The 72,089-nt window shown below is 45.4% G+C and overlaps 2 protein-coding genes across 2 annotated transcripts in view; one reads left to right on the top strand and one right to left on the bottom strand.

Annotated features, from left to right (window-relative positions):
• Positions 1-8,859, top strand: part of LOC141102700 (galectin-1-like) — a 25,779-nt gene extending 16,920 nt beyond the window's left edge. Inside the window, exons 2-4 of the mRNA XM_073591620.1 lie at positions 3,088-3,146; positions 5,669-5,840; positions 8,307-8,859. Of these exons, the coding sequence (XP_073447721.1) occupies positions 5,682-5,840; positions 8,307-8,450 (303 nt within the window). The 5' untranslated portion in view covers positions 3,088-3,146; positions 5,669-5,681 and the 3' untranslated portion in view covers positions 8,451-8,859. The remainder of the gene's footprint in view (positions 1-3,087; positions 3,147-5,668; positions 5,841-8,306) is intronic.
• A 10,710-nt stretch (positions 8,860-19,569) lies between these two features.
• On the bottom strand, positions 19,570-33,986 carry LOC141102379 (galectin-1-like). Its single transcript, XM_073591331.1, has 4 exons — positions 33,939-33,986; positions 26,608-26,675; positions 22,277-22,448; positions 19,570-19,861 (listed from the first exon to the last, which is right to left on the bottom strand). Exons 1-4 carry the CDS (start codon positions 33,948-33,950, stop codon positions 19,625-19,627), a joined length of 489 nt encoding a protein of 162 aa, XP_073447432.1. The 5' UTR covers positions 33,951-33,986; the 3' UTR covers positions 19,570-19,624.
• Positions 33,987-72,089: the final 38,103 nt, after the last annotated feature.

Here is a 72,089-nt window from a genome sequence, read left to right on the forward strand (position 1 = left end):
CAAAAAAAGTTGACTAAATCCACAAGGGCTTTTTTTTTTTAAGTATTAATATTCCTTTATATTGGCTTTTAAAATTTACAAAGGCAACAATTTAGAATTTGGATGAAAGGTTTAGCACTGGGAAACACTTTTTGAAAGCTAAAAAGTTCATTTTATATACAACTATATGGATCAGACCAAAATGAGGGACAAATGAGGAGGAAAGAGGGACATTGCTCCAAATCAGGGACAGTCCCTCGAAATCAGGGACAGTTGGGAGCTATGGCTTTGATACTCACTGGAATGTCCCAGGAGAGGAGAGTGGGCACACAGAAAACAGCTCCTTAACTGCTTCAATCCTGGGCACTTACACCTTCCTGCCCAGATCAAGTTTCAGCTTTCAGCGCTGTCGCAGTTTGAATGACAATTGCGCGGTCATACAACACTCTACCCAAACTAAATTTGTATCATTATGTTCCCACAAATAGAGCTTTCTTATGGTGGTATTTGATCACCTCTGCAGTTTTTATTTTTTGCTAAACAAATAAAAGACCAAAAATTAAAAAAAAATAAAAGTTTTGTTTCTGTTAAAAAAAATTTTGTAAATAAGTTTTTTTTTTTTTTTCTCTTGCACTGATAAGGCGGCACTGACGATAGGCACTGATGGGTGGCACTGGTAGGCAGCACTGATGGGCATTGATAGGTGGCACTGGTGGGCACAGATAGGCGACACTGGGCACTGAAACGCTGCAAAGATGGGTTCTTATGGGTGGCACTGATGGGCACTGATACGCGCCAGTGATATGCAGCACTGATAGGCATCCCTGGTGGCACTGGTAGGCATTGTGAGTGGGCACTGATTGGCAACTGCCTGGGCATTGATTGGCAGCTGCCTGGGCACAGATTTGTATTTCCCTGGGGCTCTAGGGGCATACCTGGTGGTCCAGTGTGAATGGCTTCCCTGGTGGTCCTGGGTGGCTTCCCTGGTGGTCCTGGGTGGGATCCGACTGGGGCTATGCTGATAAAATATCAGCACAGACCCCCCTGTCAGGAGAGCAGCCGATCGGCCCTCCTCTACTCGCGTCTGTCAGACGTGAGTGAGGAAAAGCCGATCACCGGCTCATTCTATTTACATCATGATCAGCTGTGATTGGAGATGGCTGATCACATGGTAAAGAGTCTTCGTCAGACTTTTTACCTAGATCAGTGTTGCGGGGTGTCAATATCCTGCGGACGTCATATGACGCCCAGTCAGGATATTGAAACCACTTTGCCGCCATCATTCTGCTATATGGTGGGTGGCAAGTGGTTAAAGGGGTTGTAAACCCTCCGCTTTTTTTCATCTTAATGCATCCTATGCATTAAGGTGAAAAAACATCTGACAGTTACCGGCCCCCCCAGCCCCCCCGTTTTACTTACCTGAGCCCTGGAATGTCCCATGAGGAGGACGCGCTGCATCTTGATTGGATAGATTGATAGCAGCACAGCCATTGGCTCCCACTGCTGTCAATCAAATACAATTGCGCTATGGACGCCAAATGTTGGACTCAGGAGCACAACCGCAAGGTAACCCCCTCAGGAGAGCACTTGCGGGGATGAGCCGAGAAGGCCACCGGGGGACCCCAGAAAATGGCATTCGGGGCCACTCTGTGCAAAACGAGCTGCACAGTGGGGGTAAGTATGACATGTTTGTTATTTTAAAAAAAATTGAATCTTTAGTGTGACTTTAAGTAGCCTTTCCCATGATCCCCCATTCTGTTAGCAGCTTGCTGGGAGGCGTAGGCTAAGGAAGACTCAGATGTCCAGTTATGGTGCACACAGGACTACAAGTCCCATGGTTCCTTGCTTCTTGGCTCAGAATATCATTTAAACAGTCTGAGTGCAACACTAGAGGGAGAAACTAACCTGTCTGCAGTTATGAAGGTAGTGTCCGCTGCGTCCATGATATTGTGGCTGGCACCCAGCTACATGTATATAATGGTATGGCTCAGACACTCCTCTCCTTCACACTTGCCCTTAGTGACTCATTACTTCCATATCTCCCCCTTCTCATCTTTTTATTTATGTGTGGGTTTATAAATATAATGGTCCTATTCTGAGATGTGACATGTCTCACCCCTCTGGGTTACTCCATTGTGGCAGATCATTACATCTTTCCATGCAGGATGGAAGGTGGGGAAGGGGGTAGGTGGGATACTCCAGACCGTTCAGATATTTGATGTACACAACAAACAGGATAGGAAAAAATGTTTTTGTTACCTATGAAATGGATTAAATACATTACCATAAGGCAGGTATGAAAAGGGATTTGGACTGTGTACTAGGGTTGCCACCTGTCCGGGATTCACCCGGACAGTCTGGGTTTCAGTCCGCCTGAAACCCGGACACATTATTCATACAGGAATGTGGCTCAAAACAGGACCTGATAGGAGGGTGATGGGGCACTATGTGTACCGCATCAATATTCTATTTGGAGCACCCAAAGGTGAACCAGGTTTGTTACAACACTATAGTGTATACTAAGAATCATTTTTTTTTTTTTTTTTTTTTTTTGCTGTACGCCACTAAAGTGTTCAGGTTTGGCTTGAAGAAAAAGTGGCAACCCTACTGTGTACATAAATGATGCTAATTTAAGAACAAGATGAGAGTGCTGGTCATAATCTTGTGATGGAACTGAGGGATACACCTTTGGAGAGAGAACAATATCACAGTTAACAACCGTAACTGAAGGAAGGGAGAAATATTGTGATTAATAAGCGCATTTTGCTGTTCTATCCATAGACCAATACATTCTGATGAGTGAGCAATCTTCCTATATGGTGAAGGCAGGTCACAGCGGGCGGTTGTTACTTGTATGGTAAAGGTTGAGAAAGCCATTCTGGGACTATTGATTCACTGGACTCTTCACTTGTGATGTCATCGCACATCAATTGAATTACATTTCAATATTCTTATACAGATACTATGATTATTTGCACGAGAGTTTTATGTGAAATATGCGCTTATTATAATTTCTGAGTGCTGCAATTATTGTTATACAGGGTGTAATAATCACCCCCCCCTCTCTATTATACAGGGTGCAATAATTCTCTCCTTTCTCTCATACAGGCTATTAGACCTGGTTTCTGCGCGGATGTGGAGGGCTTCATTCCGCATGGATGTCAATAGTAGGTGAAGATTCTATCCTCGGCTACTTATTATACAATATATGTCTGCTCTCTGTATAATACTGATGTAGCACTCTGGGGTTTAGTTAGGGAGCGCCTCACAAATATACTTGCCAGGAATAGTTATCTTAGTCGATTGATAGAGATCTATTGATTTCTCCCTAACTTTGGCCTTGTTGCACTTTTCTCTTCTACCACTAGGTGGCCGGGTACTTGGTGGTACTACATATGAGAAGGGCAACTCAATGTCAGGTTATGAGTATATGGTTATCTCAGCCAATGGGCAGGGGTTTTCTTGAATCCCTTGTCCTGCTATATATGAGAACCTATATATTCGGGTGGAGTCAGGTGATCTATGTTCTGTGCCACCTAGATGGCTGTCTGGGTAGACGTGTGTTGTACGTCCTGGGCTGCTAGGCTGGAGATTGGGTCTATCCCGGGGGCATCTGGCTGCCAGGTTGTGTGAGATCCAGAAGTAAGAGAGCAGCGCAGGGTTGGGATTGCAGCTTGCAGTCCAACCAGAAAAAACCTCTTTTACATCCAAGAACTGCCGGGCACCCAAAAACTTAATATATAAAATATTAATTGCAACTTTATATCTTTAATATACAATCCTGTGTATACTGTGGTATTATATATGTCCTTATAGATATCCAACAAAGTGAAGTCTGTGCTAATTTTAGTTGAATCAGTCTCTTATAAAAGTCTGTGTTTTTCTCCATGATGTGACATCCCAACATCTATGAACGGTATCACTTTCATGCCAAATACAGACACCCCCCGTGTCACCAAAATTGCTGGTCCCCCAATTTCCTCTGCCCACTAGGGACCCTCTCAGTATATCTCCCAGTGCTCCGGTATATATAGGGGTAGGTGTCCTAAAGTAGGTGCCCGGAACCAAAGTTGCATAAATGTGTCTTTTGCTTATTATTAGAATTCCAGCATTACTGTTTTGTTCTTTCTTACGAGGAGTTTGCAAATGTAAAATTGTAAGAAGATCCCTGGCAGGATATTGACTCAGTGTAGTCCTTTCTATGGCACAGCGAGGCATTTGGTTCTTATAAACTCGCCCCTTTAGTTATTTAAGAACTGTCAGACGGTGGAAGTGTACTTTTTTTTTTTTTGGATTGGCGGTGATGTCGTCATTGACGTTGGATCTACACTGGGGGATGGGGCATTTTTAAAAGTTATATTACTTTTTTTTTAATAAAAGACTTGTCAAAAACTTCATTTTTTTTTTTTTTTTTTTTTTTTTACACTATGCATTTTTTTTGGGGGGGGGATGAGTAGGGTTCAGGAGGGGGTGTGCTCATTTGTTCCCTCACTTTCCTGACCTGCTGGGCTGCATGCTCAGATAAGGGTCTGGTATGGATTTTGGGGGGGGGACACCACACTTTTTTTTTTTTTTTTTTTTTTTTTTTTTTTTTTTTTAAACATTTTGGCATGAGGGTTTCCTTAAAAATCCATACCACACCCAAAGGGACTGATATGGATTGGTGGGGGGGGCACATCAGTTTTTTTTTAATTGCCGGAAATTCTTTTTTTACATTCAGCTATCAGCGGAGAACCCCGATGACAGGTGATGACTCATCAGTTATTAAGGATGCGGCGGCCACTTGCTCCCTAATGACTTGCCTATTTATTAATGTAAATAAATATGTCAGCCAGTTTATTAGCGTTTTTTTGTGAATGTCCAAAAACTTTTTGAAAAACACGGTATTTTACAGCATTTTTTAAAGCGGAAGTAAACTCAACGATGTAACATTTTTAAAAAACACGTTGCACGTTACATTCCCAGCATTTCAGGTATGCTAACTGTCACATTGACTTCCTTGGCCGAAAACAATAGGAGGGTTTGCTTCCACTTTAAGGGGAAAGGTACGGCTTTGCAAATGGAGCCCACTAGACTGATTCAATCAATATTAGCACAGACTTCACTTTGTTGGATATCTATAAGGACACACTGTATAAAATATTACAATATACACAGGATTGTGGATTAAAGATATTAAGTTGCAGATAACATTCTATATTGGAGCACGTTATTGTTTTTGGATTAAGATTTTGCACATAACTTCACTCATTTTATGTTTATTTTATGTATATTAACAGCGCAGCATCACTTGATTCTATTTTACGTGATACATCCTTGTGGGAACACCATTTAGTGCTTTTGCGCAGCTATTACAATGTAATAATTACATGGTAACTGATTGTTTCCAATAAACACATATTACCGGTAGCACAGGAGTACACTTCATTAATAATTTTTTTAATATTTTGGCTCAGCAATTTGTTTTAAGGCACTTTTTTTCCGGGGGACCTCAAAGCACTTTATCTACAGTTGGGGCAGATATCTTGGGTGATTTTTGGAAAATGTAAACATAATTTGATATCAGGAACTATCATTAAAAGTGTCAGAAGTCCCTCTGAAACCCATGGGAGGACCACTGGTGAATGACTGGAGTATTATATCCAACAAGGTCGGCTGAGCGAAATAATCATTTTTTATGTATTTCTAGTTTCATCATAAACATGGGAAAAGATCCTAGTAATTTAGTGATACACTTTGAACCTCGATTTGACTATCGTGGAGACAAGGGCAAAATAGTCTTGAACTCAAGGAATGGCGGTACCTGGGGAGCTGAGCAGAAGGAAGGCTACTTCCCCTTCCAGACGGGATCAAGCACCAAGGTACGTCTACACTGGGAGGGGCGGGACAAATGTTGGATGGGGCAAAGTGACATCACTGTTTATATTAGACACATTGAGGGGTTATTTACTAAAACTGGAGACTACAAAATCTGGTGCAGCTGTGCATGGGAGCCAATCAGCTTTTAACTTCAGCTTCTTCAATTAAGCTTTGACAAAAAAAAAAAACTGGAAGCTGATTGGTTTCTTTGCAGAGCTGCACCAGATTTTACTCTCTCCAGTTTTAGTAAACCCCATAAAATTGGCCCTAGTATATGTATGAATGTGTGTTAGGGACCTTAGGTTGTAAGCTCCTTGAGGAGAGGGACTGATATGAATGTACAATGTATATGAAAAGCGCTGCGTAAATTGAGTGTGCTATATAAGTACCTGAAATAAATAAATAATATCCATCCACGAAAGGTTCAGTAGGGAGCCAGTGACAGCTCAGGTGAAGGGTATAAAGGCTTTGCTATGATGGTCGCCCCTTCAGCTCATTCCATGAAGGATGAGAATCTCCCACATAGGAAGATCCAATGGATTCCATCATGCTGCCATTGTGTGCTATGATATACCACCTAGTGAATGGTTTCTGTTGATCAGATCACTGATCGTCAGAATTATCGGCTTGTGAAATTTTTCATGTAACCTTTCATTTCTATTTTGTGTATGTGTGTGTTATTGGAAATGTTCTGTTTGTGAGATAATTATTATAGGAAGATGGAATGGGGATAAGGAAATGTCACTATAAGGTCCCCTGTAAAGGCTCAATCTGGGGAGTAGTGGGGGGGGGGGGGGGGGGGGGTGGCAAGGAACTGAAGCTCATCACCATCATGCTACAAATCTGTTATAGAGACCAATGTGTGTGCTGGGGATGGGATACAGGGGGGACCATTGTCGGTGCTGGGGATAGAATAATGGAAAGGATCCAATGTGAATGCCAGGGGCAGTATATAGGGGAGTATCCAATATGTGTGCCGGGGGAGGAGTACAAAGGAGCTACCAATGTGTGTGATGGGAAGGAAAACAGGAGGATACCAATGTGCGTGATTGGGGGGGATACGGGGAATGGATATTACTGCTGATGTTCATCTACATTTCTCTCTGGGGGCAGAATTCCTCAGACACTAAAAGTGAGATGGTTTAATTCTATATGGGGTAGAATAGGAAATAACTGACCCAGAATAATTGTATTCTCATTTACCCCAAGCCATTCATAGTAGATGGGACCCCTATCAAGGACACATATGAATTGGAGCCATGGCTGGGATGGTGGCACATGTGGCCCTTATCAGGCAGGCATGTATTGGGGCCCCTGGAAGTGGGAGTTTGGTGTGTGTGTGTGTGTGTGTGTGTGTGTGTGTGGGGGGGTGTTTGTTTTTTTTTTTTTATCAGTATAGAAATAGGCGTAAGAATTAGATACATTGCAGACATGGTTTGTTCCTGGTGATCTGCAGATAATAGACAAACAGTATTATTGAAAATAACAACCAAGAGGTATAACATTCCCTTGTATTATACAAACATCAAATGTTAAGCCCTGCCCCCTAGGATTCACTGTCTAATGCAGTGGTTCTCAACTCCAGTCCTCGGGACCCACCAACAGGCCAGATTTTAAGTATTACCTTGGAGTTGCAGACTAGAATACTGCAATCACTGAGCAGCAAATTATATCACCTGTGATGTATTTCAGCTATCTTGCAAACCTGGCCTGTTGGTGGGTCCTGAGGACTGGAGTTGAGAACCACTGGTCTAATGCCAGATCCTCAGTGCACAGTCGAGCCTTTGGCATGTTTGTGGTAGTTGTAGGATAATGGAAAGGCTGCTGTATTCTATGCCAGCTACACTTCTCAACCTTTTTGCCCCAGAGGAACCCTTGAAAAGTGTTCAGGTACCAATTCATTGGTAGTCAGTGGAATAAAATGTCCCTTACATTGGTGGCCAGTAGTAAGAATACCCAACTTACAGTGGTGGTCATTCCACTCTTACAGGCAGCAAAAAGATCATTGGTGTTTGAAGCTGGCCCCAGGAAGTGGTGTTGGGCCCCAAAATAATCAGGAACCATTAAATGGGAGGTTAATCAGCCACAGCTCAAGATAACCCCTAGAAACCTCTGAGGGAACCCTGGGTGATAATGCCTGCCATACCAGAACTGCAAACTGGTCAACAGCTATGAATCTCCTGAGGGCTCCAGTCATTGTTCTAGGTGACAGATACACCATCCTCAGAGACCCTGTCACTTAAACATTTCAGCACAGAAGCACATCCTTCCATTTTTACTTTCCATTAACAATTTTCTGCAACACATAAATAAAGAATACATAAGAAAAGCTACATACACATATCATCTTATGGAAAGATTTGTGTTGAAAAGAACAGTATGGTGGTGAAGTCTTTGTCTCTACAGCCAACACTCATTGACTTTTTATAGCCCAGCAAGCTGACATTGTGCCACCTCTTTTCTTACAGGTTTCCTTCACATTTGAGCAAGATAAGATCACCGTACGATTACCTACCGGAAATCCTTTCTTATTTCCAATCCGCTTTCCCATAACGGACATCACATTCCTATCTGTGGAAAACTTTACGTCCAAGTCCATCACACTACAATGAAGAATCCCACAACAGAGGAGCTGCCTGTCCCCACGTGTCCATACCCAGGCTCTGTGAAATGGCCATAGTGGACAGAGAAGAAAAAATTCTTTAATCCTCCTTTGTAAACCCCCCCCCCCCCCCATGCTCTCCAATCTGAATCCTTGCTGCTCATGTAGACATACATTGTGCTTTGCTCAGTTCTTTTGCTAGAAATTAATTTCATCCACACTTAAAAAAAATTCAATGAGCTCTATTGTGTTTGATCATACCAATCAATTTATTATTTAGTGATAATGACTTTGTATTGTTTGCTCTGCTGGAGGTTTGTTGCATTACTTATAAATGGCACACAGTAACCAACAGTGTGTTAATGTAACATTTTCTGTCTGATTTCTTATATTTTCCAATAAAGATCTTTCATATCAAATTTTTTCTGGCTCCAGACTGAAAGCTGTATACAGAAATTTATTCCAAGCTTTAACCATAAACTTTCAACAATTACATGGAGAAAAATAAAATGTCATAAGGTCCAACTCTATGTAAATTACATACACAAAAAGAGCAGCTGCAGTGGATTTGCCCGGCACAGGCAGTGGTAGGGTATGGGTAGTAGTTGTGGCAGTGAATGTAGTAATACCCCAGAATGGGCAGGGGCAATGCTGGGGGTAGGAGTTACTGGAGCAGCTTTAGTCTCAGTGTAAGGATAGTAGATTAGACGCAGGGGTCTCCAAACTTTCAAAAAAAGGGCCAGTTTACAGTCCTTCAGACATTAGGGGGGCCGGACTGTGATCACTGGGCGTAGAACAGGTCCTGATGTCAGTGGGAAAAAACAATGCCCTTTCTTTAGTGTCAGTGGAAGTAATTGAGCCCCATTGTTGATGTCATTGGGAGGAATAGTGCCCCATCATTGGTGTATGTAAGTAGTAGTAGTAAAGAAGGGGTAGCAGCACTGTATTGTTTATAGATAGTAGAACAATCCGAGTAGTATTAGCTGTAACAGTTGGTGTCACAATACAATAGTGGGAGTAGTAGTATTAGCATAGCAAGGACAGAGGTAAGGTGGGGAAAGTAGCAGTGGGTGCAGCAGCAGCAGCATAGACAAGGTAGTGGTAAGAGACTAAGCCCCCATTCACTCCGGTGCGACCGGTCCAAATCACATGACAAGTCGCACGCTGCTGTCAGCAATGGAACTGTTCAAATCGGTGCAACTCTGCCTACGCGGTGCCGAACCGATTTCAGAAAAAGTTTACTGCACTATTTCAGTGCAGGAACTATTAGTTCAGTTGCAACTTGCATAGACCCCTGTGCATGAAGTCGCACAGATGTCAGCAAAGCCACACATGAAGTCTCACTGATCGGTGGCTTTGAAATCACACGGAAGTAGTGCGATTCCAAAGCTGCATTTGGTGTGAGCCGTGGCTGACTGTGTTGATGGGGGGGAGTTGAGCGTTTGTCTTTCCTGTAAACCATGGATGGAGGACAGAAAGTCGCACCGTCTAGGACCGGCTTTAGACAGCTAAAGGGAATTGCAGCCATATTAGTGCACTTACAAATACATTGACCTGCGGCTTTGTAGTCGTGCGACTCCAAGTGAAGTCGCACTATTTTGAAGTCGGATTCAGTGTGAACGTGGGGGGGGCTAAATATTTGTAGAAGTGGGTGTGGTAGTCATAATATAACAAGGGTGGTGGTAGGAGGACAGGGGGGCTCCAGTCAGTTTTTTTGTTTTTTTTTTTTTTTTTTTTTTTTTTGCAGGTGCTAGGGGGTAAAAGTGGGGAAGCAAAGTCTGAAATTCAACAAAAATTAAAGGCAGACACCACAAGCCGCATTTGGACTGAAAATAAGACAATTATTGTTTTAAACGGTGATAAAAACTGTGCATTGAATCAGCAAAATGAAGACTGGAAGCACACAAAATGGAATGTCATGCATCGTACAATCTCAGGAGAGAACATATGAAAACAGCAGAGGAGAACGTAGTCCATTGAACCCGAGAGGATTCCATTTTATGTCCAATCATAAGCATTAAAGCAGAGATACAGCGGGGTATAGAAAATAATCACCCATGCAACTTATAACATCCAAGTGAAAGATATAACACCAACATGTCAGAAATACATTTGAAAGAATTCAAAAACTGAGTTTGAAAAAGGATCCCCCTCCCCCTCTGTGTCAGTATTATGTTGAACTCCTTTTGCTTTATCTCCAGCTTTTAGTCTTGTGGGATTTTTTCTCTACGAACTTCACACATCTAGACTTTGTAATATTTGCCCGCTCTTCTCTGCAGAACTGCTCAGGTTCAGTTACATTTGATGGTGACTGTTTATGGACGGCAGTCTTCAATAATTCCACAGATTTTCAATGGGGTTTAGGTCTGGGCTCTGACTAGGTCATGCAAGGACATTCACCTTTTTCTTCTCCAACCACTGTGTGCTCATTGTTGCTGTGTGTTTGGGGTCATTGTCATGTTGGAAGGTAAACCTTCTTCCCATTGACAACTTTCTGGCAGAGGGCAGCAGATTTTCCTCAAGAATTTGATGGTATTTTGCCCCATTCATTTTTTTCTTCAAGTCATTGACAAGTGCTTCAGTCCCTGCTGCAGAGAAACGCCCCATAACAGGATATTACCACCCCCCATAACAGGATATTACCACCCCCCATAACAGGATATTACCACCCCCCATAACAGGATATTACCACCCCCCATAACAGGATATTACCACCCCCATAACAGGATATTACCACCCCCCATAACAGGATATTACCACCCCCCATAACAGGATATTACCACCCCCCTAACAGGATATTACCACCCCATAACACGATATTACCACCCCCATAACACGATATTACCACCCCCCCATAACAGGATAGTACACCCCCATAATAGGATATTACCACCCCATAACACAATATTACCACCCCATAACAGGATATTACCACCCCCCCATAACAGGTTAGTACACCCCCATAATAGGATATTACCACCCCATAACAGGATGTTACCACCCCCATAACAGGATATTACACCCCCATAATAGGATATTACCCCATCCATGCATTACTGTAGGAAAGGTGTTCTTTGGATGCTGAGCTGTATTAGATTTCCGCCAGACATATCGTTTGGTCAAATCATTCAATTTTAGTCTCATCTGACCAGAACACCCTTTTCCATGTGGCCTCAGAACCTTCAAGGTGTGTTTTGGCAAAGCTCAGTGGTGACGGCATGTGACCTTTCTTGAGGAATGGCTTTTTTCTTGCACCCCTTCACAATTGGTGATATTGTTGTCACATGCACACAATGACCACTCTTTGTCAGAGTTTCTGTAGGCCTCTTGGTCACCTCTCTGACCAGTTTCCTCCTGGCTCTTTTATACAGTTCGGAGCGACGTCCTGATCCAGGGAGTGTCTGTGTTCTACCAAATACCTTCCACTTCTTAATTATAGACATCACTCTGCTTCTAGGCTTTGATAAAGCCTTTGTATCCATCTCCTGACTTGTGCCTGTCCACAACTTTTATCTCGAAGATCTCGGTGACAGCGCCTTGCCACCCATAGGTGATCATTTGCTTCGGTTGTACTAGCAGGGACTGATATGCACCAGGAAAGCTCTTTTCATGCTGAGCTAATCAAAATGACCATAGCTGATCACAGTTGAAAGTCAAATGGCTTTGTGTGTCATTGAGAAGGTGATTAGCTTCACCTACTTGAGTTTACAAGTCATTTTTAGGAGGGGAGGTGATCCTTTTTCCAACTTGGTGATTCTGTTTTTGAATTTATTTTTCATCAAATGTAACTGAACTTGAGCAGTTCTGCAAAGAAGAGCGGGCAAATATTGCAAAGTCTAGATGTGCAAAGTTAGTAGAGACAAATCCCAACAGACTAAAGGCTGGAATAAAGCAAAAGGTGGATAAAACAAAAACTGCATCTGTCCTCATTTTAGGCTGCAAAGCAACAAAAGGTGATTGTTTTAATGGGGGGGTGATTCTTTTCTACCCATTGTATGTGCAGCACTAAGAGCCCTTTCACACTGGGGCTGCTCTGCATTAGTGGTGAAGCACTGCTAGTTTTAGGGGGGCGCCTTTAACCCCCGCTAGCGGTCGAAGAAAGGGTTAAAAGTGCACGAATAGCGGTGCTGCCAAGGCGCTTTTCAGGCGATTCGGCAGCGCTGCCCAAGCATTCCAATACACCGCCCCAAGCTTTCTCTAACATCCTGCAAGTGCACTGCCCCAGTGTGAAAGCACTCGCGCTGAAGGGGAGGCGTTTTCCAGGCGCTTTACAGGTACTATTTTTAGCCCAAAATCGCCTAAAAAACGCCTCCAGTGTGAAAGGGGTCTAAAAATTCCAAATATATCAGCAAAGGCCCAAAAGAAGATTTTAGTCAACATTTAAATGGCATCACAACAAGTAAGCAATCTTAAAGCGGAATTCCACCCAACTTTATGATGCCCCCGGAGAGCAGGGGAAAGGGAAGCTGCCACCGCAATTCCTGTGGAGAGCTGTGAAGCCCGGGAGAAGCGCTACCAGCCAATAGATGGGGTAAGTGCTCTGGACCTGACCGACCGACCGGGGGGAATGGTGGTGACACTGTTTGCCCGCCTCCCAAAAAAAAATGTTTTTTGGTCAGGAGGAGAAATGGCTTACCACTCATGAGCAATAGGACATCATGGGGCCCCCTGTGTCCCCGCCCACACTCAAGCCACACCCACACACAGCCCCACCTACATATTACACTGCCCACATTACATGTGTTTGTTACAGAATTTTCTTGAAAATATGTTCAAAATAAATGTTTATTAAGTTAAGAAAAAAAGAAGAATTTACTTACATTAAAGTAAGTGCAACAATGATAGGTTTCTAAATGAAGGTTTTAATAAATTAAAATAATATAACCGGTGTAACAAATGTCTTCTTAGCTGAACACTACCCCCTGCACACGCCATACATTACCCCCTAAACACTTCATGTATTACCCCCTACACACTTCATGTACTGTATATACTGTATACACACTATATATAGACAGGGCTGGTGCAAGGATTTTTGACAACCTAGGCGAAACCTCATTTTGCTGCCCCCCTTGGCTCCACCCCTGACTCCACCCCCTTTTCCCTGCCCATGTACATCCCACGCCCATCAAATACAGCCTCAGCGGCGCCCATTATATACAGCCTCACCAGCACCCATCATATACAGCCTCACCAGCACCCATCATATACAGCCTCACCAGCGCCCATCATATATAGCCTCACCAGCGCCCATCATATACAGCCTCACCAGCGCCCATCATATACAGCCTCACCAGCGCCCATCATATACAACCTCACCAGCGCCCATCATATACAGCCTCACCAGCGCCCATCATATATAGCCTCACCAGCGCCCATCATATACAGCCTCACCAGCGCCCATCATATACAGCCTCACCAGTGCCTATTATATACAGCCTCACCAGCGCCCATTATATACAGACTCACCAGCGCCCATTATATACAGCCTCACCAGCGCCCATCAAATACAGCTTCAGGGGAGGCCATTTGGCAGATCAGTCAATATAATACATATTACACACACATCAATATACATACATAATAATACAAACACATTTTAAAACTACATTTTATTGTCATCACATATACAATTTCATTAAGTCAGAGAGAAAGCAGCAGTTTTTACTTACCACACCAGTAACACCTGTTCCTCACTTGCACCAACTCTGCTGTCCTGCCTGTGTACCTGCCTGCTGCTGCTGTTCTGTGTCGGTGCGGTCACGGTGCCATTTCCAGTTCCAGCCAGCCCAGGCTCCACCTGTCCTGTCCCCAAGCCCAGAGAGCCGCCGCCAGGCAGCACGCCATGTTATCTATCCCATGATGCATCCTCCATCCATGTACTCTGCTCTAGTAGTGACACGGCCAGGAGAGCGTGGGGGGGGGGGCGGGGCTGCGCTGCTGGACACACACTGACATGGACACTGTTACTGTAGAGTGGAGACCGGCCTCGGTGGGACATGACATTTCACAGACAGTGTCAGACAGTGAGCGCAGAGCGGAGGGAAGGGGGGGGCTGCTGCTGCTGGACACACATCAGAGAGCGCCGTGCTGGACAAATGTGACACTCACTAAGCATGATAGAAGAGAAGAGAGGGGGGAATCTGATTACTGTCTGGACTGAAAACACAGAGCATGGTGCGGTGGGTGGGGTGGCGGCGGCACTGCTTGACATGGCAGGGCGGTAGTTGTAAGCTCTGTGGAGGACAGTGCGGGAGTAAAATAGCCAGCGGCCAAGCGCCCTAGGCGGCAGAGCGCCCTAGTGTTAGCACCGGCCCTATATATACATGCAGTGCCCTGGGGGTTAATCAGGGAGCTCCTCACCAAATTCATTGTCAGGAGTAGCTACTGCAGTCAATTTCTAGGGATTCATTGACTTCTTCCTAAGTTTGGCCTGGTTGTACTTTCCTCTTCTACCACCAGGTGGCCGGGCACTTGGAGGTAATCGATTAAGGACAACTCAAGGTAAGGTTATAGGTATATGGGGTATCTCAGCCAATGGGCAGGGGTTTTATTGAATCTCTTGGCCTGCTGGGAGAACCTATATATTCAGGTTAAGTCAGGTGATCTATGTTCTGTACCACCCAGACTACTGTCTGGGTGGATGTGTGTTGTACGCCCCGGGCTGCTAGGCTGGAGATTGAGCCTATCCCGGGGGCATCAGGCTGCCAGGCTGTGCGAGGGCCTATCCAGAAGTAAGAAGGCAGCGCAGGGTTGGGACTGCGGCTTGCAGTCCAACCAAAAGTGACAGCTCTGCCGGTCATGGTTGGAGGTAGAAGGGAAGCTGTCGCCACAAAGGGACCAATCGCCTTTACTAGGGACCACAGTGCGTAACTGAAGCAAGTACCGGAGCAGTATTCTTACCGAACGGGCATGGTGGAGAATCGGGAAACTTCAGGCGGTGACCAAGTCAGGTACCCAACCAACGGAGGTGACGCTTGCAGAGCAGCCTTGTGTGCCAAGCCAGGGACCGAGCCGGTTAGCAGGGGTGAAGCTTGAAGGTATAGGGACCCAGCAGGGAAGCATGGGTGATGCTTGAGGGAGATACCACCGCAAAAGCTTTGAGGAACTCACAGGATTCAGAGTAGTTAATCAGAGCGTCCAGTGAGAGACCAGGAGCTCAAGGGGCTGAAGAACTACAAGGAGAGGTTGTAGTACAGCTGAGAGAACTGTTACTTTGAGTTAGGAACTGTTTAAGTGCTGTTGCCATAAGAGACAGCAATCCAGCACATGCAGAAGTGGCCCCTTGCTGGGGCCTTTCCCTGTATGGCTGTCCTCCTGTTGAAGTCTCAGAGTCTGCTATTTGAAATTGCAATTACTTAAGGGTGTCCTGGCCCTAACCCTCTTTCCTTTGCAAAATATAAAAAGGACTGTCGAAGAAATAAAACCTCTTTTACATCCAAGAAGTGTCTGGCGCCCAATGACTTTTACCATCTTTGCACCCACTATGCCTCACAACCCACCACATGTTGAAGGATGTCAGCTAACTTTAGCCTTGAAGGTTCCAATTAGACTGGAATAGGTCAGAGATTCTGCTATATATATATATATATATATATATATATATATATATATATATATATATCAGTTCAGATGTACAATATAATAATTAATAATGGGGCGTGGCTTGGATGTAGAGCGCGGCAGACGTCAGCTTGCGGAGCTCCTCACATCCTAACCAAATCCTGGCCATTGCTCGCCAATTTTCAGCAGCTTTCTCCCTTCAGACTGCTCGGGAAACCTCCTGTGAGCTGCAGGTCATGCCATCTAGGATCCACTCAATGGGTCCATGATCCAGAAAGAAGCAGTCGGCTTCTGCCACCTTGTGTCCCGATGCCATCTTGGCTGCAGGCTGCATGCCCAGCTAGCAGAAATGGAGGCTGACGGCATCTCTGAGAAACCAGCGTGTTCTCCAGACTGAATTTCCGACACATATACACAGGTCATCCTGCAGGCTATTGAGCGTAGTAAGACCTCTCTCCTGGTCCGCATTGACCATCTGGTAGAAGAATGCAATTTAATCCAAAACAATCTTGATAAGATCAGATGTCACCAGACGGACAAATAATCCTGCATTTCTGCCACTGAAGACACCGCTGCATAACATGCTGATCTCCTCCAATCTATCCAGTGTACAGTACAGTTGGTGGTGGCTAAATCAGACAACGCTGAGAATAGACTGCGGCAGAATAATATCAGCGTGCTGGGCCTTCCGGAGGGAGCTAAAGGAGAAAATCCAGCAGACTTTGCAGAAACCTTTTTCAAATCCATATTGGCCCTCACTGAAGTCTCCCAAACCTATGTGGTGGAGCACGCTCACAGGGTTCCTACTGGAAAGGGTATGTAACTATGTAACTATCTAGGAGCATTACCTACGTCCTTCCTGGTCCGCTTATAGAATTACAGAGAAAGGGATCGGATCCTTAATGTAAGGTGACCAGATTTTTAAAATGAAATCCGGGGACATATATTTTTTTTTTACTTGTAATGGCAGCAATTGACGACTCTTTGCCCGTCTCCGCCGCCCGCCTCACAGCCTGTCAAGTCTAAAGCCCCATACACACTATCAGATTTTCTGCTGATTTTTTCCTTCAGATTTACCAAAACCATATAATATGAGGTCAAACCTTAGGAGTTTCAATTTGCATGCAATCAGGCAGGCCCTTGCACTACATGGTTTTTGGTAAATCTGAAGACAAAAATCAGCAGAAAATCTGATAGTGTGTATGGGGCTTTACTCTTCGGGCCCCAGCTACTACTGGGTGGGGAGCAGAGGAAGATCACTCCACCAGGGAAGGCAAAGAGATAAGCAGGCAGGCGGCTGGCCGGGACTTGAGCCAAGGCAGAAGAACATGCGAGTGGAGCTGAATGGGCATGTGCCCGAAACTGAAGAAATTGTCCCTCCGCTCCGACCAGCACACGATCATCAGAAAGGGGCACAGATAATGCAAAAAAATAAACCCCCATAAACTAGTAGGAGCGGCAGAGGAGGGGGGGGCAATTCAGATTTTTTTCTTTTTATTCTGCACGGGCTGTCTTTTAAATTGCCCCAGCCCCTGTTCAAATCCAATCCAGGGTCAAAACCAGGGACAGACTTGGTCCGGGGACAGTGTCCTCAATCTGGGGACTGTCCCCAGAAACCGTGGATGTCTGGTCACCCTACCTTAATGAGGCCTGGAAACATCCCACACTGCCTTATAAAAATACCATGGTGCACTTCTTCCCTAATTTTTCCGCGGAGCTGCAAAAGAAGCGTAAGGCCTCATGTACACTGCTGCTGGTAAACGGACATTTAGGAGCAGTTGGGCATTTCCTGAACCATCCTCAATGTTATCTTATCAGTACATGTACATGGAGTACTTTAAAGTCATTCTAGGCAGTTGAGTTTAGAGGCTTTTTTTTCCTCGCTTTGGATTAAATTGCATTCTTCCACCAGATGGTCAATGCGGACCAGGAGAGAGGTCTTACTACCCTCAATAGCCTGCAGGATGACCTGTGTATTTATGTCAGAAGTTCAGTCTGGAGAAAACACTGGTTGCTCAGAGATGCCATCAGCCTTCATCTCTGCTAGATGGGCATGCAGCCTGTCAGCCAGCACCCTGAAAGAGCCTCTTCTCTCACTCCAGTGTGAAAGCCCAAGTGCTTTCACACTGGAGCGGTGCGCTGGCAGGATGCTCAAAAAAGTCCTGCCAGCCGCATCCGTGTATTTACCGCTCCTAAAGCGCCCCTGCCCATTGAAATCAATGGGCAGCGCCGCCGTACTGCCGGTAAAGCGCCGCTGCAACGGCGCTTTGTGGGTGATTTTAACCCTTTTTCGGCCCCAAGTGGGAGTTAAACGCGCCCGGCTAGTGGCCGAATAGCGCCGCAAAAATGACAGTAAAGCGCCTCAGTGGCACTTTACCGCAGACGCCGCGATGCCTCAGTGTGAAAGTAGCCTGACTTTTCTACTACCTATAAACAATACAGTGCTGCTACTGCTACCCCTTCTTTGCCATTACTATTTCTATTTTTTTTACTACTACCCCTTCTTTACTACTACTACTACTACTACTCTTATTACTTACTTACATACTTACTACTACTCTTTCTATGTTTTTACTACTACCCCTAACCTATTACCCTCTAATCCAGTGGTCTCCAAACTGCGGCCCAGGGGCCAGATGCGGCCCTTTCCTTGCATTTATCCGGCCCTTGGAGCACCATTTCATCCACTGATACTAACAGTGGGGCATAATCCCTCCCAATGACACCAATGATGGGGCCCAATTTCTCCCTATGACACCAATGATGGAGCACTATTCCTCCCAATGACATCAACAATGGGGCACAATTACTTCCACTGACACTAAAGAAAGGACATTGTTTTTTCCCACTGACATCAGGACCTGTTCTATGCCCAGTGATCACAGTCTGGCCCCCCTAATGTCTGAAGGGCCGTAAACTGGGCCTTTGTTTCGAAAGTTTGGAGACCCCTGCGTCTAATCTACTATCCTTACACTGAGACTAAAGCTGCTCCAGTAACTCCTACCCCCAGCATTGCCCCTGCCCATTCTGGGGTACTACTACATTCACTGCCACAACTACTACCCATACCCTACCACTGCCTGTACCGGGCAAATCCACTGCAGCTGCTCTTTTTCTGTATGTAATTTACATACAGTCAGACCTTGTAACATTTTATTTTTCTGCATGTAATTGTTATGTAATTGTTGAAAGTTTATGGTTAAAGCTTGGAATAAATATCTATATACAGTATTCAGTCTGGAGCCAGAAAAGTCTTAAAAATATAAATGATCAGAAAGATTTTTATTGTTTTACTGGAAATACAAGAAATCAGACAGAAAATGAAGCATTAACACCCTCTGTTAGTTACTGTGAGCCATTTATAAGTAATGCAACAAACCTCCAGCAGGGGGGCGCTATGCAGCAGGCAGTGATTTGCTATCAACTTCAGCAATCAATAGAAAGTCATTAGCACTAAATAATAAAATGATTGGTTTGATCAGACACAATAGAACTCATTGGATTTTATTTGAAATGTGAATGAAATTAATTTCTAATAAATGAACTGAGCAAAGCATAATGTATGTCTACATGGGCAGCAAGGATGCAGATTGGAGGGGGGGGGGTGGTTACAATGGAGGATTAAAGAATCTTCTCCTCTTCGTCCACTATGGCCATTTCACAGAGCCTGGGTATGGACACGTGGGACAGGCGGCTCCTCTGTTGCGGGATTCTTCCGTTTACTATGACGGACTTGAGATGGAGGTTTATCACGGCCAAGTATGGGATCCCCATTATGGGAAAGCGGACTGGAAAGGAGAAAGGATTTCCGGTAGGTAATCGTATGATGATCGTGTCTTGCTCAAATGTGAAGGAAACCTGTAAGAATAAAGATGGCACAGTGTCAGCTTGCTGGGCTATAAAAAGTCAATGAGTGTTGGACGTAGAGACAAAGACTTCACCACCATACTGTTATTTTCAGCAAAAATCTTTCCATAAGATGATATGTGTATGTAGCTTATCTTATGTATTCTTTATATATGTGTTGCATAAAATTGTTAATGGAAAGGAAAAATGGAAGGATGTGCTTCTGTGCTGCAATATTTTAGTGACAGGGTCTCTGAGGACGGTGTATCTCGTCACCTAGAACAATGACTGGAGCCCTCAGGACATAAATAGCTGTTGGCCAGTTTGGAGTCCCTGTGTCCCAGCCAGTCTCACCCAGAGTTCCACAGAACCCTAAGATTCCTTCAGAGGTTTGTAGAGGTTCCTTGAGCTGTGGCTGATTAACCTCCCATTTGATGGTGCCTGCTTATTTTGGGGCCCAACACCACTTGGCCGGGCCAGCTTCGTGTCACCAATGATCATTTTGCTGCCTGTAAGAGTGGAATTTTGACCACCACTGTAAGTGGGCCATTCTTACCACTGGCCACCAAGGGAAAGTAGCATTTTATTCTTCTCACTACCAATGAATTGGTTTTAGCAGGGGTTCCCCAAGACCTGAATATTTTTCAAGGGTTCCTCTGGGGCAAAAAGGTTGAGAAATGTAGCTGGCATGGCATACAGCAGCCTTTCCATTATCCTACCCCTACCACAAACATGCCAAAGGCTCGACTGTGCACTGAGGATCTGGCATTAGACAGTGAATACTAGGGGGCAGGGCTTATTGTCAAAGGGGGCAGGGCTTAACATTTGATGTGTGTATAACAATAGGAATGTTATACTTCTCTTGGTTGTTTTTTCCAAAATACTGTTTGTCTGTTATCTGCAGATCACCATGTACAAACCATATCTGCAATGTAAAAAAATGTTATGCCTTTTTCTATACTGATAAAAAAATGAATAATCTCCCCCTTCCAGGGCCGCAATACAAATCTGTCCTGATAAGGACCCCATCTGACACCATCCCAGCCATGGGTCCAATTCATATGTGTACTTGCTAGGGGTCCCATCTACTATGACTGACTTGGGGTAAATGAGAATACAATTATTCTGGGTCAGTTGTTTTTCATTCTACCCCATATAGATTTAGACCTTCTCACTTTTAGTTTCTGAGGAATTCTGCCCCCACAGATGAACTGAGCATTTATCAGCAGTAATATCCATTCCCTGTATTTCCCAATCACACACATTGGCATCCCACTGTTTTTCTCCCCAGCACCCACATTAGTCTGTCCCCTGTATCCCATCCCCAGCACACACATTGGTCTCTTCCTGTATTCCATCCCCAGCACACACATTGGTCTCTTCCTGTATCCCATCCCCAGCACACACATTGGTCTCTTCCTGTATCCCATCCCCAGCACACACATTGGTCTCTTCCTGTATCCCATCCCCAGCACACACATTGGTCTCTTCCTGTATCCCATCCCCAGCACACACATTGGTCCCTCCACTGTATCCCATCCCCAGCACCCACATTGTTCTCTTCCTGTATCCCATCCCCAGCACACACATTGGTCTCTTCCTGTATCCCATCCCCAGCACACACATTGGTCCCTCCACTGTATCCCATCCCCAGCACCCACATTGGTCCACCCCCTGTATCCTCCCCAGCACACACATTGGTCCCTCCCCTGTATCCCATCCCCAGCACCCACATTGGTCTCTTCCTGTATCCCATCCCCAGCACACACATTGGTCCACCCCCTGTATCCTCCCCAGCACACACATTGTAGTGCAGTGGAAGTTGCATTTTTGGGTGGAACTCCTCTTTCAGTCCCCAGCCAGCCCCCCACTACTCCCCAGATTGAGCCTTTACAGGGGACTTTATAGTGACATTCCATGTCAGGGATTTCCTGGTCCCCATTCCCTCCTCTTCCTAGAATAATCATCTCACAAACATAACAATAACACACACATACACCAAATAGAAATGAAATGTTACATGAAAAATTTCACAAGCCAATAATTCTGACAATCAGTGATCTGACCAACAGCAACCATGCACTAAGCGGTATATCATGGCACACATTGGCAGCATGATGGAATCCATTGGATCTTCCTATGTGGGAGGTTCTCATCCTTCATGGAATGAGCTGAAGGGGCGACCATCATAGCAAAGCCTTCATACCCTTCACCTTAGCCGTCACTGGCTGCCTACTGCATCTTTCGGAGATGGATATGGAGTCACTGATATTATGGGATTTTCTAAAACTGGAGAGTGTAAAATCTGATGCAACTCTGCATAGAAACCAATCAGCTTCCAGTTTTAGTAAATAACCCCCAATGTGTCCAATATGAACAGTGATGCCCCATCCAACATTTGTCCCGCCCCTCCCAGCATAGATATACCTTGGTGTCTGATCCCTCCTGGAGGGGGAAGAAGCTTTTCTTCTGCTCCTCTCCCCAGATATCGTTCACCTTCGTGTTCAAGACTATCTTGCGGATGTCTCCATGAACGTCAAATCGAGCACCAAAGTGTATCACAAAATTCTTATCATCTGTTCCCAAGTTTATGGAAAACCTAGAAAGACAGGAACAGAAATGATTTTGCTCAGCCGACCTTGTTGGATATAATAGTCGAGTCATTCGCCAGTGGTCCTCCCATGGGTTTCAGAGGTACTGCCACTTTTAATGAGAATTCATGATAGCAAATTATATTAAAATGTTCTAAAATCTCAATAAATAGAATTAAAAAAAAAAAGTATATATAAAAATTTTTACCAGCTAATAGTTTTGGGAACTTAAAAATATAAATGGCTTGCTTGAAGCACATTTATAAACAAAGGGGTAAGGGGGGCTCTGCTGGGGACATCTGATGCAAGGGGGGGCCCCCGCTGGGGACACCTGCGTGAGTAAAAGAATTAATGAAATCGCAAAATCGCAAAATCTTGTATGCCATACTGCCATTATTTATGAAAAACAAATGCTGCCCTTTTAGTTTTGTTCAATCTAAACCCCTTCAGCTCCGGAAAGTTTTACCCCCCCATGAACAGGCCATTTTCTGCGATACTGCGCCACGTTACTGTAACTGACTGACAATTGCGTGTCGTGCAACGCTGTACCCAAGTAAAATTGATGTGCTTTTTTTTCCACTAATAGCACTTTTAGTGATATTTTATTTTTTACGATATAAACAAACCGACAATTTTGAAAAAAAAGCAATATTTTTTACTTTTTGGTATAATAAAAATGTCTTCCTCAATTTAGGCCAATATGTATTCTGCTGCATATTTTTGGTAAAAAAATCCCAATAAGTGTATATTGCTTGGTTTGCACAAAAGTTATCGCATCTACAAAATAGGGAATACGGCATTTTCATTTATTTTTTACTAGTAATGGCGGCGATCAGTGATTTTTTAGCGGGACTACAACATTGTGGCGGACAGATCGGACACCTAACTGACACTTTTGACGCTTTTTGGGGACCAGTGCTAAAAATATGCACTGTCACTATACTACTGACACTGGCTGGGAAGGGTTAACATCAGGGGTGATCAAGGGGTTAACCGTGTCCCTAGGGGGTTCTTGCTAACTGTGTGGGGGATGGACTGACTAGATGAACAGAGTGATCCGTGTGCCTGGTTAGCAGGAACACAGGATCACTCTGTTCATCTCTGACAGAATGGCGATCTGCCTTGTTTACATCAGCAGACCGCTGTTCCATCTCTGTGGGGAGCGATTGCAGGTGGCCGCTAAGGAGACACTACTAAGAGGGGGAGCTGAACTAATAAATTAAAGCTAGGAAGGTGAGCTGAGCTGCAGCGTCACTGCTAGGAGATGAAGAAGTATGGTTAATTTCATCGATGAAAACATTTTTGTCAAAATTTTCACCAGCGACCTTTCTACAGTGACGAAAACAAAACGAAAAAGTACACCACATTTTCGTCCACTGATGAAAACTATGACAAAAACCAATTCCGTTTCCGTTAATGAATGAAAACAAAGCAGAAATGTGAGTGAGGGATGTTTACCCTTGTGTAGAGCCCGTGAGTGCTTCTGCTACTAGCAAGCAAGCGAATCCGTAGCGTGCTTACCAGTTAGCACTGTGCAGCATTACAGGCCTCCAAACGAGAGTCCCACTCCCGATGACCGTCCAGAGCAGAGCACTGCGAGTGTGTACATTACAGGCCTCCCCTCAGACCACTGTCCGTCTAGAGCACTGTGTGAAATACAGACCTCCTGACCACTGGCATCCAGAGCACTGTGCATTACAGGTCTCCCCTCAGACATGAGACCACCATCCAGCACTTTGCAGCCTTACAGGCCTCTCAAAGTCAGACCACCATCCAGAGAACTGTGCAGCATTACAGGCCTCTAATACCACCATCCAGAGCACTGTGCATTACAGACCTCCTCAGACCACCATCCAGAGCACTGTGTAGCATTACAGGCCTCCTCAGACCACCGTCCAGAGCACTGTGTAGCATTACAAGCCTCCTCAGACCACAGTCCAGAGCACTGTGTAGCATTACAGGTCTCTCAGACCACTGTCCAGAGCACTGTGCAGCATTACAGGCCTCTCAGACCACTGTCCAGAGCACTGTGCAGCATTACAGGCCTCTTCAGACCACCATACAGAGCACTGTGTAGCATTACAGGCCTCTCAGACCACCGTCCAGACCACTGTGTAGCATTACAGCCACTGTCTAGAGCACTGTGCAGCATTACAGGCCTCTCAGACCACTGTCCAGAGCACTGTGCAGCATTAAAGGCCTCTTCAGACCACCATACAGAGCACTGTGTAGCATTACAGGCCTCCTAAGACCACCGTCCAGAGCACTGTGCATTACAGGCCTCCTAAGACCACCGTCCACAGCACTGTGCATTACAGGCCTTCTCAGACCTCTATCCAGAGCACTGTGCATTACAGGAGTCCTCAGATCACCATCCAGAGCACTGTGTAGCATTACAGGCCTTGTTTCAACTCAATCAATCCTTTTATCCTTATAAAAGAATTGTCAAACGGATGAGGAGCCCACAGTAGGCATAATTCCTCCATGTTGGTGACAGCGATTTTGTTTTGATTTTTGTTTTTTTCTGAGTTGGCAGGCGGCGTAATTGATGATTGACGACAGATATATATGGGGGGGGCACTGTTTTTTTATTTTTAAAAAAAGGATTTGTCAAAAACTATCTCTCTGTTTTTATTATTTGCTGTACACTTTTTTGGTGAATAGGTAGTGGGACTATGTACCAGATACCATTCACATAAAGGGGGGCGGTATCTGGGGGCCCCCTTGTTAAAGGGGGCTTCCAGATTCTGATAAGCCCCCCACCCACAGACATGGCAATATGGGGACAATGTGCTTTGAGGTGGGGGGCTCAGTGCCTCCCCTGCCCCAAAGCACTCACCCCCCATGTGGCCTGGTATGGTTCAGAAGGGGGGGCACTCACCTCTTTCCTGCCCTGATGGGCTGCATGCTCAGATAAGGGTCTGTTTAGGATTTTTGGGGGGACCCCATGCTGATTTTTTTTTTTAATGGCATGGTATGGACTGGGGGGACCCCACACTGTTTTTTTTTTTTTTAAATTATTTTGCCAGAAATGGTATTGTATTGCTGGAAATTTAAACATCATTTCATGCATTTTTTTCTTTAGAAATGTCATTTTTGCTGCAGCATATTCTAGATATGCTACAGAAGCACCACTTTACAGGCAGACCACTGGGACCCCCAGGCACTATATTTAAAGGAATTTTTCATTTTTATTGTTTCACTTAAAGTGGGAACTCCTGGGGGGGGGGTCCCCTTAGTCTGTCCGCAAAGTGGTGCATCTGTAGCATGTATAACACATTCTGCAGCAAAAATCACATTCCTAAAGAAATAAAAACAAATCACATTTGAATTGACTCCCGGCTATTTAAACAAAAGAAAGAAAAATATGTGCGGGTGCGTGGGGCCCCCAAAATCCATAACAGACCCTTATCCAGGCATGCAGCCCAGCAGGACAGGAAAGGGGGGCATACCATCAACATGGAGACAAGGTGCTTACCCCCCTCATGTTGAGGGCATGTAACCTGGTATGGTTCAGGAGGGGGAGGGGCACCTGCCGGGGAGACCTGCAGGTCTGCATGCACAGATAAAGGTCTGTTATGGATTTTGGTTTGTTGCCGGGTAATGTCAACATTCTTTTCTTTACATTCATCTGTCAGTGGGGTTATTAAGGACGTGGGCTATTTCTTCACACAGAATTCAAATCGGTTGATCGTTTTTCGACCGATCCAAATTGTAATCGTTCTGAAATGTTGGAATTCGTTCGAAAATTAATAAATTTGATTAAATTTATCGAAAACAAAACTAAATTTAAAGAAAACGGAACTAAACGAATTCCAAACCAAAATGAAATTAGTAACAACTAATCTATCCAAAATAAAACTCATTTTTCTGTCCTGTACATGTCTATTGTCAGTTGTCATATTTCAGATGATGGCCGATAAGTCATCAGACAAGTTTTATCCAGAATGACATTTTGTAGAAGCACAAATGTTGGAGCAAAATTTGCTCTGAGCAAAACAATCTGATGTCAGGTATTATTTGAGGGCCCACACACCCCAAATTCCCAGTGAGGGGTCAATAGGATGTACTGTACACAGAACACACTTTACTACTTTTGGCAAATAATTGTATTATACAGAAAACAGATGTATATTGTATAATAAGTATTCTAGAACCAAAACTTACGCTTTACAGCCCACCGGAATGAAGCCCTCCACCTCCATGCAGTAACCAGGTCCAAACGTGTTAATAGTCTGTATGAGAGAAAGGAGAGAATTATTACACCCTGTTTAATAGAGAGGGGGGATGATTATTACACCCTGTATAATAGAGAGGGGGGTGATTATTACACTCTGTATAATAGAGAGGGGGGTGATTATTACACCCTGTATAATAGAGAAGGGGGTAATTATTACACCCCATATAATAGAGACAGGGGTGATTATTACACCCCGTGTAATAGAGAGGGGGATGATTATTACACCCCTTATAATAGAGAGGGGGGTGATTATTACACCCTATATAACAATAATTGCAGCGCTCAGTAATTATAATAAGCATAAAACAAAACACTCGTGCAATTACTAATAGTATCTGTATAAAAAGATTGAAATGTAATTCAATTGATGTGTGATGACATCACAAGTGAAGAGTCCAGTGAATCAATAGTCCCAGAATGGCTTTCTCAACCTTTACCATACAAGTAACAACCGCCTGCTGTGACCTGCCTTCACCATATAGGAAGATTGCACACTCATCAGAATGTATTGCTGTCTATGGCAGTCGTGGCTGGTTATCCAAACAAAAGAACTCGCTGCTCCAGGAGCCCGTCCCGGCTCTCCCCCGCATACAACCAACAATGAAAGAGATGGCTGCACTCCAGGATCAATCAAAATTCTTTAATATCCGAACATCCCAAGTGTTACAAACAGACAGGCAGGTAGACTATTTTCACACACTAACATGTGCGCTTATTCATTACCAGTAATGAACACTATAATCCCGGTGTTCTGCCGAGAAAGTTCCCCTCGGCGAATAAGGACCCCCCTCTACTGCGCAGGCGCAGCGCTTGCACAGTAGGAGCTGGCGGAAATAGCCGAAGCTGAATACAATAGAAATCAGCTGGACACGGTGCCTGTAAGAGGGCCCCTCGTGGGCTTGCTCGCCACGCTTCGGGCACGGCCTCGCTTCGCTCGGCACTTTTTTATTCTCCCTCTAGGTCCACTTGGATGGTGGGGCTTCAACCCGGACCCAGGGCGCAGGCGCCGTGTACAGCTGATTGAAGTTTTTCATCTTTGGCTATTTTCGGCGGCTCCTAGTCGTTCGTACTGTGCAAGCCCTGCGCCTGCGCAGTACAGGGGGGTCCTTATCCGCCGGGGGAACTTTCTCGGCAAGACACCGGCCACCACTGCGGGAGATGGACGCCCTCCTTACCTCTGTCCTGCCCCGACTCCAATCTCCCCTCCTCCTCCCCACACAGAGTCATAGAGCAGTCTGTGACTTTGATTTGTTTTTTATTAGGGGGTTAACAGCTTGGATAGGGATGGAAAGCTATGGGATGCCTGTTTGACTTCAGCAAACTTCAGGGACAACTTCCTATATACAGTTATATACAGTCTCCTTCACTTGCCTCCTGCAGACACTTGGTTTCTCTCTGGCTCAGCCTCTGCTCGTACACTCCTGGGGGAACTTGAAAGTCTCCTTGTTTGTTCAGCCATGGCTCATTACAGGCAGGGACTCGCAGTCCCTTGATAGTAGCACACGTGGAGTGACACAGCAATGAGATCCTTCATTGAACGATTGAAGACTTAAGCAAATCTGCTGTCTTCAAGGGAGATTGGCTACATGTGCCAGTCTCCCCCCTTTGTTAGCCCCCAATAGTTGCACTACTCACTCTGTCCTCTCTTGCTCCCGTGCCTCCAGGAAGACCTCCTCCTGTGTGTTTTGGCAGGATCCTTCCAGCACCAGAGCTCCGGCCCAAGACAGGATACCCTCCCTTCCCACTAAACTAGGGGGTTCAATTCAAGGGCCACCAACAGCCTCCTCAACACTGCATCTCCATCTTCTGCCCAACTGCCCTGCTGGCATGGCCTATGTCTTTTCATGGAGCTATCTCAACCCACTGCCAGCCCATTGCTGAGGATTGGCCAAGGCCCCATAAGTATTCAAGGCATCTCCTCCTAACCCCCACCCAGCTCTGAACGCTAATGAATCCTAACCCAATTGACCCCAAAGACTCAAAAATGTACAATATGAGTCAGAGTATTGTTTACCTATCCTACACACTGCATCTAGCACACACTAGAGGGTACATCTTCATAACTGGAGACTGGTTATTTTCTCCCTCTAGTGTGGCACTCTGACTGTGTACTACATATTTCTGAGCCAAGAAGTAAGGGGCTGTGGGACTTGTAATCCTGTGTGCAACTATAACTGGACTTGAGTCTTCCTTAGCCTACGCCTCCCAGAAAGCTGCTAGCAGAATAGGGGATAATTGGAAAGGCTATTTAAGGAGTTGTCTTTGGTGGGCCCACTCTTTCCTCCCATGGACATTACAGTGACATTACAGTGAGCATCGGAGCTGCTGAGATCATGGCCTACAAAAACCCTGTGAGCAATCGCTGCCACGGGTAAAGCTTCATTACCAGACGCCATTAAACGATCCTCTGCTTCTGCCTAGCAATCAGTGGACCTCGCTGCGGTGCCAACCCAGACCACTGTGTTCCACATCTGACCAACCTACAGCATCTACCATTTCGCTGGCTGGTGTACAGACCCTGTATCGCTTCCTAACTCATTACTGTTTGCCTCTGTCATCCTGAAGTTACTTAATTGCATGGTGTTCTATCCAACCAACCCTAGATGCTGTTCCAGGGATTGGCTGACTGATACCCTAAAATCTATCATTTGCCTTATATTGCCAATACAGAAATATATGTTCAGTTTACATTGTGTCCATGGTCTCTTGTGAATTCTTGCCATGGATTGGATTTTTCCAAAAGTGTATTTGTTCAATGTTTGTTGGATAAAACATGCAATGTGATTATTTGTCTAATTTGTGATTTTTCTTGTACAATATCACAGTAGTTGACAAGATCTGAGGCCCTGACAAAGCGGGTCAGCCCGTGAAACGTGTTGGCTACAAAGAAACAGATCTCAAGACCAGGACAATACTATCCTGGACAACTAATGTGATATTTTGTTTTTAAAACAAGGCCCTTTTTAGATATTGTGTAATACTTTGAATAAAGATATGTAATATTGTTTTTAAAATAAGTGATCAGTGTTTATTATACCTAAGGAGGTACATGTAAAGTCACAAATAAGTTTTGCATTCCTATATTTGTGTAAATTGTTGTTGATGAATCCTTCTTTTAAGCCAGTTATTTGCTAATATGTGCTTTGGTTGAAATGCTTTACAGCTAGTTAAACTCTGTTTAATAACTAATTGGCACCCACCATTTCCAAAAACTATATTCTGTCTTTGGGGACCAAAGATTTTTAGTGGGGGGGCTGAAGCCAGGTGATGGCTATGATATCATGGATGGAGTGGGCATTACCTTTATAACTGCATACTGGTTAGTTTCTCCCTCTAGTGTTGCTCTCAGATTGTTTACATTATATCCTGAGCCAAGAAGCAAGGGACCGTGGGACTTGTAGCCCTGTGTAGAGCCATAACTGGACTCCTGAGTCTTACTTAGCCTACAACTCCCAGCAAGCTGCTAGCAGAATGGGGGATCATTGGAAAGGCTATTTAAGAAAATGTTTTTGGCAAGTCCGCTGTCTTCTCCCCGATACCTTCCAGTGAGCATCAGAGCTGCCATCCGGATGCAGATGAACCTGCATTACCGGGCACCGTTAAAAGATCCTCTGTTTCTCCTGCCTGCCACTCGGCGAACCTCGCTGGCTGGTGTGCAGACCCTGTATCGCTTCTTGTGTGTGCTGACAACTTCCAGGATCTGGTGAGTGGGCTTAGGCTTAAAACCCCCCTTTTCTTCAGCAACACTCAGCACGTGGACACTGCATGCAGTCAACATAACCTGAATTACAAAGGAACTTTCCACTTCTGCTTTATCCCCTTCTTGTTGACTGCTTAAAACCCCTGAGGATTTGCTACAACACTACTGAGCTCCAAAATGCTGGTGAAAACTGTGTTCAGGCCTGACACTTGGACTACCCTTATTTCAGGGGCAGACTGACAACTCATGAGGCCCCGGGCAATAGGAGATTATGGGGCCCCCAGGCAATAGGAGATTATGGGGCCCCAGGCAATATATTATGGGGCCACACAGTATACACACACACACACACACACAGATAAAGTATACACACACAGACACACAATACACACACACAGTATACACACAGAAAATATACATACACACACTGAAAATGTACTGGAGAGGCGGGCAGCTATAATCCTGGGATTTTTTTTAAAAAACACAGATTTTTACATACTGTCCCTGGTTTTATTGAGGCTGGCAATCCTGATGGGGCAACTTAGTGGCATGGGGCTCTCAGGCAGTGCCCAAGTGCGCGAATGGTCAGTCCGCCCCTGCTTTATTCAATTATTAGTATGGTGTGAACTTACCCAACTAGAATTTAACACCCTTCACTATAGGATTAGGGTTCCCTGAGTGAAAACCTTCTAGCCATAGTCGCCCCACCAGCGAGTCCACTTTGCATATTTCAACTACTCAGTGTTTACCATTCTCTGCATAATTAAGTGTTATTGCTCATTACGGTTTGCCTTTGTCATCCTTAAGTTACTTACAAACCCCTTACAACCACTTAATGCCTATAATAAGGCTTACCTGTAGCTACCCAGGATATCTCCTAAACCTGCACAGTTTAGGAGACATCCCCTGTCCCCTGCATGTGCCGATGTCATCAGCACATGCGCACTAAAGCAAACTTAAGCAACGGCACGTATGTGTCGTTGCTTCAGTGAGTGTGCCATTACCGGTGGCTCCCGTGCACATGCGCGAAAGTGACGTCAACGCGGCTCCGGCTAATCACAGCGCCAGAGTCTGCGATACCCGGAAGTCACTCCGGGAGAGATGTCGCCGGCCAGAGGGGGGTACAAGGACCGCTGCGGGGGCTTCGATGAAAGGAAAGCAATTCATAATGAGCTAGTATGCTATGCATACTAGCTCATTATTCCTTTGTCTTGCAGGGGGGTTTTTTTGTTTTTGTTTTTTTAAAAAAAGGGTTTACAACCACTTTAATTGCCTGGTGTTCTATCCAACCAACCCTGTTCCAGGGATTGACTGACTGACACCCTAAAATATATTGTTTGCCTTTGCCAATATAGAAATCTGCTGTGTTCCATTTACATTGTGTCCGTGGTTCATTTAAAGGGGTATATATCATGTCAGAACCTAGAGTGTCAACACAAGGGCAACACAAGAGGACAAGCAACATCCAATGGTCCTGATGGAGGTAGCACTACATACATGTATATACCTAAAACTAAGAGAATGCATTCATCACACCCTAAATCTAAATAACTAACATCCTGACCTACACCCAGCAATGCTACACCAGCCTATGCCCACACCCAACAAGTCTATACCCACCAAAGTCCAACACCCATCAATGCCCAAACACAACAATGCTATAATCAACCTATGCCCACACCTAGCAACCCTATATCAACCACTGGCTACTTGCAGCAACCCTATACCAATCAATGCCCACATCCAGCAACCCTATACCCACCACAGCCTACATCCAGCAATCTTATACCCATTACTGCCCACATAATCAACTGTATACTCACAATTACCCACACCCAGCAACCCTATCCAAATCAATGCCTACACCTAGCAACCGTACATCAACCTATGTCCACACCGGGCAACCCTATACCCACCACTGCCCAGACAATCAGCCGTTTACTCACCATTGCCCACACACGTCAACCCTATCCAAGCCTATGCCCACACCTTGGGACCTTACATCAACCCATGTCCACACCGAGCAAAAACCCACTGTCCACATCCAGCAACTCTATACTCACCACAGTCCACATTTATCAATGGTTCACCAACCTATGTCCATACCAGAAACAATATACCAACCACTGCTCCCACCCAGCAACAATATTCTCATTATTGCCCTCACCCAGCAACTCTATACTCTCCACTGTCCACGCCCAGCAACCCTATACCCACCACTGCCCACACCCAACAACCCTATACCCACCACTGCCTACACCTAGCAAATTTATACCCACCACTGCCCATACCCAGCAACCTTATACCAACCACTGCCCACACCCATCAACATTATACTCACCACTGCACACACCCAGCAACCTTATACCAACCACTATCCACACCCAGCATACTATACCAATCACTGCCCAAAACCATCAATCCTAAACCCACCACTGCCCACACCCAGCAACCTTATATCCACCACTGCCCACACCCAGCAACCCTACACCCTCCACTGCCAAAAACCTTCAACCCTAAACCAACAATTGTCCACGCCCATCAACCTTATACCATCCACTGCCCTCATCCATCACCCCTATACCATCCACTGCCCTCACCCAACAACACTATATTATTCACTTTCCACAGCCAGTAACCCTATACCAATCACTTCCCACACCCATCAACCATATACCATCCACTGCCCTCACCCAGTAACACTATACCATGCACTTCCCACACCCATCAACCCTATACCATCCATTGCCTTCAGCCATCAACACTATACCATTCACTTCCCACAGCCAGCAACCCCATACCATCCGCTGCTCTCACCCATCAACCCTATACCATCCACTGCCCTCACCCATCAACCCTATACCCTCCACTGTCCACACCCATCAACCCCATACCATCAACTGCCCTCACCCATCAGCTCGATACCATCCACTGCCCTCACCCATCAACCCTATACAATCCACTGCCCTCAATCAGTAACACTATACCAACCACTGCCCTCACGCATCAACCCTATACCATCCACTGTCCTCAACCATCAACCCTATACCATCCACTGCCCTCACCCATCAATCCTATACCATCCTCTGCCCTCACCCATAAACCCTATACCATCCACTGCCCTCACCTAACAACCCTATACCATCAACTGCCCTCACCCATCAGCTCTATACCATCCACTGCCCTCACCCATCAACCCTATACCATCCACTGTCCTCACCCATCAACCCTATAGCATCCACTGCCCTCACCCATCAACCCTATACCAATCAACTGCCCTCACCCAACAACCCTATACCATCCACTGCCCTCACCCATCAACCCTATACCATCCACTGCCCTCAATCAGCAACACTATACCAACCACTGCCCTCATGCATCAACCCTATACCATCCAGTACCCTCACCCATCAACCCTATTCCATCCACTGCCCTCACCCAACAACCCTATACCATCCACTGCCCTCACTCATCAACCCTATACCATCCACTTCCCTCACCCATCAACCCTATACCATCCACCGCCCTCACCTAGCAACTATTGGTGCTCATACTCACATTATCTGCCATCCTGCTTCTTTATCAGACAATCTTGTAAACAGGTGCACTTCTACCTGTTCATATATAGGAGTTCTGCTGAGGGTGGAACCAGTCGAGAGGTAGGGATTACACACCCCCCCCCCCCATTGCTACCTGAGCAGAGAATTTTTCCAGAGAATGAATTAAATATGGATACAGTGTGACTGAGCATGGGCTGTCATTCGTCACTCTGCTGGAATGTCACCATAAACAGTAAGGGGACAAAAGATGACTATCCTCATTTCTAAGTCAATTCTACAACACAAAGTAACAATTTAGATTACCTGATACACATGACATGACATCATATGAGGCACAAGAGAAACATAAAAATTAAAAGATAAGTGATAGCAGAAAAACTACCAAGTGGTCCATCGAGTCCCGTTCCCCCCCCCCCTTTTTTTCCCCTCTAGTGATATAAAGATCTATATAGAGGAATCAGGACCTCCTTCCTCTTGCTGGTGGCCCCTCTAGTGATATAAAAATCTATATAGAGGAATCAGGGCCTCCTTCCACCTGCTGGTGACCCCTCTAGTGACATAAAGATCTATATAGAGGATTCACATAGTAGCCAACAGTCCCGATTTTCCCGGGACAATCCCGATTTTGGGACCCTCGTCCCGATTGGAGGCTGTCCCAAATCAGGATTTCCATCAGGAAAATCGGGAATGTTGTTTTTTTAATTTTTGGAGCAGCTGGCTCCAGCAAAATGGCCGCTGGCACCACCGCTAGATCTTCCCCCTAGTGTTCAGTGGAGAGAGGAAGGGGGCTCGATCCGTGCAGCCAATGAATCAGCTCCTTTAGCTGCACGGATCGGCCCCTCCCCTCTTAACTGAACACACGGCGCCGGTGTCTTGCCAAGAAAGTTCCCCAGCTATTCAGCTCGGCTATTTCCGCCAGCTCGTACTGCGCAAGCGCTGCGCCTACGCAGTACAGGGGGGTCCTTACTTGCCGAGGGGAACTTTCCAGGCAGAACACCGACCGTTCCTGGACGTGTGGTGGGGGGGCGTTATGGGAGGGGAGGGTCTGGACTGGCAATGATGAAGGGGGTGGTCTGCACTGGAGGGGCCTGCACTAATAAAGGGGGGGTCTGCACTAATAGAGGGGGGTCTGCACTAATAGAGGGGGTCTGCACTGATAGAGGGGGGTCTGCACTGAGGGGGTCTGCACTAATAGAGGGGGGCTGCACTGAGGGGGTTCTGCACTAATAGAGGGGGGCTGCACTGAGGGGGGGCTGCACTGAGGGGGGTCTGCACTAATAGAGGGGGGCTGCACTGAGGGGGGTCTGCACTAATAGAGGGGGGCTGCACTGAAGGGGGTCTGCACTAATAGAGGGGGGTCTGCAATGAGGGGGTCTGCACTGATGGAGGGGGATATGCACTGATGAAGGTGGGTCTGCACTGAGGGGGTCTGCACTGATGGAGGGGGTCTGCACTGAGGGGGTCTGCACTGATGGAGGGGGTCTGCACTGAGGGGGTCTGCACTGATGGAGGGGGTCTGCACTGAGGGGGTCTGTACTGAGGGGGTCTGTACTGAGGGGGTCTGCACTGATGAGGGGAGTCTGCACTGAAGGGGTCTATACTGACTCAGCTGGGGGCACCTGATACGAGGACAGACTCTGCTGGGGGCACCTGATACAAGGAGGGACTCTCCATCCCTCATTCATTTCAGACTCTAACCACACCCTCTTTGAGCCACGCCCATTTAAGCCACGCCCACTATTCACATAAACCACGGCCATTTTCACCACGGCGCGCATTGTATTTTTTATTGCTAAGCCACGCCTGCAAACGAATGCCCCGCACCCTAATTATTGTTGGGCTCCGCCTACAGCCAAAAAAGTGTCCCACATATTTTTTTTGCATTGTTGGCAACTATGGAATCAGGACCTCCTTTCTCCTGCTGGTGACCCCTCTAGTGATATAAAGATCTATATAGAGGAATCAGAACCTCCAATACATCACATGACACATGTGACTTCACGGGAATGGTCATTACTGATCATAGTATGGGGGGGAGATGGCACAGCCAGGTGTCCCATAGTGGACATTTTCTGCTAAAAATGAATCTCTTAACTCCTTCATCACCAGAACTCTCCTCATGGCCGGTCACACTCGTCCTGCAGGAAGATACATTCCACTACATGAACATGAAACCCCCTTCATCCCCGTGTGACTTGTTCATGTTTATGTCCTGCAGCGTAGAACACGAGACATGCTGGATTTTTGCACATTTACATGCATTATGTGGGCCTATTGAAATAAATTATATATGCTGATATTATGTAGTGTTGTATGTTTTTTTGTTCTGTCTCACCTATATGTATTTTTTCTGTTGTTGTACTAATTTGTATCAGGTTGCGGTTCTGTTGTATGCTGACATCTAATGGACCACTACAACTTGTTTAGTTATGTGATTTTCTATCTCTCTGTATCCTTCCCTCCTGTTTAGTGCTAGTTAGTGTAGTCTTCTCTAGACATTCCCTGATTCTACCATAGTCCCTCAGTGTTAGTTCTTCTCTGAGTGCAGGAAAGTCATTGTCTTCTTACACTTCAAAAGACTGGACACACATCCTCTGTACTGCTCTTATCTGAAGTATAATTGTATTGGACTCCATTATTGATGAGGAAAGCTTCCTGTGGATGGCTCCAGGTCAGCAGGTGATTATAATGTCTGGGCGGACTATTGAAGTACGGCAATGTATAAAGCAGCATTGGAAACAGAACACAGATTCACCATGAAAAGTTCCTGTTACTGCTGATACAAAGTCTGAATTGGCTTCACAAATAGTTGAAAATATCTTTACATAAATTATGCATTGAAAAAAGTACAATATTATTTAGGGGCCAAATAAAGAATACTATGAGGCTGCCCATGGCAGTCATATGTGTTTGGACTTGCTGCAATATGGATGATGCGCTGGTGTTGGAAACCCGAACTCCGACCCGCCATCAGAACTGGCCGCTCTATATAATCCATGGCCACTTCAGGAGCCAAGAACCTACTTCATAGCATTGGGGGGATAATGCACACTATGGTATATGCCAAAGCTATATAAATATACTATATAATAATAATAGTGTGTGACTGTGAGGGGACATTAGAGTGTAAGCTCCTCTGGTACAGAGACTGATGTGACTGGCTCAGAGCACTACGGTATATGTCAGAGATATAAATTTTTATATGTTGTTTTTCATGTATGGTGAAGTTCCACTGTCTATGTAATCCTCCTGCTCCCACTCCCCGCAGCTGTTCCCAGACAGCTTCAACTTTGTGCTGCCATCAGTGTGGGGACAAGATCATCCAGTGCCCCGGGCAAAGATGCCAAACTGTACTCCCCCCTTTCCCTTAGGGTTAGGGTCAGGGCACCCCAATCCCTGCAATAAACCATTGCGCCCCGAGCAGCCGACCCTCCTGCCCACCCCTTGTCATGGCCCTGGTTGGATGGCTCATTTCCAGAGAAGTAGGGAGAGGGGGAAGAGAGGTCACTTCTCAGGAGCTTGTTGTCTTTAATCACTTCTCTAGAACTTCTCCACAATGACCTACAGCTGCAATTATTAACTTTTGAATGTAGTAACATTTATAGACGTTGCGCAGCGAGTTTTATTGTTGAAATGTAATTTATTATTTTTTTTGTTTGTTCCTGTGATGTATTTTGTGATGGTTTTGTGGTCATAAATGCCCTTTAGGTTTTTTATGGTTTCAGACTGATATTTCTTCATATGTACTTCTTTAGAAGTGTGTTATTTATGATGTATTGCAACATATCTATGTACATAACTGCATTCTCTCCTTATACAGAATGTACATATTGTGTATATGTGTGTGTATATATATATATATTTATATACAGAATGTTGCATGATATAGGGGGACTACCCTGTATGGTTTCAGGTTCTGTAATGCTGTTAGCCACCTTTAATCCACGAGCTTACCTGATAGGTTTACTGCATTGTTTACAAATTATTATCCCTTCTCCAAGATGGCCCCTGTGGCTTCATGTGTTTCCCAGATACACCGCGCGTACAGCTGTTGTTGGCGCATGCGCACCGGCAGTTGCTGACGCTTTCAACGTCATGCCTCTCGATGCTGCCACTCCCCCTCCGTTTGTTCGCCTCCCCCTGGCTTCCTCATTACCCGTCCGCATCACGGCGGTTTGACGCCAGACGGCGCCGTGATGGAGGGAGTATAAGAGTGCAGTTTTCATACCGCTACATTCTGCTGCAGGCTCCTCACCACAGGGGAGACTTTGTGTCTCTCCCCAAACCCTGTGTCTGCCCGATCTCCCCAACTGGTAAGTATCCCTGTACAGTCAAGTTTAACCCACACATAGGTTGTGTTCAGGCTGATCAGTGTTCTTTTTGCTGTATTTTTTTGGCTTCTTAGGAACGTCTTTAAACTTCACCGTCTGAACTTCATATATATGACCCCCAGATGATGAAGTAGGGCCCCCTAGTGGTTTCTGATCAGTACATCGTCTTATTAACTGTCTATGAGGTGGTTGTGCTTCTTGCACAGAGATTTTTGGATTCTACGAAAGGTACTCTTCATTTTTCACTATAATGATCAGTATGGTTGCCCTCCTTAATTTTTTAAAATTTTTAAATACATTTTCAAACCCTTTACTTATTTCATATTTTCTTATCTTTCCTTTGCATTAAGGATACACAAACTTACACCCCTCTGTGGCCATAAATGACGGGTACTTCTGATGTGAGAGAGACGCAGTTGAAATATCCTATATCACTGACGCCAATTACTGGCCTTGATTATTAAATTTAATTTTGCCTTCTTTGTGCGGCAGCCTGGTAAGAATACCAATACTGCTTTATTATTATTATTATTATTATTGTATTCTTTGATCAAGGAATACTTGGATGTTTGCTGAGCTGTATGAATTATTTATCCATATATATATACTATCTGTAAATGATATCAATTACAACAGTATATCTTATTTCTGTTTTCTCTATTATCTACAGTATATCTTATCTTATTATATTGCCAAAAATCCTGAGGAAGCTCCTAATTTGAGTGAAACATGTAGAGTGGCTTTTTTAGTCAAGTGGTACTCTTTCGATCATTTGCCCATCAGTCAATGTGGCGTCTTTGATATTCAAATATTGTTTTTAAGTGAAAACTGCTTTGTTGTATATCTGTTTTAAATGTGTTAAATAAAAATTATTTTTATGGATAAAGTCATACATGTTTTTCTACTATATCTACTTTAATATACAAGCACCTTAAAAGTCCTGGGGGTTTTTCAACACTCTTTCCCCCCCCCTTTTCCTCTCTTAGGGGGACTACCTTGTTAATCAAGGATTTCCAGAGGTCTACAGTGGGGGCCTCCTTGGACTTCCATTTGAAGGTAATGGCCTTACAGCCATAAAAGAGCAACAGACCAATGAGAGTCCTGAGTGCCCGATGGAAGGCCAGAGGGCCCACCAGGCCAAGTCGAGACACCTCAGCACTCAACGGGACCTCTGTAGTAGTTAAAGAAACAATGAATCGGGTGATTTCAGACCAGAAGGTTTGAATTTTTAAACAGGTTCAGATGATATGCTTAAAGTCGGCCGGTTCTACTACAGATCTCCAATATTGGGTATATTCTGTGTAACCTGTGGAGAGTTAAATAAACCCCATGTAACAGAAATGTGTATCAAAAATACAGATACCAGCAGCAGTGTAAATGTGAACTATATCACATCATTTCAATAGGAAAAAAAAAGGATAAATACCGTGCTAGTACAAATATAAAATAGTCCAAAATATAACACAAAGTCCCACAATGTGAAGAAAGTGCTGGTGCTCAGAATTCAGACAGACAGATGAGCGTTATGCTGCTTAGTGGTCAAACTAGGTGCCCCACATGGATGTAAACTCCCCCTAGATATTTACCACCTATCTCTAGCAGTGGCGTAGCGTGGGTTGTCAGCACCCGAGGCAAGGCAAGTAATTTGCGCCCCCCAACCTGCGGACTTTTAGCACTCCCTGAGTCCCTTCAAATACAATAGTACTGACCACTACACTGTCCACTACACTGAGAACTACACTGTCCACTACACTACATTGCCCACTACACTGACCACTATACTATACTGTCCACTATACTACACTGACCACTATACTGACCACTATACTATACTGTCCACTATATTACACTGACCACTATACTGTCCACTACACTGTCCACTATACTACACTGACCACTATACTGTCCACTACACTGTCCACTATACTACACTGACCACTATACTAAACTATGCTGACCACTATACTACACTACACTGACCACTATACTACACTATACTGACCACCATACTACACTGACCACTATACTACATTGACCTCCATACTAAACTACACTATACTGACCACTATACTATACTACACTAACTACTATACTACACTACACTGACCACTATACTACACTACACTGACCACTATACTACACTGTCCACTATACTATACTACGCTAACCACTATACTGACCACCATACTACACTACACTGACCACCATACTACACTACACTAACCACTATACTACACTGACCACCATACTACATTACACTGTCCACTATACTACACTGACCTCCATACTAAACTACACTACACTAACCACCATACTACACTAACCACTATACTACACTGTCCACTATACTATACTACACTAACCACACTACACTGACCACTATACTACACTACACTGACCACTATACTACACTGTCCACTATACTGACCACTGTACTACACTGTCCACCATACTGACCACTATACTACACTGTCCACTATACTGACCACTGTACTACACTGTCCACCATACTGACCACTATACTACACTGTCCACTATACTGACCACTGTACTACACTGTCCACTATACTGACCACTATACTATACTGTCCACTACACTGACCACTACACTACAGTGACCACTATACTACACTATACTGACCACTATACTACACTACACTGACCACTATACTACACTGTCCACTATACTATACTGTCCACTATACTGTCCACTACACTGACCACTACACTACAGTGACCACTATACTACACTATACTGACCACTATACTACACTGTCCACTACACCACATTACACACTGACCACCATACTACACTGTCCACTATACTACATTACACTGACCACTATACTACACTGACCTCCATACTAAACTACACTATACTGACCACTATACTAACCACTATACTATACTACACTAACCACTATACTGACCACTATACTACACGACACTATACTGTCCACCATACTACACTACACTGACCACTACACTGTCCACTATACTATACTGACCACTATACTACACTACACTGACCACCATACTACACTACACTGACCACCATACTATACTACACTGACCACTATACTACACTGCACTGACCACTATACTACACTACACTGACGACTATACTACACTATACTGACCACCATACTACACTGACCTCCATACTAAACTACACTATACTGACCACTATACTATACTACACTAACCACTATACTACACTACACTGACCACTATACTACACTGTCCACTATACTACACTGTCCACTATACTATACTACACTAACCACTATACTGACCACTATACTACACTACACTGACCTCCATACTAAACTACACTATACTGACCACTATGCTAATCACTATACTATACTACACTAACCACTATACTGTCCACTATACTACACTATACTGACCACTATACTACACTGACCACTACACTATACTGTCCACTACACTGCCCCCCCATACTGACCTCTATACTAAACTACACTATAATGACCACTATACTGACCACTATACTACACTGTCCACTATACTGACCACTATACTACACTACACTGACCACTATACTACACTACACTGACCTCCATACTAAACTACACTATACTGACCACTATGCTAACCACTATACTACACTAACCACTATACTACACTGTCCACTATACTACACTACACTGACCACCATACTACATTACACTGTCCACTATACTACACTGACCTCCATACTAAACTACACTATACTGACCACTATACTATACTACACTAACCACTATACTACACTGTCCACTATACTATACTACACTAACCACTATACTGACCACCATACTACACTACACTGACCACCATACTACACTATACTAACCACTATACTACACTACACTGACCACTATACTACACTACACTGACCACTATACTACAAAAAAAAGGTGGACTCGTGGCGCAGAGCATTGCGCTCGGAGTCCACCCAGATGTGTTAGAAAAGCGAATCAATATTCACTTTTCTAACACTGAACCGCCTCTCAGCCAATCAGGGGGCACAGGTCTGTTACCCGTCACCTGATTGGCTGAAGGCACAAGCGATCCCATTGGCCACCTAGCAGAGGACAGGAAGAGATGCACAGATGACACAGGAGCCGCCTCCTGACCCATGCTACCCATACCACAGTTCGCCGCTGTCACCCCCTGCCTAACCCACCACTGCAATGGGGTAAGTGCTGGGCAGACAGCGGGTGGGTGGGCTTATGTCACAGTGGTTGCTTATGATGGGGCACAGTTGGCTGTATATGATGGGCACAGTTGGCTGTATATGATGGGCACAGTGGCTGTATATGATGGGCACAGTGGCTGTATTTTCTGGGCACAGTTGGCTGCATATGATGGGCACAGTTGGCTGCATATGATGGGCACAGGGGCTGTATATGATAGGCACAGTGGCTGCATATGATGGGCACAGTTGGCTGCATATGATGGGCACAGGGGCTGTATATGATGGGCACAGTGGCTGTATATGATGGGCACAGTGGCTGTATTTTCTGGGCACAGTTGGCTGCATATGATGGGCACAGTTGGCTGCATATGATGAGCACAGTGGCTGCATAGGATGGGCACAGTGGCTGCATATGATGGGCACAGTTGGCTGCATATGATGGGCACAGTGGCTGCATATGATGGGCACAGTGGCGCATAGTGGCTGCATATGATGGGCACAGTGGCTGCATATGATGGGCACAGTGGCTGCATATGATGGGCACAGTGCCTGCATTTGATGGGCACAGTGGCTGCATATGATGGGCACAGTGGCTGCATATGATGGGCACAGTGGCTGCATATGACGGGCACAGTGGCTGCATATGATGGGCACAGTTGGCTGCATATGATGAGCACAGTGGCTGCATATGATGGGCACAGTGGCTGCATATGACGGGCACAGTGGCTGCATATGATGGGCACAGTGGCTGCATATGATGGCACAGTGAGGCTGCATTTGATGTTTTTGCTTCAGTATTTTTTTTATGTTTGTGCGAACAAAATGGCAGTTTTTAAAACTTTTTTTTGCATTGATCCATGTCCCCTGGGGCAGGACCCAGGCCCCCAAACACTTTTTATGACTTTTTATGACAATAACTTGAATATTAACCCTTAAAATTAGCACTTTTGATTTCTCCCATAGACGACAATTCACTATAGCCGACACCGCTATTACTTCATGACTTTTTTTCCTTTTAGAAATGTCATTTTTCTCTCGGACTGTTCTAAACACGGGAAAAAAGCGCCACTTTACAGGCATACTATAGACACCCCCCAGGTACGAAATTTAAAGGAATATTACACTTTTATTGTTTCACTTTAAGCATTATTAAAATCACTGCTCCTGAAAAAACGGCCGTTTTTAAAACTTTTTTTTGCATTGATCCATGTCCCCTGGGGCAGGACCCGGGTCCCCAAACACTTTTTATGACAATAACTTGCATATAAGCCTTTAAAATGAGCACTTTTGATTAGGGATGAGCTTCGAGTTCGACTCGAACATCGGCTGTTCGCGGAACAGCAAACAATTTGGGGTGTTCGCTGCAAATTCGAAAGCCGCGGAGCACCCTTTAAAAGTCTATGGGAGAAATCAAAAGTGCTAATTTGAAAGGCTTATATGCATGGTATTGTCATAAAACGTATTTGGGGACCCGGGTCCTGCCCCAGGGGACATGGATCAATGCAAAAAAAAGTTTTAAAAATGGCAGTTTTTTTAGGAGCAGTGATTTTAATGATGCTTAAAGTCAAACAATAAAAGACACAGTTTTTGTTTTATCCAGCTGTATTTACTCAGTGCAACTTATAACATCTAAGTGAAAGATATAACACCAACATGTCAGGAACTATTAAAAAAAAATCAAAAACAGAGCTGAGAAAAGGATCCCCTTTGTGTCAGTATTTTGTTGGACCACCTTTTGCTTTAATTCCAGCCTTTAGCCTGTTGGGATTTGTCTCTACTAACTTTGCACATCTAGACTTTGCAATATTTGCCCGCTCTTCTTTGCAGAACTGCTCAGGTTCAGTTACATTTGATGAAAAAAAAATCAAAAATAGAATCACAGAGTTGGAAAAAGGATCACCTCCCCTCCTAAAAATGACTTGTAAACTCAAGTAGGTGAAGCTAATCACCTTCTCAATGACACACAAAGCCATTTGACTTTCAACTCTGATCAGCTGTGGTCATTTTGATTAGCTCAGCATGAAAAGAGCTTTCCTGGTGCATATCAGTCCCTGCTAGTGCAACTGAAGCAAATGATCACCTATGGGTGGCAAGGCGCTGTCACCGGGATCTCCAGGATAAGAGTTGTGGACAGGCACAAGTCAGGAGATGGATACAAAGACTTTATCAAAGCCTAGAAGCACAGTGATGTCTATTATTAAGAAGTGGAATGTATTTGGTAGAACACAGACCCTCCCTGGATCAGGACGTCGCTCCAAACTGTATGAAAGAGCCAGGAGGAAACTGATCAGAGAGGCCACCAAGAGGCCTACAGAAACTCTGACAAAGAGTGGTCATTGTGTGACAACAATATCACCAATTGTGAAGGGGTGCAAGAAAAAATCCACTCCTCAAGAAAGGTCACATGCCGTCACCACTGAGCTTTTCCAAAACACACCTTGAAGGTTCTGAGGCCCCATGCAAGAAAGGTGTTTTGGTCAGATGATACTGAAATCGAATTATTTGGCCTCAACACCAATTGATATGTCTGGCGGTAATTCAATACAGCTCACCATCCAAATTACACCATTCCTACAGTAATGCATGGAGGGGGTAATATCCTGTTATGGGGTGGTAACATCCTATTATGGGGGTGATAATATCCTGTTATGGGGGTGGTAACATCCTGTTATGGGGTGGTAATAGCCTGTTATGGGGGTGGTATTATCCTGTTATGGGGGTGGTAATATCCTGTTATGGGGTGGTAACATCCTATTATGGGGGTGATAATATCCTGTTATGGGGGTGGTAACATCCTGTTATGGGGTGGTAATATCCTGTTATGGGGTCGTATTATCCTGTTATGGGGGTGGTATGGGGTGGTATCAGTATGGGGTGGTATTATCCTGTTATGGGGTGGTAATAATCTGTTATGGGGGGTGGTAATATCCTGTTATGGGGGTGGTAATATCCTGTTATGGGGGGTGGTAATATCCTGTTATGGGGGGTAGTAATATCCTGTTATGGGGGGTGGTAATATCCTGTTATGGGGGTAGTAATATCCTGTTATGGGGGGTGATAATATCCTGTTATGGGGGGTGGTAATATCCTGTTATGGGGGCGTTTCTCTGCAGCAGGGACTGGAGCACTTGTCAATGACTTGACGGAAAAATGAATTGGGCAAAATACCATCAAATTCTTGAGGAAAATCTGCTGCCCTCTGGTGACAGAAAATTGTCAATGGGAAGAAGGTTTACCTTCCAACATGACAATGACCCCAAGCACACAGCAACAATGAGCACACAGTGGTTAGAGGAGAATGCAGGGGATGTCCTTGCATGACCTAGTCAGAACCCAGACCTAAACCCCATTGAAAATCTGTGCAATGATTGAAGACTGCCATCCGTAAACAGTCACCATTAAATGTAACTGAACCTGAGCAGTTCTGCAGAGAAGAGCGGGCAAATATTACAAAGTCTAGATGTGTGAAGTTAGTAGAGAAAAAATCCCAACAGACTAAAGGCTGGAATTGTGGTGGACTTGGTTCATGTTGACCAATCTGGCTTCATCCCCACCAACTGTCCCCGATTTGGAGCAATGTCCCTCTGCCCCTCATTCCTCCTCATTTGTCCCTCATTTTGGTCTGATCTATATAGATGTTTTTAAAATGCACTTTTTATCTATCAAAAAGTGTTTTCCAGCACTAAACCTTTTATCTGATTTCTAAATTGCTGCATTTGTAAATTCCAAAAGCCAATATAAACTAATAGTAGTGGTTAAAAAAGCACTTGTGGGTTTAACCAATCTTGTTTTTTTGTACAATTCTCCTTTAAGGGGGCGTGGCAAGGGGGTGTCTCCTATGTCTGCATACTTTTGCTGATAGGTGTCCCTCATTCCCATCTCAAAAAGTTGGGAGGTGTGGTGATCAAATGAATGGGGTGGGCGACTACATGGCAAATGAGGTTCAATGTAGAAAAATGTAAAATAATGCATTTGGGTGGCAAAAATATGAATGCAATCTATACACTGGGGGGAGAACCTCTGGGGGAATCTAGGATGGAAAAGGACCTGGGGGTCCTAGTAGATGATAGGCTCAGCAATGGCAGGCAATGCCAAGCTGCTGCTAACAAAGCAAACAGAATATTGGCATGCATTAAAAGGGGATCAACTCCAGAGATAAAACGATAATTCTCCCGCTCTACAAGACTCTGGTCCAGCCGCACCTAGAGTATGCGGTCCAGTTCTGGGCACCAGTCCTCAGGAAGGATGTACTGGAAATGGAGCGAGTACAAAGAAGGGCAACTAAGCTAATAAAGGGTCTGGAGGATATTAGTTATGAGGAAAGGTTGCGAGCACTGAACTTATTCTCTCTGGAGAAGAGACGCTTGAGAGGGGATATGATTTCAATTTACAAATACTGTACTGGTGACCCCTCAATAGGGATAAAACTTTTTCGCAGAAGAGAGTTTACCAAGACTCGGGGCCACTCATTACAATTAGAAGAAAAGAGGTTTAATCTTAAACTACGTAGAGGGTTCTTTACTGTAAGAGCGGCAAGGATGTGGAATTCCCTGCCACAGTCGGTGGTCTCAGCGGGGAGCATTGATAGCTTCAAGAAACTATTAGATAAGCACCTGAATGACCACAACATACAGGGATATACAATGCAATACTGACACATAATCACACACATAGGTTGGACTTGATGGACTTGTGTCTTTTTTCAACCTCACCTACTATGTAACTATGTAACTGTGTAACTATGTTACAGCACTTTACGGGGTGGGACCTAGAGACAAGCAAGGACCCCTCCAGGAGGCTCCTTGTTGGCCCAGACGTAGCTTACACCGCCTTCTCTCATATGGCGATGGGATTCCCTAACACACCTTCTAATTGCCCCACAACTCAACTACTAATCAAAATATGGAAGGGAGTCAGGAATACACTTGGAATCACAAGATATATGCGTCAAACTCCCATTTGGCACAATCGCATCTACACAGACCTTGCCAAGGTTCCAAAACATCCAATTTGGGAGAGAGCGAGGATTAGATTCATATATCAGATTGTAGCTGACTCTAGATTGAAACCATACTCTCAATTAGTAGAAGAATTCCCTGTGTTCAAAGGCCACCACTTTCAATATATTCAACTACAACGTGCTATGAGATCCCAGAGTAAACACTCTAATTTGAAACTGGGTGATTCAGAGTTTTTGAATTCTATATTCGTTGATCCCGAGAAGAAAGGGGCTATCTCAAGAATTTTTATCCAGCTATTATCACATATACAGGCCCCTGACCTTTTACCATGCAGGGAGAAAGGGGAAAGGGATATCGGCCCTATAGATGGAGAGCAATGGGCACAGATTCTGGAGGTGGGTCCACTGGTATCAGTATCTGCAGCACAGAGGCTATCCCATCTGTTCATATTGCATCGTGTATATGCAGTGGCACAAATGGGGTAGAAGGGACACCCCTATATGTCCGAAGTGTCGAGCCCAACCTGGTGACCTTATCCATATGCTCTGGAGATGTCCTAAATTGGTGAGGTACTGGAGCTCCATTGTAGCCAAAATCAATAACATTTTTCAGGTGCAGTTGAATGCAGACCCGCTGACGTGCCTATTGGAGAGCCTAAATGAGGACCTGTACACCCCATTGGTGTGCATTGCGCTCACAAGACTCCTATATATAGCTAGAAAATTGATTGGCCATCTGTGGCTCTCGGCCACTGCACCTACAATAAAACAATGGATCCAGCAGGTTAATACTACCCTTATTAGGGAAAAAAAAATACATACCAACATAGATCACCAACTAAATTCTATGGTATATAGCAAAGTTGGCTGTCCTCACCAGAAGTGGCACCTGCCACGTCTGGTACTAGATTGCTATTAGGATAGCAACTTTAGTGTGGGAACTCCTGGGAATTAAAAGACAGAGAAAAAGACTCGGTGGAGGATGCCTACTAGAAAATGTACACTATTACTTCTGGTATTAACGGCGAGACTAAAGAGAGATATTTGCTTTTGTTTTATGTTATGTTTTTTATTTTCCCTTTTCCCCGCTCTTTCTGTTTGTTGTGCCCCTCTCGGTTGGGGATGCATAGAGGGCACTGGGTATCATACAATGGTCTTTATGATATGGCATTGACAGAATGGGTATGCACCTTCAAATATTTATAGATTGTTTGGATTTCATAATCTGTTTGTTTAGATTGTAACAAACATTGCTGTACATTATGTGTATACTCGTGATAATATACCGTGTAGTGCCTTTTCATTAATAAAAACATTTTTGTTGATTAAAAAAAAAAAAAGTCTGGAATTTTAAGCAAAAGGGGTTCAACATAATACTGACACAAGGGGGGTCCTTTTTCCAACTCAGTTTTTGAATTCTTTCAAATGTATTTCTGACATGTTGGTGTTATATCTTTCACTTGGATGTTATAAGTTGTAAAGCAACAAAATGTGATTATTTTAAAGGGGGTGATTATTTTCTATACCCCGCTGTATCTCTGCTTTAATGCTTATGATTGGACTTAAAATAGAATCCTCTCGGGTTCAATGGACTACGTTCTCTTCTGCTGTTTTCATATGTTCTCTCCTGAGATTGTACGATGCATGACATTCCATTTTGTGTCCAGTCTTCCAGGAATTATTCTGCTGATGATGCATTCTGCTTATTCTGCTGATGATACATGACATTCCCTTTTGTGTCCAGTCTTCCAGGGATTATTCTGCTGATGATGCATTCTGCCAGGGCAGGACTTAGGGTGGTGGGGGCCCCTGGGCTTGAGTCACTTTCGGGCCCTACCTTCTTTTAAGCGCGCCACTCTGATACCGTTTGTCCACCTTTACATCACTGCCTAATGCAGACAGGTTTTCTCGACGGCAGTAAACAAGGCACTACATAACTTCCAATAACCAATCAGCAAACCTCAAGATAAGAGTTTAAGGATTTTTAAGGAAAAAAACTATTTAGGCTCCATTCACACTAGCGCGTTTTTTGATGCATTTTGCATTTTGCAGAAATGCATGGGAATTTTTTAACATGGGTTCCTATGGAACATGTTCACATCAATGCATTTTTGTACCTCTGCGTTTTTGGAAAGGGTCGGGGACTTTTTTTCAAGCAAAATGCAGCGTTTTACATGTAATAAAATTCAATGGACCAGCATCAAAAACGCAAGTACAGCGTTTTTGCAGCGTTTTTGCAGCGTTTTTACAGCATTTGTGCAGCGTTTTTGGCGTTTTTTTTTTTTTTTTTTTTGGACTGTATACAGTCTAAAATAAAACTGTAAAAAAAACGCAAAACGCGGCAAAAACGCTGCGAAAACGCTGTAAAAACGCTGCAAAAACGCTGCTCAAAAACGCGGCAAGCACCACAAAAAACAAGGCAGAAACGCTCAAAAGCAACATGCATAGGTGTGAATCGAGCCTTAATGCTCATCAATGCAGCCTTGCACAGCATCCATTTGCATGGTTGTCCAGTGTCATTTGCAGCCTTGCCCAGTGACATTGCAGCCTTATCAGTGTCATTTGCAGCCTTGTCAGTGTCCATCTGCAGCCTTGTCAGTGTCCATCTGCAGCCTTGTCAGTGTCCATCTGCAGCCTTGTCAGTGTCCATCTGCAGCCTTGTCCGTGGCATTTGCAGCCTTGCCCAGGCTGCAGTTAAACTGCAGTGACTTGTCAGTGTCACTGCAGTTTAAATATGGCGCCGCCGAGATACACAGAGCCGGTCCTGTGTATCTCGGCTCCTGTCGGCTTTTCTCGGCTCCTCTCGCAGTCCCGCCCAGTCCCGCCCTATGATGGACATAACACAGGTCCAATGGCGGGACTGGGCGTGACTGTGAGCGGAGCCACCGCCGAAGCTAGCCAAGCTCACAGTCACGCCCAGTCCCTGTGTTATGTCCATCATAGGGCGGGACTAGGCGTGACTGTGAGCGGAACTAGCAGAGTGTAGCTGTAGTACACTCGGCTGGGGTCTGCGGGGCCCCCTATTGGGCGGGGCCCATGGGCTTGAGTCCACTCAAGCCCTATGGTAAGTCCGGCCCTGCATTCTGCTTATTCTGCTGACGATGCGTGACATTCCATTTTGTGTTGTCCAGTGCGGCTTGATGTGTCTGCCTTGAATTTTTGTTGAATTTCAGACTTCGCTCCCCCACTTTTACCCCCTAGCACCTGCAGAAAAAAAACTGACTGGGGCCACCCCTGTCCCCCTACCACCACCCTTGTTATATTATGACTACCACACCCACTTCTAAAAATACTTACCCCCCCCCCCCCCCCCGTTAACACTGAATCCGACTTTGAAATCGTGTGACTTCACTTGGAGTCGCATGACTACAAAACCGCAGGTCAATATATTTGCAAGTGCACTAATATGGCTGCAATTCCCTTTAGCTTTCTAAAGCCGGTCATAGACGGTGCGACTTTCCTGCATCCATGGTTTGCAGGAAAGAAAAACACTCTAATCCCCCATTAACACAGTCAGCCCCGGCTCACACCAAATGCGGCTTTGGAATCACGCTACTTCAGCGTGATTTCAAAGCCACCAATCAGTGCAACTTCATGTGTGGCTTTCTGACATCTATGCACAGATGTCTATGCAAGTTTCAACTGAATGCGCAAAAAAAAATGTTTTTACTACTACCCCTAATCTATTACCCTCTAATCCAGTGGTCTCCAAAATGCAGCCCGGGGGGCCAGTTGCGGCCCTTTGCTTGCTTTTTTCCGGCCCTTGGGGCACCATTTCAATCACTGATACTAACAGTGGGGTATAATTGTCAGAAACCATGAAATCAGGCCGAGACAGAAGTACAGGTAAATCACACCTGTCTAATAATAAAAGTATAAAGAACAAACGTAGTCAAAACATAGCCAAAGTTCAGTAACCGGAATGGATAGTCAGCCAAGCCAGAAGTTAGGGATCAATGTAGTGAAACAGCAAGCAGGATCTGGAGCCATAAGGGATGTCAGCAAAGCAAGTGTTGAACAGGAACGCAGGAGATAGTTTCTGTGATGTTGACCAAGGTGAAGGCAGAGCTCCTCTGGACTGGACGGCTTAAGTAGGCAAGACTGACGAGCAGGATATCATCAACAGCTCAGTAACTGTGGAGAGATAGGAGCTGGCAATTAGCCGACAACTGAGCGGCCAGCTCAGAGAAGGAAGGGCTGAGCCCAGCCCTGACAATAATCCCTCCCAATGACACCAATGGTGGTGTACAATTTCTCCCAAAGATGATGGGGCCCAATTTATACCACTGGCACCAACCATAGGGCCTATTGACACCAATGATGGAGCCCAATTCCTCCCAATGACATCAACAATGGGGCACAATTGCTTTCACTGACACCAAAGAAAGGGCATTGTTTTTTCCCACTGACATCAGAACCTGTTCTACACCCAGTGATCACAGTCCAGCCCCCCTAATGTCTGAAGGACCGTAAACTGGCCCTTTGTTTTGAAAGTTTGGAGACCCCTGCGTCTAATCTACTATCCATACACTGAGACTAAAGCTGTTCCAGTAACTCCTACCCCCAGCATTGCCCCTGCCCATTCTGGGGTATTACTACATTCACTGCCACAACTACTGCCCATACCCTACCACTGCCTGTACCCGGCAAATCCACTGCAGCTGCTCTTTTTTTGTATGTAATTTACATTAAGTTGGACCTTGTAAAATTTTATTTTTAGCATATCATTTTTTATTGTTGAAAGTTTATGGTTAAAGCTTGGAATAACTATGTATACATCTTTCAGTCTGAAGCCAGAAAAGTCTTAAAGATATAAAAGATCAGAAAGTTTTTTTATTGTTTTACTGAAAATATAAGAAATCGGACAGAAAATGAAGCATTAACACCCTCCGTTAGTTACTGTGTGCCATTTATAAGTAATGCAACAAACCTCCAGCAGGGGGGCGCTATGCAACAGGCAGTGATTTGCTATCAACTTCAGCAATCAATAGGAAGTCATTAGCACTAAATAATAAAATGATTGGTTTGATCAGACACAATAGAACTCATTGGATTTTATTTGAAATGTGGATGAAATTAATTTCTAGTAAATGAACTGAGCAAAGCACAATGTATGTATACATGAGCAGCAAGGATGGAGATTGGAGAGAGGGGGGGTGGTTACAAAACAAGATTAAAGAATCTTCTCCTCTTCCTCCACTATGGTCATTTCACAGAGCCTGGGTATGGTACACGTGGGACAGGCAACTCCTCCATTGCGGGATTCTTCATTTTACTATGACAGACTTGAGAAGGACATCAATATTCGTAAGTGAAAATGTAATAATGAACATATGGTAAACATAAAACCAATAGAGGTATGTGAACAAGTTAGTCAAAACAACAAAAGACCCATGTGCACCATTAAATAAAAAATCTTAAATATATAAGTACAATCCAAATAATACTGTGACAGTCTTAACGATTATTTTCCAAAATGAATATTAGATCCCTCCACCATGAATGAATGACAAAAGCCGGTGCCTGGCCAATCCTCTGTGATAGCACCTGTGTGCGTACAAGCCCTTCACCTTACTGACGTAAGGTTACAGCATACAGTGGGGACAGAAAGTATTCAGACCCCCTTACATTTTTCATTCTTTGTTATATTGCAGCCATTTGCTAAAATAATTTAAGTTCATCTTTTTTCCCTCATTAATGTACACACAGCACCCCATATTGTACACACAGCACCCCATATTGTACACACAGCACCCCATATTGTACACACAGCACTCCATATTGACAAAAAAACACAGAATTGTTGACATTTTTGCAGATTTATTAAAAAAGAAAAACTGAAATATCACATGGTCCTAAGTATTCAGACCCTTTGCTCAGTATTTAGTAGAAGCCCCTTTTGATCTAATACATCCATGAGTCTTTTTGGGGAAAGATGCAACAAGTTTTTCACACCTGGATTTGGGGATCCTCTGCCATTCCTCCTTGCAGATCCTCTCCAGTTCTGTCAGGTTGGATGGTAAATGTTGGTGGACGGCCGTTTTTAGGTCTCTCCAGAGATGCTCAATTGGGTTTAAGTCAGGGCTCTGGCTGGGCCATTCAAGAACAGCCACGTTCCACAAGTTGTTGTGAAGCCACTCCTTCGTTATTTTAGCTGTGTGCTTAGGATCATTGTCTTGTTGGAAGATAAACCTTCGGCCCAGTCTGAGGTCCTGAGCACTCTGGAGAAGGTTTTCATCCAGGATATCCCTGTACTTGGCCGCATTCATCTTTCCCTCAATTGCAACCAGTCGTCCTGTCCCTGCAGCTGAAAAACACCTCCACAGCATGATGCTGCCACCACCATGCTTCACTGTTGGGACTGTATTGGACAGGGGATGAGCAGTACCTGGTTTTCTCCACACATACCGCTTAGAATTAAGGCCAAAAAGTTCTATCTTGGTCTCATCAGACCAAAGAATCTTATTTCTCACCATCTTGGAGTCCTTCAGGTGTTTTTTTAGCAAACTCCATGCAGGCTTTCATGTGTCTTGCACTGAGGAGAGGCTTCTGTCGGGCCACTCTGCCATAAAGCCCCGACTGGTGGAGGGCTGCAGTGATGGTTGACTTTCTACAACTTTCTCTCATCTCCAAACTGCATCTCTGGAGCTCAGCCACAGTGATCTTTGGGTTCTTCTTTACCTCTCCCACCAAGGCTCTTCTCCCCCGATAGCTCAGTTTGGCCGGACAGCCAGCTCTAGGAAGGGTTCTGGTCATCCCAAACGTCTTCCATTTAAGGATTATGGAGGCCACTCTGCTCTTAGGAACCTTAAGTGCAGCAGAGATTTTTTGTAACCTTGGCCAGATCTGTGCCTTGCCACAATTCTGTCTCTGAGCTCTTCAGGCAGTTCCTTTGACCTCATGATTCTCATTTGCTCTGACATGCACTGTGAGCTGTAAGGTCTTATATAGACAGGTGTGTGGCTTTCCTAATCAAGTCCAATCAGTATAATCAAACACAGCTGGACTCAAATGAAGGTGTAGAACCATCTTAAGGATGATCAGAAGAAATGGACAGCACCTGAATTAAATATATGAGTGTCACAGCAAAGGGTCTGAATACATAGGACCATGTGATAATTCAGTTTTTCTTTTTTAATAAATCTGCAAAAATGTCAACAATTCTGTGTTTTTCTGTCAATATGGGGTGCTGTGTGTACATTAATGAGGAAAAAAATTAACCTAAATGATTTTAGCAAATGGCTGCAATATAACAGAGTGAAAAATTTAAGGGGGTCTGAATACTTTCCGTCCCCACTGTAAATGGATCACAAGCAGCGGTCTTTGGGAGGATCCCTCTTTGTTGTAAATGAAGCTTCCTTCACTAATATACTCTGTATGCAGGAATTAAAAATAGGGAAGAGAGGTGCCAATAGTGTAATCCCGTTTAAAAAAATTAATTTATTACAGCAAACAAGTAGATACACTCACTTTTTAAAATTTGAAAAAGCAGCAACAATTCACGAGCGCTGAGCTTATTTACTTCTGTCCAATCCTGGTATCGCCTATTGCTCCAATCCCGACGCGTATCGTCACATCATGTGACTTCATCAGGGGACTGGCACTATAACAGTTAGTTTTCTATTGCACATATCTTTATTGCATTAGCATTTTACACAGTGCAATACCATCATTTATCCATTTATCCCCCCTTTTTTCTGTCAAGGATCAGCTTACCAGGTGTTTGCCGCAGTGTACCCTTAAGCCTCGTACACACGATCGGATTTTCCTGATGGGAATTGTGTGATGACATGCTGTTGGTGGAAAATCCAACCGTTTGTACCATCCATCAGACAATTGTTGTCGGATTTTCCGTGGACAAATGTTGGATGGCAGGTTTTAAAATTTTCCGTGGACAAATGTCTGTTGTCGGATTTTCCAAGCGTGTGTACACGAGTCCCTCAGACAAAAGTCCAAAGTACAAACACGCATGCTCGGAAGCAAGGACGAGCCGCAAGAGGTCGGTCTTGTAAACTAGCCCTCGTAATGGAGAATTAACATTCGTGACGTGGCAAATTACGAAATCTCGAAATGCAGCGCACAATTCTCTTCTTCTTTAATGGGATAATAATGAAGCTGCTTTGCTGGTCATACTGATGGAGTTATTGCAAACAAATTTTCAGAGGCTTTTTTTTCTAGTGATATCAAGAATAATATTATTATGCTTTTTTCTTATTTGGTCAATTTACCACAACACCATTATCCCGTAGTTTTTAAGATCAAAGATACAACTTTGTTGGCATCCCTTGTCAATATTACATTGTATTTTTTTAATGTAACTGCCGACTCCCAAACTGTCATTTGAAGTAAAACACAAAGCCAAGTATTATTCTCCATCATTTTTTTTATTGTGCATTAAAAAAAAGAAAACAAATAAAATTAGACATGATATCTGCCAATAGAACTTAACCAAAAAGTGCATTCTATGCATCCAAAAATATAGAAAATATAACAAATCAAATCAACATTATTCAAAAAAATAAAATAAAAGCTTCATGCATGTGTCCTGCTTCTTAATGTAGGGGGTCACCAATGCCAAGAGTTGGTGAAAGCAGGGGTCCTCAATTCAGAGATAATTCCGAAAAACATCTGGATTATTCTCCTGGAGCTCCACCATACCGTTCTTTTCAGCAAAAATCTTTCCATAAGATGATATGTGTATGTAGCTTATCTTATGTATTCTTTATTTATGTGTTGCAGAAAATTGTTAATGGAAAGGAAAAATGGAAGGATGTGCTTCTGTGCTGCAATGTGTAAGTGACAGGGTCTCTGAGGATGGTGTATCTTGTCACCTAGAAGAATGACTGGAGCCTTCAGGAGATTCATTACTGTTGGCCAATTTGCAGTGCTTGCATGCCAGCCATTATCACCCAGGGTTCCTTTAGAGGTTTCTAGGAGTTCCTTGAGCTGTGGATGATTAACCTCCCATTTAATGGTTCTTGCTTATTTTGGGGCCCAACACCACTTGGTGGGGCCAGATTCATGACACCAATGATCGTTTTGCTGCCTGTAAGAGTGGAATTTTGACCACCACTGTAGGTGGGGCATTCTTACTACTGGCCATTAATGTAAAGGACATTTTTTCCCCACTGACTACCAATGAATTGGTACCTGAACACTCTTCAAGGGTTCCTCTGGGGCAAAAAAGTTGAGAAATGTAGCTGGCATGTAATACAGCGCCTTTTCATTATCTTACCCCTACCACAAACATGCCAAAAGGCTCGACTGTGCACTGAGGATCTGGCATTTTACAGTGAATCCTAGGGGGCAGGGCTTAATGTCAAAGGGGCAGGGCTTAACATTTGATGCATGTATAACAATAGGAATGTTATACCTCTCTTGGTTGTTATTTCCAATAATATTGCTTGTTTGATAGCTGCATATCACCGTGTACAAACCATGTCTGTAATGTAACAAATTTTTATGCCTATTTTTGACACTGATAAAAAAACAAAAAACAAACAATCTCCCCCTTCGAGGGGCCACAATACACGTCTGTCCTGATAAGGACCTCATCTGCCACTGTCCCAGCCATGGCTCCAATTCACATGTGTCCTTGTGAGAATGAGGAATGAGAATACGATTATTCTGGGTCAGTTGTTTCTTATTCTACCCCATATAGAATTAGGACTTCTAATTTTTAGTTTCTGAGGAATTCTGCCCCAGAGATGAACAGAGCATTCATTAGCAGTAATATCTATTCCCTGTATCCCCCAATCTCACACATTTGTATCCCCTGTATTTCTCCCCAGTAGGGATGAGCCGAACACCCCCCGGTTCGGTTCGCACCAGAACCCGCGAACGGACCGAAAGTTCGCACGAACGTTAGAACCCCATTGACGTCTATGGGACTCGAACGTTCGAAATCAAAAGTGCTCATTTTAAAGGCTAATTTGCATGGTATTGTCCTAAAAAGGGTTTGGGGACCCGGGTCCTACCCCAGGGGACATGTATCAATGCAAAAAAAACTTTTAAAAACGGCCGTTTTTTCGGGAGCAGTGATTTTAATGATGCTTAAAGTAAAAAAAAAAAAAGTGAAATATTCCTTTAAATATCGTACCTGGGGGGTGTCTATAGTATGCCTGTAAAGTGACGCGTGTTTCCCATGTTTAGAACAGTCCCTGCACCAAATGTCATTTTTAAAGGAAAAAATCTCATTTAAAACTGCTTGCGGGTTTAATGTCATGTCGGGTCATGGCAATATGGATGAAAATCAGTGAGACAAACGGCATGGGTACCCCCCAGTCCATTACCTGGCCCTTTGGGTCTTGTATGGATATTAAGGGGAACCCCGCACCCAAATTAAAATAATTTGGGTGCGGGGCCCTATATACTCTGAACAGCAGTATACAGGTTTGTTGTTAAGTAGAATCTGTTTGTAATTTTGAACATTTTTAACGTGTTTAGCTCCAGCCAAAAAATCTTTTCTAAGCTTTTTGGAAAACATAGGGAAGGGTTATCACCCCTGTGACATTTGTTTTGCTGTCTTTCCTCCTCTTCAGAAGATTTCACCTCACTTTTTTGTCCCAATGAAAAATGTTTTTTGAAAATTTGGGTTTTTTTGTGGAACAAGGATTGGAAAGCATCAGTGGAAAGGAGAAATTGTTTTCCCATATTAACTCTTACAGGAAAGAATTTCCCTTCCTAGGGGTAGATTTCATCTCACTTCCTGTTGTCTCCTTCCGTTTGCAAGTAGGAGTCGTTTGTAAGTTAGATGTTTGAAAGTAGGGTCCTGCCCTATATACTCAGCAGAAATTTGGGCCTTAGGTGTTGCTGTGGCCACAACACTGTAAGCCCTCACAGGGCCCTGCTGTGAAATATTAGATCAAGAATTGTAATTACATGCCCCTGTTGAACAGGAGCTGAAAAATTAGGCCTTAGGCACTGGTGCTGGTGCCACAACACTGCAACCCCTCACAGACACTCTAGTTGGAACGCAGGAACGAGCCCTGCTGCAAAGTATTGCTTCAAAAATTGTAATTACACGCCCCTGTTAGACAGGGGCAGAAAAATTGGGCCTTAGGCACTGGTGCTGGTGCCACAACACTGCAACCCCTCACAGACACTCTAGTTGGAACGCAGGAACGAGCCCTGCTGCAAAGTATTGCATCAAAAATTGTAATTACACGCCCCTGTTAGACAGGGGCAGAAAAATTGGGCCTTAGGCACTGGTGCTGGTGCCACAACACTGCAACCCCTCACAGACACTCTAGTTGGAACGCAGGAACGAGCCCTGCTGCAAAGTATTGCATCAAAAATTGTAATTACACGCCCCTGTTAGACAGGGGCAGAAAAATTGGGCCTTAGGCACTGGTGCTGGTGCCACAACACTGCAACCCCTCACAGACACTCTAGTTGGAACGCAGGAACGAGCCCTGCTGCAAAGTATTGCATCAAAAATTGTAATTACACGCCCCTGTTAGACAGGGGCAGAAAAATTGGGCCTTAGGCACTGGTGCTGGTGCCACAACACTGCAACCCCTCACAGACACTCTAGTTGGAATGCAGGAACGAGCCCTGCTGCAAAGTATTACATCAAAAATTGTAATTACACGCCCCTGTTAAACAGGGGCTGAAAAATTGTGCCTTAGGCACTGGTGGTGGCGCCCAGAACCAAAAATGTTCTTACAAGCTATCAGCGTGATGATTGAGGAGGAAGAGGATAATTACTCAGGGATAGTCACTCAGCATCAGCATAGGCAGTCTTTGAAGGGATCTGAGATTTCAAAAAAAATTATTCGGTTACATCAGCATCAGGTGCTTGGTAGCTGGTGGTGATCCAAGACTCATTCATTTTTATGAAGGTCAGCCGATCGACCGAGTCGGTGGACAGACGCACCCTGTGATCGGTTACCACGCCTCCAGCAGCACTGAATGTGCGTTCCGAAAGAACGCTGGATGCAGGACAGGCCAGTAGCTCAATTGCATACTGTGCAAGCTCTGGCCAGTGATCCATCCTCAAGACCCAGTAACCCAGAGGATTTTCGGTGGGAAAGGTGTCCAAGTCTGATCTTGCCCCTAGGTATTCCTGCACCATGTAAAACAGACGCTGGCGATGGTTGCTGGAACCGATCATACCTTGGGGCTGCGGACCAAAAAATTGTCTGAACGCATCGGTCAGACGGCCACCTTCTCCACCGCTCCTTCTTTGACTGACCGAAGCCTCAGCAACACGTTGTCCAGAAACAGGAGTTTGTAACCTCCCAGTCTCTGGGAACGCGTTGCACAGACCTTTCTGCAAGGCCTCCCGAAGATGTTTCATCCTCTGCTCCCTCTGCGATGGCAAGATAAGGTCCGCAACCTTACCCTTGTAACGTGGATCAAGGAGGGTTGCCAGCCAGTGTTGGTCCTTCTCCTTGATACCACGAATACGAGGATCCTTACGCAGGCTTTGCAGGATCAGGGAGGCCATGCAGCGTAGGTTTGCTGAGGCATTCGGTCCGGAGTCCTCTGGGTCACTAAGAACGACATGGTCCGCAGCCACCTCCTCCCAGCCACGTACAAGTCCATGTGTTTCTTGGGACTGATCCCTTAAAGACTGCTGCTGATGCTGAGTGCCAGGCTCCACCTCCATACTGACACAATCTTCCTCCTCCTCCTCTTCCTCCTCGTCCTCTTCCTGTGTGATCGGCGGGCACGCAGGAACACTGTCTGGATAAAGGGGGCCTTGAGAGCTAAGGAAGTCCTCCTCTTCCTGCCTCTGTTCTGCCTCCAGTGCCCTGTCCATTATTCCACGCAGCGTGTGCTCCAACAGGTGGACAAGGGGGACAGTGTCACTGATGCATGCACTGTCACTGCTCACCATCCTCGTGGCCTCCTCGAATGGTGACAGGACAGTGCATGCATCCCTGATTATGGCCCACTGGCGTGGGGAAAAAAAACCAAGCTCCCCTGACCCTGTCCTGGTGCCATAGTCGCACAGGTACTCATTGATGGCCCTCTGCTGCGTGTGCAGCCGCTGCAGCATGGCCAACGTTGAGTTCCACCTGGTGGGCATGTCACAGATTAGGCGGTTCTTGGGCAGGTTAAACTCCTTTTGGAGGTCCGTCAGCCGAGCACTGGCATTATATGACCGGCGGAAATGCACACAGACTTTCCTGGCCTGCCTCAGGACATCCTGTAAGCCCGGGTACCTGCCCAAGAACCGCTGCACCACCAAGTTAAGGACGTGAGCCAAACAGGGCACATGGGTCATTTGTCCCTGTCGGAGGGCAGAGAGGAGGTTGGTGCCATTGTCGCAAACCACCATTCCTGCCTTAAGTTGGCGTGGCGTCAACCACCTCTGAACCTGCCCCTGCAGAGCTGACAAAACCTCTGCCCCAGTGTGGCTCCTGTCCCCCAAGCACACCAGCTCAAGCACCGCATGGCATCTTTTGGCCTGCGTACTTGCGTAGCCCCTTGAATGCCTACGGAGCACCGCTGGTTCCGAGGAAGAGGCCATGGAGGAAGAAGAAGAGGAGGGGGTGGAGGAGAGAGGTGTGTCACAATCAGCATTTTGGAGGCGTGGTGGCGGAACAACCTCCAACACTACTGCACCTTGTCCTGCATCCTTCCCAGCTGCCAGCAGAGTCACCCAATGCGCCGTGAAACTTAGGTAACGTCCCTGTCCATGCCTGCTGGACCATGAGTCAGCGGTAATATGCACCTTACCGCTGACCGCCCTGTCCAGCGAGGCATGGACATTGCCTTCCACATGCCGGTAGAGAGCCGGAATCGCCTTCCGTGAGAAAAAGTGGCGTTTGGGTACCTGCCACTGAGGAACCGCACATTCCACAAACTCACGGAAGGGGGCAGAGTCTACCAACTGAAAAGGCAGCAGTTGAAGTGCTAGCAATTTTGCCAAGCTAGCATTCAACCGCTGGGCATGTGGATGGCTGGGAGCAAACTTCTTTCGGCGGTGCAGCAGCTGGGGCAGGGAAATTTGCCTGGTACAATCTGACGTCGGTGTACCAAAAGCAGATTGCCCACAAGTACTTGGCTGTGACACACCTAATTCTACACCTTCATTCCTCTCACTGCAGGTCTCAGAGAGGACTGAAGGTCTAGTGGGGTTGGAAATCTCAGCTGATGAGGAGCAAGGAGAGATCCTCTTTGTTCTTTGGTGTGGGTCTTTTAGATACGCTTGCCAACGAACTGCATGGCAGGTCAACATATGTCTGGTCAAGCATGTGGTACCCAAGCGGGAGATGTTTTGGCCACGCGAGATACGCTTGAGACATATGTTGCAAATAGCAGCGGTGCGATCTGATGCACTCGTCTCAAAAAAGGCCCACACCAAAGAACTTTTTGAATAACGCGCAGAGACTGCAGCGCCCTGCACATGTGGAGCTTTGGGGTGTGATGCAGTCAATGTGCTGCCCTTAGGCTGGCCCCTGGAGGGCATCCTGCCTCGTTGGTGATGTGCCGCCGCCTCCTCCTCCTCCTCCTCCTCCTCCTCCTCTCTCCTATCAGGCACCCACGTTGAGTCAGTGACCTCATCATCCCCTCCCTCCTCATCACTGGAGCAAACCTGGCAGTATGCTGCAGCAGGGGGAGCATGACTGCCAGATTGCTGTCCTTCTTGGGCACCCCCTCTGTCCGTGCTCATGTTACTGCCTTCATCGAGCTCAGTATCGTCATCAGAGCCTTCCAAACGCTGGGCATCCTCCTGGAGCATGTACCCAACACTGTGGTCAAACAGTTCGAGGGAATCCTCATGAGGACATGGTGGAGCTAGGGAAGGAGTCACTGATGACATTGAGCTGAGGGAAGAGGCCGCTGCTTTGCCAGACAAAGCACCCTGGGCATGGGTGAGAGAGGATGAGGAGGATGAGGATGGCTTGGTCATCCACTCGACCAAGTCTTCCGCATGTTGCGGCTCAACACGGCCAGCTGCCGAAAAAAAGGCCAAGCGTGTCCCATGGCCACGTGCTGATGAGGATGCACCGTCTCCACGACCAGCACTAGACACAGAGCCTGCTTGCCCTCTCTTATTGGCTTGTGACTGTCTGCCTCTCCTTCTTGGCCTTCCAGACATACTAATGGCCTGTAGCTGCACTAAGCTGGGATAGAACACCTGTAATTTTCTTCAAGTAGCTTTATATACTGTAACCAGACAAGCCTGCCTGTCAGTAGGAAGATAACAGGAACGGATCTAGCTGAACACTGTGAGCAGGACGCACTGTACTAAATGTAAATAGTCTAGCTGCCTGACCGTGGTACTAATAGGATCAAATAGAACACCTGTAATTTTCTTCAGGTAGCTTTATATACTGTAACCAGACAAGCCTGCCTGTCAGTAGGAAGATAACAGGAACGGATCTAGCTGAACACTGTGAGCAGGACGCACTGTACTAAATGTAAATAGTCTAGCTGCCTGACCGTGGTACTAATAGGATCAAATAGAACACCTGTAATTTTCTTCAGGTAGCTTTATATACAGTAACCAGACAAGCCTGCCTGTCAGTAGGAAGATAACAGGAACGGATCTAGCTGTACACTGTGAGCAGGACGCACTGTACTAAATGTAAATAGTCTAGCTGCCTGACCGTGGTACTAATAGGATCAAATAGAACACCTGTAATTTTCTTCAGGTAGCTTTATATACAGTAACCAGACAAGCCTGCCTGTCAGTAGGAAGATAACAGGAACGGATCTAGCTGAACACTGTGAGCAGGACGCACTGTACTAAATGTAAATAGTCTAGCTGCCTGACCGTGGTACTAATAGGATCAAATAGAACACCTGTAATTTTCTTCAGGTAGCTTTATATACTGTAACCAGACAAGCCTGCCTGTCAGTAGGAAGATAACAGGAACGGATCTAGCTGAACACTGTGAGCAGGACGCACTGTACTAAATGTAAATAGTCTAGCTGCCTGACCGTGGTACTAATAGGATCAAATAGAACACCTGTAATTTTCTTCAGGTAGCTTTATATACAGTAACCAGACAAGCCTGCCTGTCAGTAGGAAGATAACAGGAACGGATCTAGCTGTACACTGTGAGCAGGACGCACTGTACTAAATGTAAATAGTCTAGCTGCCTGACCGTGGTACTAATAGGATCAAATAGAACACCTGTAATTTTCTTCAGGTAGCTTTATATACAGTAACCAGACAAGCCTGCCTGTCAGTAGGAAGATAACAGGAACGGATCTAGCTGAACACTGTGAGCAGGACGCACTGTACTAAATGTAAATAGTCTAGCTGCCTGACCGTGGTACTAATAGGATCAAATAGAACACCTGTAATTTTCTTCAGGTAGCTTTATATACTGTAACCAGACAAGCCTGCCTGTCAGTAGGAAGATAACAGGAACGGATCTAGCTGAACACTGTGAGCAGGACGCACTGTACTAAATGTAAATAGTCTAGCTGCCTGACCGTGGTACTAATAGGATCAAATAGAACACCTGTAATTTTCTTCAGGTAGCTTTATATACAGTAACCAGACAAGCCTGCCTGTCAGTAGGAAGATAACAGGAACGGATCTAGCTGTACACTGTGAGCAGGACGCACTGTACTAAATGTAAATAGTCTAGCTGCCTGACCGTGGTACTAATAGGATCAAATAGAACACCTGTAATTTTCTTCAGGTAGCTTTATATACTGTAACCAGACAAGCCTGCCTGTCAGTAGGAAGATAACAGGAACGGATCTAGCTGAACACTGTGAGCAGGACGCACTGTACTAAATGTAAATAGTCTAGCTGCCTGACCGTGGTACTAATAGGATCAAATAGAACACCTGTAATTTTCTTCAGGTAGCTTTATATACTGTAACCAGACAAGCCTGCCTGTCAGTAGGAAGATAACAGGAACGGATCTAGCTGTACACTGTGAGCAGGACGCACTGTACTAAATGTAAATAGTCTAGCTGCCTGACCGTGGTACTAATAGGATCAAATAGAACACCTGTAATTTTCTTCAGGTAGCTTTATATACTGTAACCAGACAAGCCTGCCTGTCAGTAGGAAGATAACAGGAACGGATCTAGCTGAACACTGTGAGCAGGACGCACTGTACTAAATGTAAATAGTCTAGCTGCCTGACCGTGGTACTAATAGGATCAAATAGAACACCTGTAATTTTCTTCAGGTAGCTTTATATACTGTAACCAGACAAGCCTGCCTGTCAGTAGGAATTTAACAGGAACGGATCTAGCTGAACACTGTGAGCAGGACGCACTGCACTAAATGTAAATAGTCTAGAAGATAACAGGAACGGATCTAGCTGAACACTGTGAGCAGGACGCACTGACTGCACTAAATGTAAATAGCAGGAACGGATCTAGCTGAACACTGTGAGCAGGACGCACTGCATTAAATGTAAATAGTCTAGATAGAAGATAACAGGAACGGATCTAGCTAAACTGAATACAGTGTATATATATATATGCAACACCTGGGATGCATATATATACACAATACACTGTAAGTGCAGCTAACTGACTGACTGTTCTGCCTAATCTATCTAACTCAAATCAAATGACACTGTCTCTCTCTCTCTCTATCTCTCAGCACACCGGAACACACACTACACAGGGCCGCCGTGCAGGCGGCCTTATATAGTGTGGGGTGTGTACTAAATCCCCTGAGCCATAATTGGCCAAAGCCACCCTGGCTTTGGCCAATTACAGCTCTCTCTACTGACGGCGCTGTGATTGGCCAAGCATGCGGGTCATAGTGCATGCTTGGCCAATCATCAGCCAGCAATGCACTGCGATGCCGCAGTGAATTATGGGCCGTGACGCGCCACACGAATTTAGCGCGAACGGCCCATAACGTTCGCAATTCGGCGAACGATCGAACAGCCGATGTTCGAGTCGAACATGGGTTCGACTCGAACACGAAGCTCATCCCTACTCCCCAGCAAACATATTGGTCCCTCCCCTGTATCCCATCCCCAGCACCCACATTGGTCTCTTCCTGTATCTAATCCCCAGCACACACATTGGTCCCTCCCCTGTATCCCATCCCCAGCACACACATTGGTCTCTTCCTGTATCCCATCCCCAGCACACACATTGGTCTCCTCCTGTATCCCATCCTTGGCACACACATTGGTCTCTCCCCTGTATCCCATTCCCAGCACACACATTGGTCCCTCCTCTGTATCCTATCCCCAGCACACACATTGGTCCCTCCCCTGTATTCCATCCCCAGCACACACATTGGTCCCTCCTTTGTATCCCATCCCCGGCACACACATTGCTCTCTCCCATGTATCCTGTCCCCAGCACACACATTGGTCTCTCCCATGTATCCCATCCCCAGCACACACATTGGTCCCTTCCCTGTATCCCATCCCCAGCACACACATTGGTCTTTTCTGTATCCCATCCCCAGCACACACATTGGTCTTTTCCTGTATCCCATCCCCAGCACACACATTGGTCCCTCCTCTGTATCCTATCCCCAGCACACACATTGGTCCCTCCCCTGTATTCCATCCCCAGCACACACATTGGTCCCTCCTTTGTATCCCATCCCCGGCACACACATTGCTCTCTCCCATGTATCCTGTCCCCAGCACACACATTGGTCTCTCCCATGTATCCCATCCCCAGCACACACATTGGTCCCTTCCCTGTATCCCATCCCCAGCACACACATTGGTCTTTTCTGTATCCCATCCCCAGCACACACATTGGTCTTTTCCTGTATCCCATCCCCAGCACACACATTGGTCCCTCCTCTGTATCCCATCCCCAGCACACACATTGGTCTCTCCCATGTATCCTGTCCCCAGCACACACACATTGGACCCTCCCCTGTATCCTCCACTGTACACACATTGGCCTCTTCCTTCTCATGGACGGGATGCCTAGTGGTGTAATGACACCCCGAGTATGAAAGGGGTTAAAGTCGTTTAGGACATTCCATACCCGAACACAAAGGCAGCTACCGAACACTTCAATCAGCCGAACAAGGAACCCATACAAATAATTCTCCCCCAAATACGAGACAAGATGCTCTGTCTTGAGGTTCAACCAGGAATGACTCTTTATTCAAAAACATGTTATAAAGATCCCACTTCAAAACACTTCCCCCACCCTTGGAAAACAGGGTGGGTTAAACTGTCCAAACTGTCCAATGACAATGGACACACAGGTCAGGTGTGTATAACTTCTCATCAGTACACAGTCTTATCAGCAGGGAGAGCTGTTGGAGGAATCCCCCCTCCTTCAAAGAGTTACACATCCTGTGATATCCAAGGCAGACAGATACAATAGAACATTGGAATACAGCCCTACCCCAAACTAGCACAGCAAATAGTACACAACACAATGAAACAGCACACATTATATATACATATTGTCAGAAAAGAGCCTGTCAACATCGGAAGGTTCCTGTGCGTTTGCGCGGCGGAGCCGCGCTTCGGCGCATGCGCGTTAGCAAAGTAGCGGCACACACGGGTTCACTACACGGCGTAACGGCGTAATGGCGTACGAACGTTCGCTCATCAGCGTCACGCCCCCTTTCTGGCCTATATAAGGACTGACTTGTGCCCTGTTTAATTGCTGGTTTGTCTTTCAGCTTCCAGTGTTCCGTTCCTGATTCCTGCTTCTTGTGTTTACCTGTTTGACCCGGATTTGCCTGACCTACCTTGTCTCTCTCCAGCATTTTGACCTCGGCTTGTTTAAAGGACTTTCCCACAATCTGCTTCCAGTGTTTGACCCTCTGCCTGTCTCCGGATTCTCCTGCCTTCTCGTGTATGACCCCGGCTTGTTTAAACGGACTTCTCTGCTGACATCTCCAATCCCCTACCTCTGGCTTGCCTTCAGGATTCCTCTACTTACCATCTGCTGTGTTTGACCCTCGGCCTGCTTCAAGGACTTCCTCATCTACCAGTCTCCAGTATTAAGTTATCGGTCTGCATCATAGACTCTCCACTACTGGGTTCTCAGTGCCTGATCTCCTGCACTTATCCCAGCTCCCATTGTGTTTGCGGGTTAGAACCCCGGCCGGGTCTTCTTCTCCAGCTCTGGGTCAGAGCCACCGTTGCTCTCATCTCTGCATGACTGAAGTCCTCCTCTCAAGTAGCTTCCTGCCTGCAGGCGACCCGTGCCTCTCTGTGCCCTACACCCTCTGTACCACTACCAGGGGTGTGGTGCGCTTAGCCGCAAGGGAAGCCACTCCCAGCATCTCGGCCTCGGTGAGTACCCGTGATAGTACAAACCAGCCAGATGTCTGAGGCCGACAGAGTGGGTTCCCCTCTCGAAGCTCTATGCCAGCAGGTAACGACCCTTACGCAAGCAGTCCAGAGGCTACAAGATGGCTATTTCCAACTAGAAGGTCGTCTCCAGCACCTAATCTTATCTCCCGGGGATGCAACTTCCACATCCCCCAGTGGGGCCAGCTCTTCACAAGATCACTCCAGCACAGCTCCTGCAGTTGTTATGACTCTCCCAGAACCTAGGGTGCCCACACCCGAACGATTTTCCGGAAATCGGAAGAGGTTTAGAGCATTTAAAAACGCCTGCTTGTTATACCTGGCTCTCCAACCTAAGACTTTCAGCTCTGAGACAGTAAAAGTAGGGTTCATCATTTCCTTGTTGTCCGAAGAACCCCAAGCTTGGGCTCACAACCTCCTGGAGCAGAAAAGTCCCTTACTAAACTCCGTGGAAACCTTCTTTGAATCTATGGGAAGATTATATGATGATCCCCAACGCATAGCCACGGCCGAGTCCATCTTACATACCTTAGTCCAGGGAAAAAGACCGGTGGAGGACTATACGGTCGAATTTCGGAAATGGTCAGGGGACACTGGATGGAATGAGGCGGCTCTCAAATACCAGTACCGCCAGGGACTCTCAGAGACTCTCAAAGACGAATTGGCACGTGTGGATTCTCCTTCCACCCTGGAGGAGTTGATCCAGCTAGCCATAAAACTAGACCGACGTCTACGGGAACGACGTTCTGAACGTCTTCAATCTCCTCGGCCTACATGGATGCTGCCCAGGGTCCCCACAGGTCATCCTCTTCCTGCAGTCCCTTCCTCCTCTACCTTGGAGAGCGAGCCAATGCAACTGGGACTGATCCGGGCTCCACTTACACCTGATGAGAAACAACGCCGGCGGGAGGCCAATCTCTGCCTATACTGTGGAGGGTCAGGCCACTTTTTGCGCAACTGTCCTATAAGACCCAGTAAGTCCCAGTTACAAACAGCTATGAACTTTCAAGTCAATGGTTCAAGTACAACTCATCTTGTCCTTCCTGTCTCCCTACAGGTGGCAGGCGAGGAGATCCGGCTACCAGCCATTATTGATTCTGGCGCCTGCAGCTGCTTCCTGGATACATCCCTATCTCGAAGTTTACGCATCCCTCTGCAAAATAAAAGACAAAGGCTCCAAATCCACCTGGCCGATGGATCATCCCCCTGTTCCGGGCCTGTTACCCAAGAAACTAAACCCATTCTCACCATCACAGATTCAGGACATCAAGAATTTCTGTGCTTTGACATCATCTGCTCCCCCATGTTCCCTATCATCCTGGGACTTCCATGGCTGCAAGCTCACAACCCCCATATCAATTGGAGTGAGAAGAAGATCTCCTTCTCTTCGGCTTACTGCTCCCAGCACTGCTTCACCTCTGGTCCTGTCTGCACAGCTTCCTGTCTAACTGTCCAGCCAGTTCCTGATCACCTTCAGCACGTCCCTGCAGCCTACCATGAATTCATGGACATTTTTGACAAAAGGAGAGCTGACAGTTTGCCTCCTCACCGACCATACGACTGTCCCATTGATCTCTTACCTGGTTCCGAGATTCCTTTTGGTCGTATATTCCCTCTATCAGAAAAGGAGTTGGAGGCTCTGCGGTCCTACATCAACGAAAACCTTGAAAAGGGATTCATTCGTCCTTCCTCTTCTCCGGCTGGAGCAGGGATTTTCTTCGTTGAAAAAAAAGATGGTACTTTAAGGCCTTGTGTGGACTACAGGGAGATCAACAAGATCACCATCAAGAACCGTTATCCACTTCCCCTCATCCCAGAACTGTTCCAACAGTTTCGAACCGCACGAGTTTTCTCTAAACTTGACCTAAGGGGCGCCTACAACTTGGTGCGGATACGCCCAGGGGATGAGTGGAAAACGGCTTTTAGGTCTAGGTTCGGACATTTTGAATATCTAGTGATGCCATTCGGTCTGTGCAATGCCCCAGCTACATTCCAACACCTAGTAAATGATATTTTTCGTGAATACTTAGATGACTTTGTGATTGTTTACCTTGACGATATTCTGATTTTCTCTACAACCATTGAGCAACACCAGGTCCATGTGAAGAAGGTACTCACGATCCTCAGGAAGCACGGACTTTACCTAAAGGGAGAGAAATGCGAATTTGAAAAAACAGTAGTCCAATTCCTAGGGTTCATTATCTCCACTGAAGGGGTCTCAATGGATCCTCAGAAAGTGAAGTCTATCCAAGAATGGCCAGCCCCTACAGACAAAAAGGGGGTCCAACGATTTGTGGGCTTTGCCAACTTTTATCGCAGGTTCATAAAAGGATTTTCATCGATCATTTCTCCCATAACCCAACTGACTCGCCAGCAAAGTCGATTCCAGTGGTCCTCAGAAACTCAGGAAGCATTTGATAAACTGAAGAATCTATTTACTTCTGCCCCGGTACTACTGCATCCAGACCCCGCTTTTCCCTATGTGTTGGAAGTAGACGCCTCAGAATCCGCTTTAGGAGCAATTCTATCCCAAAGACGAGGCCAGAAGGCCCTTCTTCATCCTGTGGCATTTGCCTCCCGGAAACTGTCCCCGCCGGAAAGGAACTATGACGTGGGGGAGCGTGAACTACTGGCCATCAAATTTGCTCTTGAGGAGTGGAGATATCTTTTGGAGGGCGCTTCTCACCCCATTATGATCTTCACAGATCACAAGAACCTGGAGTACCTCAGAACAGCAAAACGCCTCAGACCCCGGCAAGCCCGCTGGGCTTTGTTCTTCTCCAGGTTCAACTTTCACATTTCCTATCGGCCTGGTTCCAAGAATGGGAAAGCGGACGCCCTATCTCGAATGTTCCCAGAAACCTCTCAAACAGCAGAACCTGGTACTATTCTATCCTCACAGAATTTTCTTTGTTCAATCCAGCCAGATCTAAGAACTGCTATTGAACAGGCCTCCAGCCAATGCTTAAACCCTGAAGTACCCACACTGAGGAAACAGGATGGTTTACTATGGGCCCAAAACAAAATATTTGTTCCAGCGCAAGTAAGACCCTTGGTACTAAAGACATTTCATGATAACAAATTTGCAGGACATTTCGGGGTACAAAAGACCTCGGAACTAATACATCGTTCCTTCTGGTGGCCAGGGTGGAGTCAGGACTGTAAGAACTACGTAAACTCTTGTATTATTTGCCAGCGCAGCAAGGGATCCAATGCAAAAGCCTGGGGTCTATTAAGACCATTACCCATTCCAGAGCAACCCTGGAAGGAAGTGGCTATGGACTTTATCGTTGACCTACCACCTGCTGAAGGATTCTCCACCATTCTGGTAGTGGTCGACCGCCTTTCAAAAATGGCCCACTTCTTACCCATGAAGGGCACACCCTCTGCCTCAGATACCGCGGATATATTCATCAAGGAAGTGGTTAGGCTACATGGAGTACCCGTTAGCATTGTGTCTGACAGAGGAGTCCAGTTCACCTCAAAATTTTGGAGAGACCTTTGTAAATCCCTGGAAATCAAGGTATGCCTATCCTCAGCATATCATCCTCAAAGTAATGGCCAAACAGAGAGGACGAACCAAACGCTGGAACAATATCTGCGCTGTTTCTGCTCGTGCTCTCAAGACAACTGGGTTTCACTCCTCCCCTGTGCAGAATTTGCCTATAATAATTCCATACATACAGCAACCAATCAAACTCCTTTCTGGGCTAATTATGGATTTCACCCCTCTTTTTTGCCTAATTCTTTTTCAGAAGTGTCAGTTCCCGCGGTGCAAGACCGAATAAATTCCATTCAAGCCAATTTTCAAATAATTCAGGAAACTATGAAGAAGGCTCAGGACAGCTACAAGAAATACTATGACAGGGGGAGGAGGAGCAACCCAATTTTTAAGATTGGGGATGAAGTCTGGCTATCTGCAACAAACCTCAAACTTTCTTGTCCTTCACGCAAATTAGGCCCAAGGTTTATTGGTCCCTTCAAGATAAAGAGAGTAGTGAACCCCGTGGCCTTTGAACTCTCTTTACCCAGCTCTTACAGAATTCATCCTGTCTTCCATACTTCCCTTTTGAAACCAGTAACTCCCAGTTCTTTTCCAGGAAGGGAGAAGTTGCCACCTCCTCCAATTAATATTGAAGGCGAAGATGAATTCGAGGTTGAGGCTATAATGGACTGTAGAAGGAGGGGGGGTCATATCCAGTACCTGGTCAAGTGGAAGGGGTACCCCCCAGAAGATAATTCTTGGGAACCCTCCTCCAATATACACGCCCCACGGTTAATACAAACATTCCACAAGAAATATCCGGGAGTACTGGCCAGATTGGGCACCCGGAGGTTGCCCTTTGGGGGGGGGCACTGTCAGAAAAGAGCCTGTCAACATCGGAAGGTTCCTGTGCGTTTGCGCGGCGGAGCCGCGCTTCGGCGCATGCGCGTTAGCAAAGTAGCGGCACACACGGGT

The sequence above is a fragment of the Aquarana catesbeiana genome, linkage group LG07 (genome assembly GCF_042186555.1).
Source record: "Aquarana catesbeiana isolate 2022-GZ linkage group LG07, ASM4218655v1, whole genome shotgun sequence".
NCBI lineage: Eukaryota > Metazoa > Chordata > Amphibia > Anura > Ranidae > Aquarana > Aquarana catesbeiana.

Bases quoted from the DNA above. Each gene is read 5' to 3' on its own strand.
- LOC141102379 (XM_073591331.1), bottom strand. The intron at 22,449-26,607 runs GTAAGTTTTGGT...CTGTCTTTCTAG, and splicing joins ATTCCGGTGGGCTGTAAAGC to GTTTTCCATAAACTTGGGAA. The intron at 19,862-22,276 runs GTATATCTATGC...TTATTCTTACAG, and splicing joins AGGAGGGATCAGACACCAAG to GTTTCCTTCACATTTGAGCA.